The sequence below is a fragment of the Salvelinus namaycush genome, chromosome 40 (genome assembly GCF_016432855.1).
Source record: "Salvelinus namaycush isolate Seneca chromosome 40, SaNama_1.0, whole genome shotgun sequence".
Lineage (NCBI taxonomy): Eukaryota > Metazoa > Chordata > Actinopteri > Salmoniformes > Salmonidae > Salvelinus > Salvelinus namaycush.
In genome coordinates, this window is record NC_052346.1 from 2,783,036 (window position 1) to 2,855,124 (window position 72,089).

The 72,089-nt window shown below is 43.1% G+C and overlaps 1 protein-coding gene across 2 annotated transcripts; it reads right to left on the minus strand.

Moving 5' to 3' along the window:
* Positions 1–14,727: 14,727 nt before the first annotated feature.
* Positions 14,728–23,057, minus strand: LOC120033577. 2 transcript variants are annotated; one of them, XM_038979983.1, is made up of 8 exons: positions 21,013–23,057; positions 19,998–20,061; positions 19,570–19,668; positions 19,305–19,466; positions 18,967–19,087; positions 18,807–18,878; positions 15,677–15,748; positions 14,728–15,153 (listed from the first exon to the last, which is right to left on the minus strand). In XM_038979983.1, exons 4-8 carry the CDS (start codon positions 19,464–19,466, stop codon positions 14,948–14,950), a joined length of 633 nt encoding a protein of 210 aa, XP_038835911.1. In that variant the 5' UTR covers positions 19,570–19,668; positions 19,998–20,061; positions 21,013–23,057; the 3' UTR covers positions 14,728–14,947. The 2 variants fall into 2 exon arrangements, with proteins under 2 accessions (XP_038835911.1, XP_038835910.1); XM_038979982.1 differs by having other exon boundaries at positions 19,998–23,057.
* Between the last annotated feature and the right edge of the window lie 49,032 nt (positions 23,058–72,089).

Below are 72,089 nucleotides of genomic sequence, written 5' to 3' on the forward strand. Positions count from 1 at the left end.
ATGATCAAGTGGGATGGAACAAATTGGCCACATGTGATACAGCTGCCCTGTAGAAAACAACTGCTGCCCAGTGGGAAGCAATCACCTCAATACGACACCGTTGCACTGGTAATTCACACTGGCTTGTCGTAACGTTAGCTAATTGGCATGTCACTGTGATACCCAGATGGTGACCAACACTAAAAGTTATTTCTCCCTCGGCCATTAAAACAAATATAACTTTATTTTACACATTTTAACTAGCGCTATGCTGCTGTTATTGCCGGCGAATCCACATTAATTTCCACTCGATTCTCAGCTGTGCAACATACAGTATGTCATTAATTTGGTCACCAGGCGTGTTTGTATAGCTTCTCCCCAGCACAGAGGGGAGAGCATAATCTGAAGCGGGACAACCAGCTCTTTCACGAAGTCTACAGTAATAATGTTGCGGCGTTCACAGAGCGTTCTGTACAAAACATTGTTAGTCGGAACCGCCCAGAACCGCTCAAAGTCTCCTAGATAAGGTGGGGAGAAGAGAGATTTGCCAAAGCAGCAGCTACTCTTCAAAATTAAGGCAGTTTATACAGTTTATTTAAAAAAACATTACAATACATTCACATGGTTATAACATCTACTGAAAAGACAGAAATGTCAACGAGGTGGTGTTGAGGTATATATTCAGAACCACATTCCTGTAAAGCTGCCCTGTTTTGAGCCAATTGCAATTTTACTAAGTATTTTTTTGTGGCACCTGACCACACGACTGAACAGTAGTCAAGGTGCGACAAAACTAGGGCCTGTAGGACCTGCCTTGTTGATAGTGTTTAGGGCTAACTTATTCCTTGCCACCCACTCTGAAACTAACTGCAGCTATTTGTTGAGTGTTGTAGTCATGTCAGTCGCTGTAGTAGCTGATGTGTATAGTGTTGAGTCATCCACATACATAGACACTCTGGCTTTACTCAAAGTCAGTGGCATGTCGTTAGTAAAAATGTTTTAAAAAAGCAAGGGGCCTAAACAGCTACCCTGGGGAATTCCTGATTCTAAATGGATTATATTTGAGAGGCTTCCATTAAAGAACACCCTCTGTGTTCTGTTAGACAAGTAACGCTTTAACCACAGTATAGCAGGAGGTGTAAAGCCATAACACATATGTTATTCCAGCAGCAGACTATGACTGATAATGTCAAAAGCTGCACTGAAGTCTAACAAGACAGCCCCAACAATAATTTTATCATCAATTTCTCTAAGCCAATCATCAGTCATTTGTGTAAGTGCTGTGCTTGTTGAGTGTTCTTCCCTATAAGCGTGCTGAAATTCTGTTGTCAATTTGTTTACTGTAAAATAGCATTGTGTCTGGTCAAACACAATTTTTTCCAGAACTTTACTAAGGGTTGGTAACAGGCTGATTGGTCGGCTATTTGAGCCAGTAAAAGGGGATTTACTATTCTTGGGTATCGGAATGACTTTAGCTTCCCTCCAGGCCTGAGGGCACACGGTCTTTAGTAGGCTTAAATTGAAGATGTGACAATATCGTCTGCTATTGTACTCAATAATTGTCCATCCAGATTGTCAGACCCCGGTGGCTTGTCATTGTTGATAGACAACAATCATTTTTTCACCTCTTCCACACTGACATTACAAAATTCAAAAGTACAATTCTTGTCTTTCACAATTTGGTCAGATATACTTGGATGTGTAGTGTCAGCATTTGTTTCTGGCATGTCATCCCTAAGTTTGCTTAACTTGCCAAATTAAATGTAATTAAAGTAGTTGGCAATATCAGTGGGCTTTGTGATGAACGAGCCATCTGATTCAATGAACGAAGGAGCCGAGTTGGCTTTTTTCCCCAAAATTTCATTTAAGGTGCCCCAAAGCTTTTTACTATCATTCTTTATATAATTGATCTTTGTTTCATAGTATAGTTTATTTTTATTTTTATTTAGTTTAGTCACATGATTTCGAAATGTGCAGTACGTTTGCCAATCAGTTGGGCTGCAAGACTTAATTGCCATACCTTTTGCCTCATCCCTCTCAACCATACAATTTTTCAATTCCTCATCAATCCAAGGGGATTTAACAGTTTTTCAGTAATTTTCTTAATTAATGGGTGCGTGCTTATTAGTAACTGGAATAAGTTGTTTCATAAATCATTACACACCACAGACCAGCAAATATTCTTTATATCATCAACATATGAATCACTACAAAACTTTTTGTGTGAGCTCTTATATAAGGCCCAGCCTTTGGAACTTTGGTTTTCCGAGATATGGTTATTATATTGTGATCACTACATCCTATGGATTTGGATACTGCTTTAAAGCAACTTTCTGCAGAATTAGTAAAGATGTGATCAATACATGTTGATGATTTAATTCCTGTGCTGTTTGTAACTACCCTGGTAGGTTGACTGACAACCTGATCCAGGTTGCAGACACTGGTTACAGTTTGAAGTTTTTTCTTGAGTGGCAGCTTGATGATAGCCAGTCAATATTTAAATCACCTAGAAAATATACTTCTCTGTTGATATCACATACATGATCAAGTATTTCACGTATATTATCCAGATACTGACCATTAGCACTTGGTCGTCTATGGCAGCTTCCCACAAGAATGGGCTTTAGGTGAGGCAAATTAACCTGTAGCCATATTACTTCAACAGTATTTAACATTAGATCGTCTCTAAGCTTTACAGGAATGTGGTTCTGAATATATACCTCAACACCACCTCGTTGGAATTTCAGTCTTTTCGGAAGATGTTATAACCATGTGTTGCTACCACTGTATCATCAAACATATTATCTAAGTAAGTTTCAGAGAAACAGAATAGAAATGTAATCTGTTACAAGCAAGTTATTGACTTCATGGACCTTGATTCTTAGGCTACATGTCACGTTCCTGACCTGTTTTCCTTTATCATGTATTTGTTTTAGTTGGTCAGGGCGTGAGTTGGGTGGGTTGGTCTAGGTTTGATTTTCTATGTTGGGAGTTTGTGTTCGGCCTGGTATGATTCTCAATCAGAGACAGCTGTGAATCGTTGTCCCTGATTGAGAATCATACTAAGGCAGCCAGGGTTTCACTTGTGTTTTGTGGGTGTTTGTTCCTGTGTCAGTGTTTGGGCCACACAGGACTGTTTCAGGTTAGTCACGTTTGTTGGGTTTTGTAATTTGTAGTGTTTGTTGTTTTTCCATTAAAACATGAATACTTACCACTCCGCATCTTGGTCCGATCCATGCTCCTCCTCGTCTGAGGAGGAGAACGACTACGACAGCCGTTACAGAAACACCCACCATAACAGGACCAAGCGGATTGGAGAAGGAAGGCAAGAACAACAGCAATGGGGAAAAGAGGAATGGAATTGGGAGGAAATCCTAGACGGGAAAGGACCCTGGGCAGAGCCAGAGGAGTGTCGCCGCCCCAAAGCGGAGCTGGAGGCAGCGAAAGCGGAGAGGAGGTATTACGAGGCGAAAGCAAGGCAGAGCGGCTGGAAGCCCGAGAGGCTCACCCAAAAATTTCTTGGGGGGGGGCTAAGAGGTAGTGGGCCGAGGGCAGGTAGGAGACCTGCGCCCACTTCCCAGGCTAACCGTGGAGAGCGGGAGTACGGGCAGACACCGTGTTACGCAGTAGAGCGCACGGTGTCTCCTGTACGTGTTCATAGCCCGGTGCGGGTTATTCCACCTCCCCGCACTGGTAGGGCTAGATTGGGAATTGAGCCAAGTGCCATGAAGCCGGCTCTTCATATATGGCCTCCAGTACGTCTCCTTGGGCCGGCTTACATGGCACCAGCTTTACGCATGGTGTCCCCGGTTCGCCTACATAGCCCGGTGCGGGTTATTCCACCTCCCCGCACTGGTCGGGCGACGGGGAGCATTCAGCCAGGTAAGGTTGGGCAGGCTCAATGCTCAAGGGAGCCAGTACGCCTGCACGGTCCGGTATATCCGGCGCCACCTTCCCGCCCCAGCCCGGTACCTCCAGTTCCAGCACCCCGCACTCGCCTTATGGTGCGTGGCCCCAGCCCAGTACCACCAGTGCCTACACCACGCACCAGGCTTCCAGTGCGTCTCCAGAGCCCTGTTCCTCCTCCACGCACTCTCCCTGTGGTGCGTGTCTCCAGCCCAGTGCCTCCAGTTCCGGCACCACGCACCAAGCCTCCTGTGCGTCCTGAGAGCCCTGTACGCACTGTTCCTTCTCCCCGCACTCGCCCTGAGGTGCGTGCCCTCAGCCCGGTACCACCAGTGCCGGTACCACGCACCAGGCCTATAGTGCGCATCGAGAGTCCAGTGTGCCCTGTTCCTGCTTCCCGCACTCGCCCTGAGGTGCGTGCCCTCAGCCCGGTACCTCCAGTTCCGGTACCACGCACCAGGCCTATAGTGCGCATCGAGAGTCCAGTGTGCCCTGTTCCTGCTCCCTGCACTAGCCTTGAGGTGCGTGTCTCCAGTCCGGTACCACCAGTTCCGGCACCACGCACCAGGCCTACTGTGCGCCTCAGCAGGTCAGAGTCGGCCGTCTGCCCAACGGCGCCTGAACTGCCCGTCTGCCCAACGGCGCCTGAACTGCCCGTCTGCCCAACGGCGCCTGAACTGCCCGTCTGCCCAACGCTGTCTGAACTGTCCGTCTGCCAAGCGCCGCATGAACTGCCCGTCTGTATTGAGCCTTCAAAGCCGCCCGTCTGCCATGAGCCTGCAAAGCCGCCCGTCTGCCATGAACCTATAGAGCCGTCCGCCAGACAGGAGCCGCTAGAGCCTTCCGCCAGACAGGAGCCGCTAGAGCCTTCCGCCAGACAGGAGCAGCCAAAGCCTTCCGCCAGACCGGATCAGCCAGAGCCTTCCGCCAGACAGGATCAGCCAGAGCCTTCCGCCAGACAGGATCAGCCAGAGCCTTCCGCCAGACAGGATCAGCCAGAGCCTTCCGCCAGCCATGAGCAGCCAGATCCGTCAGCCAGCCATGAGCAGCCAGATCCGTCAGCCAGCCATGAGCAGCCAGATCCGTCAGCCAGCCATGAGCAGCCAGATCCGTCAGCCAGCCATGAGCAGCCAGATCCGTCAGCCAGCCATGAGCAGCCAGATCCGTCAGCCAGCCATGAGCCGTCCAGCCAGGATCCGCCAGAGCCTTCCGCCAGCCAGGATCCGCCAGAGCCTTCCGCCAGCCAGGATCCGCCAGAGCCTTCCGCCAGCCAGGATCCGCCAGAGCCTTCCGCCAGCCAGGATCCGCCAGAGTCATCCAGCCAGGATCCGTCCCTCAGTCCGGAGCTGCCGTCCCTCAGTCCGGAGCTGCCCCTTATCCTGGTGCTGCCCCTTATCCTGGTGCTGCCCCTTATCCTGGTGCTGCCCCTTATCCTGGTGCTGCCCCTTAGTCCGGTGCTGCCCCTTAGTCAGGTGCTACCCCTCGGTCAGGTGCTACCCCTCAGTCAGGTGCTACCCCTCAGTCTGTTACTGCCCTTTGGAATAGTGGGATTGACATGGAGGGTGAATATTGGGAGGAGGCCACGGAAGCGGGGGTTGACTATGGTGGGGTGGGGACCACGACCAGCGCCAGAGCCGCCACCGTGGACAGACGCCCACCCAGACCCTCCCCTAGACTTTGTGCTGGTGCGCCCGGAGTTCGCACCTTAAGGGGGGGGGTTCTGTCACGTTCCTGACCTGTTTTCCTTTATCATGTATTTGTTTTAGTTGGTCAGGGCGTGAGTTGGGTGGGTTGGTCTAGGTTTGATTTTCTATGTTGGGAGTTTGTGTTCGGCCTGGTATGATTCTCAATCAGAGACAGCTGTGAATCGTTGTCCCTGATTGAGAATCATACTAAGGCAGCCAGGGTTTCACTTGTGTTTTGTGGGTGTTTGTTCCTGTGTCAGTGTTTGGGCCACACAGGACTGTTTCAGGTTAGTCACGTTTGTTGGGTTTTGTAATTTGTAGTGTTTGTTGTTTTTCCATTAAAACATGAATACTTACCACTCCGCATCTTGGTCCGATCCATGCTCCTCCTCGTCTGAGGAGGAGAACGACTACGACAGCCGTTACACTACATATGTTAATATGGGCTATTATTAGCACTTTTCTGGGTTGCTTGATTGTTTTTAATGCTTTACTGGGAAGTTTATCAGAGGTAGACTTACTCATGTTATTTACATTGGAGCTGATAGTGCAGGGTGAGCTGCATAAAATGGTCTTCCTACTAGTGCACACCACCTCAGTGCTAACAGTGTACCTCTGGTTTATAGGCTCATGATTACTGCTTACAATAGCTGTAGGATAAACAGATGTATTCGGTGAAATTAGGGGTACATACATTAAATGACTTACATTGTGTTTGCCAATGCCCCTAAGATCATGTACATTTGATGAAGCGTTATGATGACTCATTGTCACAATGCTAGGCATTAACTGAGCTGGTCTTGGATCATTTACCAGTCATTGTTTCAATGCAGCCTTGAAATGCGTGGACAGGACCCAAGATGTCCAGGACCCAAGATTATTTGGATGGACTCCGTCATTCCTGTAGAGTATCTTCTGTTTCCAGAAGGTGTCAAAGTTATAAACAAAAGTGACTCCAGCAGGGCTGCAGTAGTCTTGAAGCCAGATGTGTAATGCCAGCAGTCTGCTGAATCTTTCACACCCGCGGCCAAACAATGGTACTGGACCTGAAATTATTGGCCGTTTTTGGAGTCTTTAAATGCTAAAATCAGTTCTTTAAAAACACATTTTCAAATGTTTCCGAGCTAGCCCTCCTGATATTGTTTGACCCCACATGGACTACGACAGTGTCAGCTCCCAGCATCTGTGGTAGAACAGTCAGAAGCAGCCTTGTTATGTCCTGTACTCGTGCTTCTGGGTAGAACAGTAGGAAGCAGCCTTGTTATGTCCTATACTCGTGCTCCTGGGTAGCACAGGGTTTTTGCCTTGGGGACCGAGATGTTTCTCACCATAGAGCTGCCTATGATGACAGCTGGTGATGTTGAATGGGCCAGTCTCTCAGACAGCCTCACAGTCTGGTGAGGAGCTCAGAGGATCTGAACCCGAGGTAGAAGCCACCGGAGAGGGAGAAAGAACAGAGGACAAAGACGCAGGTACCTCCGGTAAAGGGCGGCAAAGCTGTTTCTGGTTTGTGTTAGTTCCGGGCTCAACATCTCCATGGAGACCCTCGTTGCCAGAGGACATCTTCTTCGACGAGTGACGTATCTCCATGCCTGGTTGGTTGGGTTGAGAACAGCTCCATTCTCCAGGGAAGGGGGAGACCCCTTCGGGGATGGAACCCTGCCGGGCACCGGCCAGTTGGCTGTGGAGAGCCAACACGGCGGCGAAACTTCCACCAGACCAGAGCGGCGTCCGGCTACTGGGGTGGAAGAGAAAAAAAACGTAGGTGGGCGTGGGTTCCCCAGTAGCTTATGAAGGTTTTCTACTTGCTTGCTAAGTGTAGCTACTTTGCTCCTGTAGTCCTCCGCAAGCAAACAGTTGCTACATTGAAAGTCAGCACGGCCCATATTGTCCCGGAGCAAAGAAAAGTAAACACAACTCCTGTAGCGCTGGAAACATTCAATAGCGGCCTCCATTTGAGACGCGAGCCAGCTAGGCTAGCTTGGCTTTCGCGTCTCTCCCCCTGTACCGATTCTGTCAGGATCCCGGGACAGATAGCAGTGCTCACAGCAATTTATCCCAACAGAGCCGCAGGATTCAAAAATAAAATAAAAGTATATAAAAATTCTGTCAGCTTTAAACCGATGTCTTTAGTTCAGGTTTCTGCGTTCGACAGCGTTCAACAACAACAAACATACGTTGCGCTCATGACGATCAGCAGGTCAATGATGAGGCACATAGATCATCCCTTCATCCTTCTACCTCTCCGTTCCATTCCTCTCTCTTTTTCTTACCTCATCTTCCTGCAGGTGTAGAGCGAGGTCATGCTCAATACATAGAGTAGCATTAACCGTTAATATGACTTGACACACACAGGCTCACATTCACATCTCCAGCTCATGCTCTCACGCTATCAAATACCTCCATTGTTTTTGTCCTTATCATTTTTCCTCTTTCCATCCTGCACTCTTTTACCTGGTCTTATCTCATCCCCCTTTCATCTGCTGAGAAGCTATGGAGTATGAGGGATGAAGAAAGGAAGAAAGGGGCTGGCTACAAAGGGTACAGGAAGAGAGGAGAGGAGGAGAAGAGGAGGGGTAGGGGGTGAATAGGAGAAGAGAGGAGAGCAGGACCTCTTGGTCCTTATCAGAGGTAAACACACACACAGTGGGGCCATTGTTCTGTAAGCTTTCAGCGGGGCTCTATGATCATGTAGGCTGAGACTGCTGAACGTGTGCTCCCTCCCTCCTAGTTCTCTCTCTCTCTCCCTCTTTCATCTCTCTTTTTTCCTTAAGTTGTGACCTGCCTGTCAAACAAGCCTTCTTCCTCCTTTTTTCCCCTCATTTTCTGACACGCTATTCCCTTTATGGTGCACTACCTTTGAACAGATTCCCAAGGGCCCTAGTCCAAAGAATTGCATTATAAATAGAATAGGGTGTGATTTGGGACACACATATACACTACCTATCAAAAGTTTTAGAACAACTACTCATTCAAGGGTTTTCCTTTATTTTTACTATTTTCTACATTGTAGAATAATAGTGAAGACATCAAAACTATGAAATAACACATATGGAATCATGTAGTAACCAAAAAAGTGGTAAACAAATCAAAATATATTTTATATTCTTCAAATAGCCACCCCTTGATGACAGATTTGCACACTCTTGGCATTCTCTCAACCAGCTTCCTGAGGTAGTCACCTGGAATACGTTTCAATTAACAGGTTTGCCTACTTAAAAGTTAATTTGTGGAATGAGCCAATCAGTTGTGTTGTGACAAGGTAAGGGGGGTATACAGAAGATAGGAGAACCCATAGGAGAACCCTTTGAAGAGCCCTTTTTGATTCCAGGTAGAACTATTTTGGGTTCCAGGTAGAACCCTGTGGAAAGGGTTCTATATGGAACTCAAACGTGGTCTACCTGGAACCAAAAAGGGTTCTTCAAAGGGTTCTCCTATGGGTTCTCCTATCTTCAAAGAATCATTTTATATAGGTTCTAGATATCACCTGTTTTTCCAAGAGTGTAGGGTTTCATGCTCATGTATGTTTGTCTCTCTCCCTCTCTATGTGCTCTATCGCTCCATCTCTCTCTGCTTCCACTACCCTTTAGTATAACGACCAGTTGAATTAAAATATGTTATTATGAGCTGAAGATCACGACAGTCCTCGGGGACCATTTGATGACTATGTACTCTACACTACAGGTGAGTAAAAACCAGGAAAAATGCCATGACCATGGTTAACACTCAGAACTCTGCGTTTGGAAATATCGATCGACTTGTCACTAATCCCAAGTGATGGATTGAGGACTGTGTGTTGCAGGCACATACACTATGTGAGGCAGAGGTAGATACATGGAAGAAACTACAGCCAGCCACCTGCCCTTTGTTTTTGAAAGTCGGCTTATTCTAGTTGCCATGGTATTAGCTTTCAAAGGACAGGAAATGGAATGGTTGGAATGTGAGAACGAGAGAAAAAGAGACCAGCTCAAGTACCACCTCCATCCGGCGCCAACGTCAGTCAGCCCTCCCATTCCCGAGCCGCATGGCGCTGGACCCTGACCTCTAACCCTTACCCGCTAACCCCTGACATGCTGCCTAGACTGGCCACATTTCATTACCAGATTATCATAAAATGGGATTAACCCTTAGCCTGCAATGGCCGCGTCCCCACGGAAATTGAATTGACGTAATAAAAATAATCGGCATCACAATCCACCTGTTTAAGCTAGAGATATGTTTGCACGGGCTGCGTCTAAATCCACCGCATCAACTGATATCGCCCTTCTGCATCTGCGGTGAGAAGGTGGCGGAGCTACAGCGTTGTTTGTCAGACCATGAGACATCCCGAGAAGCGGTCGTCTCACAAAATCGTATGTTGATCACTTTTGAAAGGTGAGACTCTCATGAGCACGATGGTCTACTCCGTTCTGCTCTAGGACTCCCACAAGCCTCACACGACTGAAGGTCCCCGGTACCAGTAAAGAAAAATAATGGATGTATATATAGAGATAGTTCAGTGTCTAAAATAAGGGGATAAATACATGTAAAAAAAACACCATGTTTCCTTATCTTTCTTATATCTCAGATATTGAACAGACACTTCAGAACAAATTTCCTTTAGATGTTTTTTTGACTATCTGTCGTTCCATGTAGTAAATCTGTCTTTCAATGGGTTCCTATTAGCTAATAGCTGTAATGCCAAATTCAATGTTATTATTATATTACTATTATTTGTATTTTCTACCCCTTTTTTCTCCCCAATTTCATGATATCCAATTGGTAGTTAGAGTCTTGTCCCACCGTTGCAACTCCCATACGGGCTCGGGAGAGGCGAAGGTCGAGAGCCATGCGTCCTCCGAAACACGACCATGCCAAGCCGCACTGCCTCTTGACACGCTGCACCAATGTGTCGGAGGAAGCACCGTACAACTGCCAACCGAAGTCAGCGTGCATGTGCCCGGAGTCGCTAGAGCGCGATGGGACAAGGAAATCATGGCCGGCCATGATTATTTTTTTCATATATTTTTGATACCTTAAGGGGTCTTATAATTCAAAATCAAATAGCTAAATAATCCCTTGGTATGATCATTTTAAAACAATTCCATATGTTAGCTTTGAACCACCCACCACCCCTCCACGGCTTAGACAGGGCTTAGATTTAGAGGGTTAAAGAAAGTCTAGACAAAGAAGTCTAGAAGTCTAGAAGTAGAGCAAACTGTCATCTGAAGGCGTTTGAGATGTGTATCGCCAACGCCTCTCTCTCTCTCTTTCTCTCTCTCTTTCTCTCTTTCTCCCCCCCTTCTGGGATTGTTTTGGTTGGTGTGGCGGCAGGCTTGCATGGAGATGGCCCCGCCATTACTTTTTTTGTAGCCTGCATGTATTAAACTGTGAGTTTGACCAATTCCAGTCCACATGGGGTTTGGGGAAACTCAGGTGTGATAACTTTTAAAAAATGACATTCTACTCCAAAATTAATGAAGAAATGTTTTTCTGCTGTCAGCATCTAAAATATAATTTCCACCTCCAGAAATGACCCCTATAATATATTGGTAAAAATTATGATACAATTATTTGAACATATTTGACCATGCACATAGCCTAGTGGGATTGGAAATGATTGACATCCTTGATAAAGATGAGCAATAATGACTGTATAAAATAGATCATTCAAATACTGAGCTATATTGTATGCTAAAAGAAAATTTGGAAATTATTCTAATACAATTGCTCAGAGTAAGAGACTTTGTTAATTTATTTAACTAGGCAAGTCAGTTAGGAACAAATTCTTATTTACAATGATGGCCTAGGAACAGTGGGAACACCTAGAAACACTTAGTGCCTTGTTCAGGGCAGAACAACAGATTTTTACCTTGTCAGCTCGGGGATTTGATCTAGTTTGAACCAGTTTGAAATCACCAGTTTGAAATCTACAGAATGTCAACTTTGCTGATGTTTAGACTGTCGTTATCTAAGTCCATTGGGTGTTGTGAGCACACAGCACCATTTGACCTGACCAGGAAAAACTCAGAGCCATAGTTATTGCCTATAGAATAGACCATACACTCAGGGAAATATCAGGGCCCTACAAATATACAGTAGGAGGCCGTGTCTCTGTCTCACTCTCCGTCTCTGGCTGTGGGTAAGTGATAGAGGTGCCTTGGAGGACTTTATCTGTATAGGACTACAATATCTGGGGGTCAAAAAGAACGTCCTGGATTGACTCTGACTTAAGTCCACCAAAGAGCCAGTGACGCACCTCCACAGATAAACCCAATAATGTTAAGATAACCTTAAACCTATAAGCCTTGCTCAGATTTTGCCCAATACAAAGCTAGGCCATTGATATGGACCATTTGAGGTGAGCCAATTGACTTAGCCTAACCCCAATGTAATTTAGGATGTAATTTCAAGCAGTTTTGCCCAGTTTCTCTGGCTGGGACGGTATCAGTCCTCAATGCAAAACCACAGGATCCAGTCTGGGTTCAAGTTCTATTTGAAATCGTTTCAAAAACTTTATCTTGGCTTGATTGAGCTTGCCTGTGGCAATGTACAGGTAACTGCCCAAATAAATAAGTGTCTTAATAGAGCATTGGGCCAGCACGAGCTAGAACAGCTTCAATGCACCTTGGCATAGATTCTACAAGTGTCTGGAACTCTATTGTCGGGATGCATTTGGTGTTTTGTTGATGGTGGTGGATAACGATGTCTCAGGGGGTGCTCCAGAATCTCCCATAAGTGTTCAATTGGGTTGAGATTTAGTGACCGAGAGAGCCAATGCATATGGTTTGCGTCATTTTCATGCTCAAACCATTCAGTGACCACTCGTGCCCTGTGGATGAGGGCATTGTCATTCTATGGGGGCATAGCCATGATAGCCAAAATAATGGACTGCATAGCATTTTTATACCTGACCCTAAGCATGATGGGATGTTAATTGCTTAATTAACTCAGGAACCACACCTGTGTGGAAGCACCTGCTTTCAATATACTTTGTATTCCTCATTTCCATTATTTTGGCAGTTACCTGTAGCTAATATAAAAATCATATCCCCTATATAGTGCCCTACATTTGACCAGAACCCTATAGGCCCTGGTCAAAAGTACAGTAGTGCACTTTATAGGGAATAGGGTGCCATTTGAGACTAAACCATTGACCTGGTTGCAGAAGCCATCCATGTTGGTGAAGAATGATGTGTTTCTGGAAGACAGTACTGTTGGACAGACTCAGCACTGGGTTGGTTGAGGTGGGCTATTTAACACCTGTGGGTTTGGAGAGTGTTTGTGCAGAATCAGGAGAAAGTCTCCCTGGAGATTTTGTCGGGTCTATGATAATCATCAGGCGAGGTCTCTGCGGGGACATTATGAAGAGGGTGCAGAGTGCTGTAAATAACAGCAACATACAAACACAAGTGACAGACTGTGCGGGTACACAGACACACGTACACACACACACGTACACACAAACGCACAGGCACAAGCGTACACCAATGCATGCACTCATGAAGACAAACGCGCACTTCAACTCACTGAGGAAAAAGTCACACATTCACGCACTCAGGCAATATCCACACTGATATGCCATTTAGAACGCATGGCCAATACATTGCTTCATTCTTGACGGTATTCTCGTGTGGACATTGGAACAGAGCCAGGGCTAAACTATACCTGTATATGTAATTCTATGGGAATGTGCACCTATGCTCCAAAAATCCACCCCTTCCCAGAAATCATGTCTGTCAGTCTGTTTGAGGAGCAGCAACCTCCACGTCCACCCACAGCCCCTGAGAATAGACCTTCCTTCATGTCGATACACAGAGAAATGAAAAAGTGAGTTTCAGCTAAATATATGTGAGATGGTCAGAGGGAGAGAGAGGAAGAAGGTGAGAGAGAGGGACAAGGTGAGAGAGAGAGGGACAGAGAGAGGGAGGAGGAGAGAGTCTCAGAGTTAGAATGTTGGCATTGTATTCTTTTCGAGCCATGTTGGAGATTTTAGTGACAAAGTGTGAAAGTTACCAGTGTTTTTGAAGAGCTGGATAGTTTGTGAATGCATGTGTATTTGACTTTGCTGGTTGGCTAAATGTGTAGCTATTTTGTATGCTTTTTGTGTGTGTGTGTGTGTGTGTGTGTGTGTGTGTGTGTGTGTGTGTTCTCGTTTTTGAGATCGTATTAGGACCTCAACTTATATAAACACCTTCCATATTAGGACCTTTGACCAAGTTAGGTCCAAAACCATGGTCTCAACTAGGGAAACCATTGGAATAGCCTGCAAATAGCATGCTAATATGCCTGGTTTGAAAATCACACAAAACTGTCAGGGTCCTAAGAAGGGGGTATTTTTGTAAGCCACCTGGTGGTAACATACCATACTGCAGCGTATCAAAACAAATCAAATCAAATGTTCTTGTCACACACACACACACACACAGTCTTGCATTTCTAACCAATTTAGGACTCCTCACATTTACATACCTTTTTAGGACCCTGCTTTCCAGACATCATAGAAGCACAGAAATTACACTCATGAGCTAGAAAAAAAATCTAATATGAGGAAATCACCGAAAGTTGCTGACTTCTTGAAAAAAGATCACTTGTAATTTTACCACCTACTTGAGACCGCACATTGCAAATCAAATCAAATCAAATTGGTCAAATACACATGGTTAGCAGACGTTAATGCGAGTGTAGCGCATTGCTTGTGCTTCTAGTTCCGACCGTGCAGTAATATCTAACAAGTAATGTAACAATTTCACAACAACTACCTTTTACACACAAGTGTAAAGGAATGAATACGAATATGTGCATATAAATATATGAATGAGCGATGGCCGAACGGCATAGGCAAGATGCAGTAGATGGTATAGAGTACAGTATATACATATGAGATGAGTAATGCAGGGTATGTAAACATTATATAAAGTGGCATTGTTTAAAGTGACTAGTGATACATTTATTACATCGATATTTGATGCATTCATTCTATTTTATGACTGAAAATATTGCATGTAGAATGCCACAATGATGCAACACGGATGGCAACTCAACGGCTGTAGTGTAGTTCTACTGTAGTGTAGTTCTACTGTAGTGTAGTTCTACTGTAGTGTAGTTCTACTGTAAAGTATTTAAACTGGAACAACCATTTCAGTAATGGAGTCATTATATCCAAGTAACAGATTAATAGTTTAGAAAAATGTATTTTATTTTTCTGTAACATTCAAAGTCAGCAGGCTTTGTATTCTTGAGACCTTAGTCACTCCAAAAGTGAACAACCCACCTGGGAAAACTTCCCCCAAACAGAGTGAGATGGAGGACATTCATCAACTGCCTATGAGCTTAAGTCAAGTAAGTCCCATTAAATCCTCAGAGGTACACCAAGATAGAAGCATCTTATACACTTATTATCTCTGATCTGCAACTATTTTGTTGTGTACATAGAACTTTACTGCTCTCCAGTCCCTGTTTACTAGCGCTTGGCCAGAAGCAGCAATGCATTTCTCACAGTCTTGTTTTCCAGGCGTTTTTCCCATTCGGATAAAATTCATCAAGGAATCTTCAACTGCATCCACCTCTATTGTCGACCAAAACCTTTTTGTTCCTTTGGCACCTTTGGAAAGAGATGACATTATGAATGACTACATTAAATAAAGGTTGAGTACAATACAGTATGTGTTCATCTCTGTATTAACTCTACCAGGTTGCAGCTGTATCTGCAGAGAGTGTTGAGGTTAAACTAACAATCCCAACTAAATAACTACATAGAGAAGGATGTGAGAGAAGAATGTGCAATGCTGACATCAAGGCAGAGTCAATCTGTATGAAATCTAAGCCCATCAAAAGGTTTGCAATGTAATCCTTCTAATAAAAGCAATACTTATTAAATTAAGTTCCCTCACCCAGGAAAAACAATGTAAAGTGTGGTAATCCTTCTGTGTTATCATCTATCCTGACACACTAGTTCAGATCTAACGTCTTGACTTGTGTCCAATCCAAACTGAACCGTTCTGTGCTGGCATGGTTGGAAATACACTAACTGATGAAAACAGGATTGATCTGGACCAGCACAGTACCATAAGCTGACACTACAGAGTGAAAACGCACTGACTGAAGGCAGCAGGAAACATGCTTACTGTGTGAGCCTCTCCTTTGTCCCAGCTTTCCCTTGGTCATTGGCTGTTTGGCCCGAATCGCTGACATCTCTCCTGGAAAACATCAGTGGAAATCATGTCAGTTTCACCCAATCCAACCTATCAACCAATCCATAAGCGATAACTGTTGGAAAAACTCAAAATGCAGGTTTATAACAGCTGTGCCATTCAAGCCTATTGAATATGGTATGAGAGGGACGGCTACAGCCACCCAAACCCTACAGATACAGCCATGTATTGAGAGGGGAAAGCACAATACCATGCTGAAATGAAGGCAGACTCCATCCTAACCTTTTTCACACCACTGTACAATCCAAACTGAACCGTTCTGTGCTGGCATGGTTGGAAATACACTAACTGATGAAGACAAAACAGATCTGGACCAGCACAGTACGGCCAGAATACTTATGGCACCGACAGAGATGGTCGCCTCGCTTCGCGTTCTTAGGAAACTATGCAGTATTTTGTTTTTTAATGTGTTATTTCTTACATTGATACCCCAGGAAATCTTAAGTTTTATTACATACAGCCGGGAAGAACTACTGGATATAAGAGCAACGTCAACTACCAACATTAAGTCCAGGAATATGACTTTCCCAAAGCGGATCCTCTGTTTCGACTATCACCCAGGGCAATGCATCAGATCCCAGTAGGTGACCCAAAACAACGGCGCCACAGATGGCAGATGGCGCGGTCTTCTGGTCAGGCTCTGTAGACGGGCACATCGCCCACATCTCACGAGTATACTACTCGCCAATGTCCAATCTCTTGACATCAAGGTAGACGAAATTCGAGCAAGGGTTGCCTTCCAGAGAGACATCAGAGATAGTAACATTCTCTGTTTCACGGAAACATGGCTCACTCGGGATACGTTATCAGAGTACGTAGAGTCACCCGGTTTCTTCACGCATCTCAGAAACAAACATCTCTCTGGTAAGAAGAAGGGCGGGGGTGTATGCCTTATGATTAACAATTCGGGGTGTGATCATAACAACATACAGGAAACTCAAGTCCTTTTACTCACCTGACCTAGAATTCCTCACAATCAAATGCCGGCCGCATTATCTACCTAGAGAAATCTCTTCGATTATAATCACAGCCGTGTATATCCCCCCCAAGAAGATACCTCAACGGCCCTGAAAGAACTTCATTGGACTCTATGTAAACTGGAAACCACATATCCTGAGGCTGCTTTTATTGTAGATGGGGATTTTAGCGAGGCTAATCTGAAAACAAGCTCCCTAAATTTTATCAGCATATGGAATGCGTGACCCGGGCTGGCATGATTCTGGTTCATTGCTACTCTAACTTCTGCGACGTATACAAAGCCCTCCCTCGCCCTCCTTTCGCAAATCTGACCACGACTCCATTTTGTTGCTCCCAGCCTATAGACAGAAACTAAAACAGGAAACGCCTGTGCTCAGGTCTGTTCAACGCTGGTCCGACCAATCTGATTCCACGTTTCAAGATTGCTTCGGTCACGTGGACTGGGATCGAGTTTATTTGAAAGTGCATCAGTGATGTTGTACCCACGGTGACTATTAAAACCTTCCCCAACCAGAAACCGTGGATTGATGGCAGCATTCGCGCAAAACTTGAAAGCGCGAACCACTGCTTTTAATCATGGCAAGGCGACCGGAAACATGACCGAACACAAACAGTGTAGCTATTCCCTAGGCAAGGCAATCAAACAAGCTAAGCGTCAGTATAGAGACAGAGTAGAGTCGCAATTCAACGGCTCAGACACAAGACGTATGTGGCAGGGTCTACAGTCAATCACGGATTACAAAAAGAAAACCAGCCCCGTTGCGGACACCGATGTCTTGCTCCCAGACAAACTAAACAACTTCTTTGCTTGCTTTGAGGACAATACAGTGCCACTGACACGGCCCGCTACCAAAACCTGCGGGCTCTCCTTCACTGCAGCCAACGTGAGTAAAACATTTAAACGTGTTAACCCTCACAAGGCTGCTGGCCCAGACGGCATTCCTAGCCGCGTCCTCAGAGCATGCGCAGACCAGCTGGCTGGTGTGTTTACAGACATATTCAATCAATCCTTATCCCAGCCTGCTGTGCCCACATGCTTCAAGAAGGCCACCATTGTTCATGTTCCCAAGAAAGCTAAGGTAACTGAGCTAAATGACTAGCACCCCGTAGCACTCACCTCCGTCATCATGAAGTGCTTTGAGAGACTAGTCAAGGACCATATCACCTCCACCCTACCTGACACCTAGACCCACTCGAATTTGCTTACCGCACCAATAGGTCCACAGACAACGCAATCGCAATCACACTGCCCTAACCCATCTGGACAAGAGGAATACCTATGTAAGAATGTTGTTCATCGATTACAGCTCAGCATTTAACACCATAGTACCCTCCAAACTCGTCATTAAGCTCGAGACCCACCGCCCTGTGCAACTGGGACCTCGACTTCCTGACGGGCCACCCCCAGGCGGTGAGGGTAGGAAACATCTCCACCCCGCTGATCCTCAACACTGGGTCCCCACAAGGGTGCGTTCTCAGCTCTCTCCTGTACTCCCTGTTCACCCATGACTGCGTGGCCATGCACTCCTCCAACTCAATCATCAAGTTTGCAGACGACACTACAGTGGTAGGCTTGATTACCAACAACGATGAGACGGCCTACAGGGAGGAGGTGAGGGCCCTCGGAGTGTGGTGTCAGGAAAATAACCTCACACTCAACATCAACAAAACAACCTCAGGAGGCTGAAGAAATTTGGCTTGTCACCAAAAACACTCACAAACTTTTACAGATGCACAATCGAGAGCATCCTGTCGGGCTGTATCACCGCCTGGTACGGCAACTGCTCCGCCCACAACCGTAAGGCTCTCCAGAGGGTAGTGAGGTCTGCACAACGCATCACCGGGGGCAAACTACCTGCCCTCATGGACAACTACACCACCCGATGTCACAGAAAGGCCAAAAAGACCATCAAGGACAACAACCACCCGAGCCACTGCCTGTTCACCCCACTATCATCCAGAAGGCGAGGTCAGTACAGGTGCATCAAAGCTGGGACTGAAAAACAGCTTCTATCTCAAGGCCATCAGACTTACACTGACTGAAGGCAGCAGGAAACATGCTTACCGTGTGAGTCTCTCTTTTGCCCCAGCTTTCCCTTGGTCATTGGCTTTTTGGCCCGAATCACTGACATCTCTCCTGGAAAACATCAGTGGAAAACATGTAATTTTCAAACAGGACATTGTAATTAAGAATAGGTCCATGTGTATGTAAAGTATAGACATACCTGTCAGATTTTCTTCATAAAAATTGCCTTCCTCTGATGATCCTGGGACATAACCATCTACACTGTTGCCAATGCTGGTTATTGAGTCATCAGTCTTGTATCCAAGCATAGCTTTGGTCAACTGTATTGAAGAAAAAAATTATATTGGATAACTAGACAGATGACAAAGTATTTGGACACCGGCACATTTTGATTAGTTACGACTGTGCTCCTCTACTTGTTTATGTTATAATACTATGAATATGGGATGAAAGTGCACACTTGCCCATCTTTGATTTACAAAGCTGATTCACAAGAACTTACAGTATGTGCTGGTGTTGAATGACACTTTAACTTACGTATATACTGTCTGTTCTGATCAACGGTGGTGCATCATCCAACACATTGACTATCGACCCAGAAGTACTGGCAGCCTCAGAGGTACTGGCAGCCTCAGAGGTACTGGCAGCCTCAGAGGTACTGGCAGCCTCAGAGGTACTGGCAGCCTCGGTGTCTGACATCTAAGGATACAATAAAATGATATTAGTCATGTGCAAATTAGGCAATAGGATATGATAACGATTCAACCATCCCCAGTATCCTCATTCTAAACAACTGACAAACCTGCGCTTCGGGATTTATCTTTTCCTTTTCAAATCTGGCCTCACAAGTTGAACTATGCTTCTTTAGATTTTACATGCGCCTTCTTAGCCTCTGCAGTGCCTTTGTAAAGGAAGACAAAAAGAATAGTTGAGACTTAATAGAATGACAAGATTGCTCGGCACACAACAGGGGATGGGCTGGGGGACACCAATGACTGTTATCATTGACTAATAGAGGTCCAACAAACATCTATTACAATTTCTGTTTTTTTAAACTACTTTCAAGGTAAAAAAGCAAGTATAAGCATAACATAAGCACATTATGCAAGTTCCTGCATGCAACTAAAGCTGAATCTGTTTTTATGGATGGACTAAAAGAGAATCAGTATGAGTGGTTTGGCTAAAGCAAGGCAAGCGTACTCTAAATACTAGGCAAATCAGAAAACATACCGCATTGGTTACTTTGTAGGTTCCTGGACTCTTATCTTCCATTATGTTTTAGATCTTAAAAAATCTGTGTAAGAAATAGGGATTTGGTTAAAGAATCTGCCAATATATGTATGTATTGTATGTATGTATTTTTCAAGACAGTGAATTGTCACAGTCCTACCAAAATTGACACTTTCCACAACCCTTATTCTTGTTGTGGTGTTTCACTCTTTTATGTGCAAAAAAAAAAAGAACTAGGAACCGCACCACGCCCCTCCCCCCACCCAAACTAATGTCCATGGTTTTCAATAAAAAAAATCTGGTCACTTATTTCTTAATTAGTTTAACATATTTCTTATTTTCATCTGAATTATTTCAATGTAAAAAACGGTATTTGGGTAAGAAAGGGCTATAAAAAACGGGCGCAACTTCAATACATGAATTTAATGAGGGGGTTTAAATATTTTAACACACATACAGGCTTATAACTTGACAAAATAGATGAAAAGGAACTGGCTTTTCTTGCTAGCTTGTTACACTATAGCAATATTATTTTCCAATGCATGTAACATTGTTAACCACAATCATGTATTCTGAATCAAAGACACGTTTACCAATTATGCTAAACTTATTAGCTAGCTTGCAACCATAGCTAGCATATTATTATTTTTTAACTAGCATGGGTAGCATGCTAACCGTTAGCTAGCACGCTAACCGTTAGCTAGCACGCTAACAGTTAGCTAGCACACTAACCGTTAGCAAGCCACAAATAACTATAAGGTAGAAACATGCAAAGTAACAATTGCGCATTAATGAATTGTTTGGATAAACCTGCCAATTTCAATCTGTCATGACGCAGTATATCTGACACAATGCGGCTTTCAGACATGTCAATGCATGTTGGATTCCACCGAAAGACATACATGACTGACATTAATTCATTAAAAATAAAGACAACGAGAACATGCATTGCTTGTCAATACACCAAATACAATTTTAGCTAAAATATTGGTTAACAGTTTAGTTAATAGCTTACCTTCTTGCATGAATGCAAACATCTGCAACCATCCTCCTCTTCCTTAAAACACGTGCTGCACAGCTACTTCAGTGGTGATCACGCTCAGGCAGGGACAGGCTTGCCAGGTCAATTTCAAATTTCTAGGAGTCTGCTCAAAACCAGACTTCAAAACCCACCTTCACTAGCACAATTTTAGCAGAATACAGGGAAATTAATGATTTTTTAAAAATGCCATGTTGGTAACGTTGCAATATAGAAGTAGTATAACAACTTCCACCTAGCGACCAAAACCTTTCACCTGCCGCAAAGTTTTAAAAGTACATCAATAAACCACAAAATAGTGTACATGGCAACCTTGGGCAGAGATTTATGCTGCAACATGGGGGAGGGGGAACTGTGTATCTTTTATTATTATTATATTTTTATTAACAACAAATCAATACAGGAAGTACATATGGGAACACAAGTATATATAAATAATATACAAAGGACAGGGGAGGGGGGGGACTGTGTTGACCTATAAAACCTTTGATAGTTTGGTACTTTTGTGCACTTTGCAGTGGGGGAGGGGCAGGACCTCAAGCGGAAATTATGGCCAGTAGATATGCATAACAATGATTCCATCAGCCCAGATTTCTGAATATGTCTGCAATGTTATTACTGTTAGCCACATTTCCTTAGACAATTTGGGTTTGTAGCTTACACAATCAGTATCAGTGAGGTGTTAAGTGCAGCTACTTGAATGGTCTGTACATGAGAGATGGAGTGGTGGATATGTACATTTTTCACTGGGGAGACTTGCTGACACAAAAGTAGCTTATGGCAGGTTAATATTCGATCTAGCAACCTAACCCATCAGCAATCAGATGAATTACCTGCCCACAGACCACTCAAACAGCCTACTGATATTAACAACAGAGAGTTATGGGGAGGGAGGTATAATCAAAATGTCTGCTTAATGCTTTTGAGGGAGCAGCAGAAAAGTGTACCCAACCTGGGGTACAACTTGCTAGAATTGGTAGTTGAAGCAGTAGTAGTAGCCATGCAATGGCAGTAGTGTTGTAGTTGAGTCACAAAAGTCAGAGTCAATTCACAAGACCCTATGGCTACTCTGAGTTGAGTCAAAGTCACCAATGTTGGAGTCAGGAGTCGAGTCACAAGTCCCTATGGCTGAAATCAGAGTCCCACTGTTTGGTCCAAGAGTTCAAGTCTAAGACAATGGGTCCATATTAACTTAATATTAAGTTATTAACCCAGTCAGATAGTGGCAGGAGGAATTTGATCAATCATTTTTCATATCCCCTTTCTTTCTGTGCCAACAAATGTTTATATGCTACAGGTCAACCAGATTGTCAGCTAGCTAGCTAATTAGGTAACATGTTGAACATGGTGTGGCTGCACAGCTTCTTCATATTTGATGTAGTCTAAATAGAAACTGAAAGACACAGACAGACAGATACACCTCTATAAACTATACTGATGTCAGATATTAGTGGCTAATGTGCACATTCTGTGGAGGTCAACTAGATCTGTTAAAAGGTCTACAGCAACAACAACACATTTTATGTTTGTGTTAGAGAGCACATAACATGCCTATCTGAATTTAACTTAATCATTTGAAATCACATATTTCAATGTTAAGCTTTGATTTGTAACATTAACTGTTTTTCAGTGCATAGTAGTCTACAAGAGTCTGTAGAACAGGTTCATATTAGTGGTACAGTTGAGTGAAAATTCCAGCCAGCAGTTGAAATTTTGATACATTGTATGACACACCCTACACTACAGCCAATCATTGAGCAGCCTCCCATCCCCCTCTCCTTTACCAGGTCATATGCTGTATATTAAGGCCACATATAAGTATTAATGAACAAACAGCTATAGACTGTACTGAAGTCAGATATTAGTGGCTAATGTTAACATTCTGTGGAGGTCAACTGCTCCTAGATCTGTTAAAAGGTCTACAGCAATAACAACACATTTTATGTTTGTGTTAGAGAGCACATAACATGCCTATCTGAATTTAACTTAATCATTTGAAATCACAAATTTCAATGTTAAGCTTTGATTTGTAACATATTAACTGTTTTTCAGTGCATAGTAGTCTACAAGAGTCTGTAGAACAGGTTCATATTAGTGGTACAGTTGAGTGAGAATTCCAGCCAGCAGTTGAAATCCACCCACAACCACAAAGTCATATACACTGCTCAAAAAAATAAAGGGAACACTAAAATAACACATCCTAGATCTGAATGAATTAAATATTCTTATTAAATACTGTTTTCTTTACATAGTTAAATGTGCTGACAACAAAATCACACAAAAATGGTCAATGGAAATCAAATTTATCAACCCATGGAGGTCTGGATTTGGAGTCACACTCAAAATTAAAGTGGAAAACCACACTACAGGCTGATCCAACTTTGATGTAATGTCCTTAAAACAAGTCAAAATGAGGCTCAGCAGTGTGTGTGGCCTCCACGTGCCTGTATGACCTTCCTACAACGCCTGGGCATGCTCCTGATGAGGTGGCGGATGGTCTCCTGAGGGATCTCCTCCCAGACCTGGACTAAAGCATCCGCCAACTCCTGGACAGTCTGTGGTGCAACGTGGTGTTGGTAGATGGAGCGAGACATGATGTCCCAGATGTGCTCAATTGGATTCAGGTCTGGGGAACGGGTGGGCCAGTCCATAGCATCAATGCCTTCCTCTTGCAGGAACTGCTGACACACTCCAGCCACATGAGGTCTAGCATTGTCTTGCATTAGGAGGAACCCAGGGCCAACCGCACCAGCATATGGTCTCACAAGGGGTCTGAGGATCTCATCTCGGTACCTAATGGCAGTCAGGCTACCTCTGGCGAGCACATGGAGGGCTGTGCAGCCCCCCAAAGAAATGCCACCCCACACCATGACTGACCCACCGCCAAACCGGTCATGCTGGAGGATGTTGCAGGCAGCAGAACGTTCTCCACGGCGTCTCCAGACTCTGTCACGTCTGTCACATGTGCTCAGTGTGAACCTGCTTTCATCTGTGAAGAGCACTGGGCGCCAGTGGCAAATTTGCCAATCTTGGTGTTCTCTGGCAAATGCCAAACGTCCTGCACGGTGTTGGGCTGTAAGCACAACCCCCACCTGTGGACGTCGGGCCCTCATACCACCCTCATGGAGTCTGTTTCTGACCGTTTGAGCAGACACATGCACATTTGTGGCCTGCTGGAGGTCATTTTGCAGGGCTCTGGCAGTGCTCCTCCTACTCCTCCTTGCACAAAGGCGGAGGTAGCGGTCCTGCTGCTGGGTTGTTGCCCTCCTACGGCCTCCTCCACGTCTCCTGATGTACTGGCCTGTCTCCTGGTAGCGCCTCCATGCTCTGGACACTACGCTGACAGACACAGCAAACCTCCTTGCCACAGCTCGCATTGATGTGCCATCCTGGATGAGCTGCACTACCTGAGCCACTTGTGTGGGTTGTAGACTCCGTCTCATGCTACCACTAGAGTGAAAGCACCGCCAGCATTCAAAAGTGAACAAAACATCACCCAGGAAGCATAGGAACTGAGAAGTGGTCTGTGGTCACCACCAGCAGAACCACTCCTTTATTGGGGGTGTCTTGCTAATTGCCTATAATTTCCACCTGTTGTCTATTCCATTTGCACAACAGCATGTGAAATTTATTGTCAATCAGTGTTGCTTCCTAAGTGGACAGTTTGATTTCACAGAAGTGTGATTGACTTGGAGTTACATTGTGTTGTTTAAGTGTTCCCTTTATTTTTTTGAGCAGTGTATATTAAGGCCAAATATAAGTCTTAATGAAGAAACTGCTATAGACAATACTGAAGTAAGATATTAGTGGCTCATGTTAACATTATGTGGAGGTCAACTGATCCTAGATCTGTGACTTTAAGTGCCTAAAGCCAACTCTAATATACAGTACCAGTCAAAAGTTTGGACACACAAACTCATTTAAGGGTTTTTCTTTATTTTTACTATTTTCTACATTGTAGAATAATAGTGAAAACATCAAAACTGAGAATAATACATATGGAATCATGTTGTAACCAAAAAAGTGTTAAACAACTCAAAATATATTTTATATTTGAGATTCTTCAAACCCTTTGCCTTGATGACAGCTTTGCACACTCTTGGCATTCTCTCACCCAGCTTCACCTGGAATGCTTTTCCAGCAGTCTTGAAGGAGTTCTCACATATGCTGAGTACTTGTTGGTTGCTTTTCCTTCACTCTACGGTCCAACTCATCCCAAACCATCTCAATTGGGTTGAGGTCGGCTGATTGTGTAGGCCAGGTCATCTGATGCAGCACTCCATCACTCTCCTTGGTCAAATAGCCCTTACACAGCCTGGAGGTGAGTTTTGGGTCATTGTCCTTTTGAAAAATAAATGATATCCCCACTAAGCGCAGACAAGATGGGATGGTGTATCGCTGCAGAATGCTGTGGTAGCCATGCTGGTTAAGTGTGCCTTAAATTCTAAATAAATCTCTGACAGTGTCACCAGCAAAGCACCACCACACCTCCTTCTCCATGCTTCACGGTGGGAACCACACATGCATAGATAATCCGTTCACCTGCTCTGCGTCTCACAAAGACACAGTTGGACCCAAACATTTCAAATTTGGACTCATCAGACCAAAGGACAGATTTCCACCGGTCTAATGTCCATTGCTAGAGTTTCTTGGGCCAAACAAGTCTCTTCTTATTTTTGGTGTCCTTTAGTAGTGGTTTCTTTGCAGCAATTCGGCCATGAAGGCCTGATTCACGCATTCTCCTCTGAACAGTTGATGTTACTTGAACTCTGGGAAGCATTTATTTGGGCTGCAATCTGAGGCTGGTAACTCTAATGAACTCATCCTCTGCAGCAGAGGTAACTCTGGTTCTTCCTTTCCTGTGGCGGTCCTCATGAGAGCCAGTTTAATTATAGCGCTTGATGGTTTTTGTGACTGCACTTGAAGAAACTTTTAAAAAGTTATTGACATTTTCCTCATTGACTGACCTTCATGCCTTAAAGTAATGATGGACTGTTGTCTCTGTTTCCTTACTTGCGCTGTTCTTGCCATAATAGGGACTTGGTATTTTACCAAATAGAGCTATCTTCTGTATACCACCCCTACCTTGTCACAACACAACTGATTGGCTCAAACGCATTAAGAAAGAAAGAAATTCCACAAATGTACTTTTAACAAGGCACACCTGTTAATTGAAATGCATTCCAGGTGACTACCTTATGAAGCTGTCAAGAGTGTGCGAAGAGAGTGCCAAGAGTGTGCGAAGCTGTCATCAAGGCAAAGGGTGTTTACTTAAAATAATGTCAAATCTCAAATATATTTTTATTTGTTTAACACTTTTTTGGTTACTATGTGATTCCATATGTGTTATTTCATAGTTTTGATGTCTACAATATTATTCTACAATGTAGAAAATAGTAAAAATATAGAATCCCTTGAATGAGTATGTGTGTCCAAACATTTGACTGGTACTGTATATCTATTTTGCGGTTGGCTAAAGCCTCAAGTATGAAGGTAGGGTGGCCACGCCCATCTCGTTTATGAACTTTATGGGGCCTAAGGCCATTTCTAATATATAGATGCTGCTATTGGCTCAGTATTCAAGTATGATGTCGGGGGTGCCACGTTGTGCCACCCAGTTAAGTTACAAGTGTCCAGGGGCAAGCCTTCTTATATCAATGGTCTGATTAGCTCGAGACTCACATACGCATCTCCCCTCATTGCCATAGACATGTTTAAGCTATGACCCCCTAGACAAATCCCCTCAATAGCTTTGAAGACTAGAAATGTACGAATACCCTTAGTTAGATAGAATTTGTAAACGTTCCAAAAAGGGCCAAAAAAAACGGATAAAAATCTGTTTTTATAATATGTACCAGTTCATGAGGGTTGCCTAATCGCACACATGACATTTTAGAAAGATGTGACCTTTTTAACCCTTTGAAACAGCCCCTATGACCCCAATTCAAGGCACTTCCGGTTGTCACAGGAAGCTGAAAATAAACACATATCCTCATTGGGGTAGGCTTTTACAGAATCCTGAGTTTCAAGTCTTTACGTTAAGAACTGACTGATTTACAGAGGGTTGAACTCAGTGTTTATACAAACTGCAGGTTGGGTATATCAAAACCACTTTTAGGGTAATTTAACCACTTCCGGTTGCTCTAGGAAGCTTAAACTCAACACAGGTAATCCTCATAGTGGCCTGATGGATTGTCATTGAAGACAGCTTGAGATGGCAATCATAACCCACATAGGCATCAGGTTGAATTTAGGGCAGCAGGCAATGTATTCCTATGGGGAGAGATGTCAATGTAAACTGTTAGAAGAAAACACCCTGTTTTCACTGTTAAGGGTTAATTCCACACTGTCAAGGTTAGGCTTGCACAGATCGGGAGGACCTTGGGAAGGTTCCTGTGATTGAATTGTGCTTCTAGCCTCAACGGTTCTGCCGCTGTCACCCAAAAGCACCTCACATTTAGGTCAGGCTTCGTTTTGGGCCTTGTGCTAAGACCTTTCTGGATGTCAATATCGTTCCCCAAAAACGTCAGAGACAGCTGCTCTTCACATATGTGGCTCTGTATATGGCCCCCAACCATAATCTGGAAATATATTAAATTCAGACTATACATGGATACATAGCACTACCTAGGTGGAACTTGTAAGTCCTCCAAAAAGAGCCAAAAAAAACGGATAAAAATCTGTTTTTATAATATGTACCGGTTCATGAGGGTTGCCTAATCACACACATGACATTTTAGAAAGATGTGACCTTTTTAACCCTTTGAAACAGCCCCTATGACCCCAATTCAAGGCACTTCCGGTTGTCACAGGAAGCTGAAAATAAACACATATCCTCATTGGGGTAGGCTTTTACAGAATCCTGAGTTTCAAGTCTTTACGTTAAGAACTGACTGATTTACAGAGGGTTGAACTCAGTGTTTATACAAACTGCAGGTTGGGTATATCAAAACCACTTTTAGGGTAATTTAACCACTTCCGGTTGCTCTAGGAAGCTTAAACTCAACACAGGTAATCCTCATAGTGGCCTGATGGATTGTCATTGAAGACAGCTTGAGATGGCAATCATAACCCACATAGGCATCAGGTTGAATTTAGGGCAGCAGGCAATGTATTCCTATGGGGAGAGATGTCAATGTAAACTGTTAGAAGAAAACACCCTGTTTTCACTGTTAAGGGTTAATTCCACACTGTCAAGGTTAGGCTTGCACAGATCGGGAGGACCTTGGGAAGGTTCCTGTGATTGAATTGTGCTTCTAGCCTCAACGGTTCTGCCGCTGTCACCCAAAAGCACCTCACATTTAGGTCAGGCTTCGTTTTGGGCCTTGTGCTAAGACCTTTCTGGATGTCAATATCGTTCCCCAAAAACGTCAGAGACAGCTGCTCTTCACATATGTGGCTCTGTATATGGCCCCCAACCATAATCTGGAAATATATTAAATTCAGACTATACATGGATACATAGCACTACCTAGGTGGAACTTGTAAGTCCTCCAAAAAGAGCCAAAAAAAACGGATAAAAATCTGTTTTTATAATATGTACCGGTTCATGAGGGTTGCCTAATCACACACATGACATTTTAGAAAGATGTGACCTTTTTAACCCTTTGAAACAGCCCCTATGACCCCAATTCAAGGCACTTCCGGTTGTCACAGGAAGCTGAAAATAAACACATATCCTCATTGGGGTAGGCTTTTACAGAATCCTGAGTTTCAAGTCTTTACGTTAAGAACTGACTGATTTACAGAGGGTTGAACTCAGTGTTTATACAAACTGCAGGTTGGGTATATCAAAACCACTTTTAGGGTAATTTAACCACTTCCGGTTGCTCTAGGAAGCTTAAACTCAACACAGGTAATCCTCATAGTGGCCTGATGGATTGTCATTGAAGACAGCTTGAGATGGCAATCATAACCCACATAGGCATCAGGTTGAATTTAGGGCAGCAGGCAATGTATTCCTATGGGGAGAGATGTCAATGTAAACTGTTAGAAGAAAACACCCTGTTTTCACTGTTAAGGGTTAATTCCACACTGTCAAGGTTAGGCTTGCACAGATCGGGAGGACCTTGGGAAGGTTCCTGTGATTGAATTGTGCTTCTAGCCTCAACGGTTCTGCCGCTGTCACCCAAAAGCACCTCACATTTAGGTCAGGCTTCGTTTTGGGCCTTGTGCTAAGACCTTTCTGGATGTCAATATCGTTCCCCAAAAACGTCAGAGACAGCTGCTCTTCACATATGTGGCTCTGTATATGGCCCCCAACCATAATCTGGAAATATATTAAATTCAGACTATACATGGATACATAGCACTACCTAGGTGGAACTTGTAAGTCCTCCAAAAAGAGCCAAAAAAACCAGATAAAAATCTGTTTTTATAATATGTACCGGTTCATGAGGGTTGCCTAATCACACACATGACATTTTAGAAAGATGTGACCTTTTTAACCCTTTGAAACAGCCCCTATGACCCCAATTCAAGGCACTTCCGGTTGTCACAGGAAGCTGAAAATAAACACATATCCTCATTGGGGTAGGCTTTTACAGAATCCTGAGTTTCAAGTCTTTACGTTAAGAACTGACTGATTTACAGCGTTCGCCACAATAACATCTGCTAACCATGTGTCTTTATATACGGTATGTTATACCATATATGGCATCTTGCCTATGCCGCTCGGTCATTACTCATCCATATATTTATATGTATATATTCTATTCCATCCCTTTACTTGATTTGTGTGTATTAGGTAGTTGTTCTGGAACGGTTGTTGTTGAATTGCTAGATTACTTGTTAGATATTACTACAATGTGTCCTAAAATGGTTACAAATACAAGACTGTGTGTGTGTGTGTGTGTGTGTGTGTGTGTGTGTGTGTGTGTGTGTGTGTGTGTGTGTGTGTGAGTATGCGTGTGTACATCTGTGCATGCATTTACATGTGTGTGACTGCATGTGGGTGTGTCTGTTGGTGAGGAATGCACACATGGCAACTGTTTACCCATAACAAGGGTCCCCTTCCCACTCACAGTCCACCCATAATACAGGGGGCACTGGGTGTAACTGCAGAGGTGTGTGTGTGTGTGTGTGTGTGTGTGTGTGTGTGTGTGTGTGTGTGTGTGTGTGTGTGTGTGTGTGTGTCAGCGTTACCTTGGAGACAGAGCTACTGTTTGTCTAACACTGCTTCACACTTCAGCTCCTCAAAGCTTCATGTGTGTGTATACGTGTGTGCTTGTGTATATGAGTGTGTGTGTGTGTGTACATGTGTATTTACGCCATTTGGAATGAATGCCTAACCAATATTTTAACCCTATCCAGAATCCTAACCCTTAACCTTAACCCTTAATTTTGAAACTTGATGTTTGGAGGAACTTCAATAAATATCTAATTCTGCAGTGCAACTCTGAGAGCTTGTTGTAAGAAGATCAGTCTCAAACTCAGAAAGGAGGTAAGTAGAGGTGGTTTGAGCGACGGCGTTCCGATGATGTCGCTATTGACTTCCCGGCATGGTGGAACGGTGTGTGGCGCTACGGTTCAAAGTGATGTCTTGTTGGTGTGGAATGTGTGATGGCTGGGCTGCCTGTTTGAAGTGGTGCGGGGTGCCGGCCTGGAAAAATGGCCCCTGAAAGTACGGGGGGCTGTCTGACACCAGTGTGGGATGATGGGCCCTGAGCTTTGGGCTCGCTGGACACACTGGTTCCACATTCCTCCAACCAGGTACTGGAGATATACTGGTTCCAAGAATGGTCATAGCCATCTATACACATGCATGGACACACACGGGTGTACAGTGAAACGCACACACACACACACACACACACACACACACACACACACACACACACACACACACACACACACACACACACACACACACACACACACACACACACACACACACACACACAAAGAACACTCGCCCGATGCTCTGTGCAATCTCAGGCAGTTAAATGTGGCAGTTAGATGGAGTCTTTCAGTGGTATGTTGTTCTTTCTCTCTTCCCCCGGCACCGTTGCTCCATCACACTGCTGTCACCAGCCCAGACACATACACACACACACACACGCAAACACACAGTCTCTCTCTTTCAAACACACACAGGCAGGCAAGTATGCACGCACACACGCACACTCATACACACACTGTGTTGCTGTCAACAGTCCAGAGAGACACTTCCACACCTATGGCCTGACTCTGGTTGGAGAGTGCAGCCCGGGCCAAGTGCACTTTGCTGCTAAGCTATTTTGTGCCTTTCTGCTGATATTAATATGATGTATACGTTGCCCATATTTGGACAGCCTCAGCAGGAGTTGCCTCAGGCTCACCAACTAAGCCTGTCCTAATATGGATACCGTTGTCATAACTCTCCTGTGACGATCTGAAGGATCAGGTTATAGGGGGGTCCACTCTACAGCGTGCTATCTCTCATAGAGGGGGAGAGCAGGAAGTTGACTGTTTTATGGCCGGTTATAAAATATGCTGCCCCTATGCTCTGTAGTTTTCGAGTTTGGAATGTAAACTGTAGAACACAGAGAGTTTGTTTAATTATTCAATGTTTCTACTTTTGAGAATGTGGGAATGGTCCGTGGATTCTTAAGGGATGGTATTGACGAGTGTGTTTCATTTGGTGATCTCATGAAGGACAGGAAACACACACAACTGTATCTCTTAAAGTGTACATTTTCAAGCTGTCAGGTTTACATCTAAATATTGTGAAACATATGTGATTAAACATGAAACGATTTGTGAAAAGATGTAATGTGATGTTAACCTTCTAAATGAGAGTATGGATTTTCATATAAAGATGAACTAGTCAGTGGCCACACCCCCGTGAGCCTAGACGCCACGTTAGGTGTCATAGAACCAGCCCTTCTTCCACAGAGTATAAAACCCACTTCCTACAAAATATACATTAAGTCAGAGAACGCCGGGACAGAGTTCCCACGTTGGAATGGCTCGAGAGCTATAGGCCACGGAGGCCATACAACTGTAGTTTTGGCTACACGGCTGGAAATGGTCAAACTCTGAGACTATCGATCACTACAGAATAAGAGCAAATCCTAGACGTAGAATTACTAGTCTGCAGCTAGAAATTACGTAAACCTAGGACGAGAATACAGACAACCGCCGAAACATCTACTCTAAGGACAGGCTACGCCTGACGTATCCATTACAACAGACACTATCCAGAGCCGCGGAGGACACTGTGACTTCTGGGGAAGTTAACCAGAGACTCTCTGATGAACTGACTCTCCAGCAGACGGACAAGCAATTCCAACAGAGAATACAACAACAACATATGGGCGTAATATATGCATTGCAATTATTCTCGAATGAGCGGCCGTTCATGTGCAAAGGATTAGCAATTCAATGAATATAATTATCAACTGTGTTTAGTGAATCCATTTTGTCTTTCCCGCTCTTTCTTAGTCCCCACCCCTTTCCTTTGTCTACCAAGCCGTCATATCGGCTTCGTCTGCAAGGGACTTTTTATTTGTACCATGTAGTAACCCAAATATCTACTGTTTGTTTGTTATATAATTCCGTGTGTTATTTAGTTAGATAGTAAATACATAATTAAGCCAATTTGTATATCACTGACTCATGATTTAGGCTAGGGTTTGTGCAGATATCCAAGGGTTTGCGACGTTCAGTAATGAGAACTGATGAGGTAATAATAATTCATTAATAGAAGACTGTAATTGATCAGATATTAAAATATCTGAAGAGTTATATTCGGAAAATTATAACTCTGTAAATCTCAACATTTTCCGTGGTGCAACGACTTCCTAGTTATCTAATGTTGACATGATTAGTTTATTCACATAATAATTAAACCTAGAGAACTGATTTGATATAAAGAAGTCTTCACATTTAATGATAGTCCAGACACAACACCATCGATGTAGGTGTGTATTGTTGTTTTCAATAAACATTGCAAGAAGATGCAGACATTTGATTTGCCTGCTGGAGGTCAGGGAGACCACCAGCTTAACCATTGAAAACTATTTGCGGTTTTCAATGTTTTTATTATTTGGTTGTAATATGATCCTCTTGAGGAGCACAGTCAGAAAGACTGATTTCTGATTATTCCATGCAAAACAATTGTGCACCTTTAGCTCTATCATCAGTTCCAGAAAGTAACTACATCATTTTTATGTTCAGTTAAAACTTCTTATGGCTGGGATCCCGTTAACGGGATCGATATGACAACAGCCAGTGAAAGTGCAGGGCGCCAAATTCAAAACAACAGAAATCTCATAATTAAAATTCCTCAGACATACAAGTATTTTACACCATTTTAAAGATAAACTTGTTGTTAATCCCACCACAGTGTCCGATTTCAAAAATGCTTTACGACGAAAGCACACCAAACGATTCTGTTAAGTCAGTACCTAGTCACAGAAAAACACAGCCATTTTTCCAGCCAAAGAGAGGAGTCACAAAAAGCAGAAATAGAGATAAAATTAATCACTAATCTTTGATGTTCTTCATCAGATGACACTCATAGGACTTCATGTTACACAATACATGTATGTTTTGTTCGATAAAGTTCATATTTATATCCAAAAATCTTAGTTTACATTGGCGCGTTATGTTCAGTAATGTTTTGCATCCAAAACATCCGGTGATTTTGCAGAGAGCCACATCAATTTACAGAAATACTCATAATAAACATTGATAGAAGATATAAGTATTATACATGGAACTTTAGATAAACCTCTCCTTAATGCAACCGCTGTGTCAGATTTCAAAAAAACTTTACGGAAAAAGCACACCATGCTATAATCTGAGTACAGCGCTCAGAGCCCAAACAAGCCATAAAGATATCCGCCATGTTGTGGAGTCAACAGATGTCAGAATAGCATTATAAATATTCACTTACCTTTGATGATCTTCATCAGAATGCACTCCCAGGAATCCCAGTTCCAAAATAAATGTTTGATTTGTTCCATGAAGTCCATAATTTATGTCCAAATACCTCCTTTTTGTTCGCACGTTCAATACACAATCCAAACTCAGACAAAAAGTCATATTACAGTTCGTAGAAACATGTCAAACGAAGTATAGAATAAATCTTTAGGATTTATGTCTGTCTTTTTTTATTTTTTATTTAACCAGATAGGCCAGTTGAGAACAAGTTCTCATTTACAACTGTGATCTGGCCAAGATAAAGCAAAGCAGTGCGACAAAAACAACAACACAGAGTTACACATAAACAAACATACAGTCAATAACACAAAAGAAAATAAAAATTGAAAAATCTATGTACAGTGTGTGCAAATGTAGAAGAGTAGGGAGGTAAGGCAATAAATAACTTCTTTGGGCTGCAAGCCCGATGTCGGTACACTTATGACAACAGCCAGCTCAAGTGCAGGGCGCGAAATTCAAAATATAAAGATAAAGATAAACATCTTGTGAATCCAGCCAACATGTCCGATTTTTAAAATGTTTTACAGCGAAAACACCACGTATATTTATGTTAGCTCACCACCAAATACAAAAAAGGACAGACATTTTTCACAGCACAGGTAGCATGCACAAAACCAACCTAACTAACCAAGAACCAACCAAACTAACCAAGAAACAACTTCATCAGATGACAGTCTTATAACATGTTATTCAATAAATCTATGTTTTGTTCGAAAAATGTGCATATTTGAGCTATAAATCAGTTTTACATTGCAGCTACCATCACAGCTACCGTCAGAAATAGCACCGAAGCAGCCAGAGTAATTACAGACACCAACGTCAAATACCTAAATACTCATCATAAAACATTTCTGAAAAATACATGGTGTACAGCAAATGAAAGACAGGCATCTTGTGATTCCAGCCAATATTTCCGATTTCTTAAGTGTTTTACAGCGAAAACACAATATAGCATTATATTAGCTTACCACAATAGCCAGAAACACAAGCCATTCCCCAGCAGCAAAAGTTAGCGATCGTAACAAACCAGCAAAAGATATATAATTTTTGACTAACCTTGATAAGCTTCATCAGATGACAGTCCTATAACATCAGGTTATACATACACTTATGTTTTGTTAGAAAATGTGCATATTTAGAGCTGAAATCAGTGGTTATACATTGTGCTAACGTAGCATCTTTTTCCCACAACGTCCGGATATTTTTCTGACACTCACATATTCTGACCAAATAACTATTCATAAACATTACTAAAAAATACATGTTGTATAGGAAATGATAGATACACTAGTTCTTAATGCAATCGCCGTGTTAGAATTCTAAAAATAACTTCATTACGACATGCAGTTTACGTTATGGCGAGAGCGTGCCCAAAATCTGGGCGCAAACTACTAGTTCACATGTTCGACAGATATATGAAATAGCATCATAAAATGGGTCCTACTTTTGATGATCTTCCATCAGAATGTTGTACAAGGGGTCCTTTGTCCAGAACAATCGTTGTTTGGATTTAGAATGTCCTCTTCTCCAGTCAATTAGCACGGAAAGCTAGCAAAGTGGCGCGAAGCTCTCCTTCCTGAACAAACGCAGACAAAGCAACACGCCTAACGTCCTGAAAAAATTTCAATAATCTAATAAAACTATGTTGAAAAAACATACTTTACGATGATATTGTCACATGTATCGAATAAAATCAAAGCCGGAGATATTAGTCGTCTATAACGACAGCTTTACAGAAGGCAATACCAGGTCCCTTCTCGCGCGTTCCAGAAAACAGGAAATTGGGGTCACGTCATGCCAAGAGCTTTTATTCGACCTCAGATCATGTTATACACTCCATTTCTTCTCTCACTGCCTGTTGACATCTAGTGGAAGGCGTATGACGTGCATGTATACTAATAAATATCAAGCACATTTATAGGCAGGCCCTAGAACAGAGCATCGATTTCAGATTTTCCACTTCCTGTCAGGAAGTTTGCTGCAAAATGAGTTCTGTTTTACTCACAGATATAATTCAAACGGTTTTAGAAACTAGAGAGTGTTTTCTATCCAATAGTAATAATAATATGCATATTGTACGAGCAAGAATTGAGTACGAGGCCGTTTGAAATGGGCACCTTTTATCCAGGCTATTCAATACTGCCCCTGCAGCCCAAAGAGGAAAAGCCATAGTGGCGAGATCATTACAATTTAGCATTAACACTGGAGTGATAGATGTGCAGATGATGATGTGCAAGTAGAGATACTGGGGTGCAAAAGAGCAAGAGGGTAAGTAATAATATGGGGATGAGGTAGTTGGGTGTGCTATTTACAGATTGGCTGTGTACAGTACAGGTACTGTGATCGGTAAGCTGCTCTGACAGCTGATGCTTAAAGTTAGAGAGGGAGATATAAGACTCCAGCTTCAGAGATTTTTGCAATTCGTTCCAGTCATTGGCAGCAGAGAACTGGAAGGAAAGGCGGCCAAAGGAAGTGTTGGCTTTGTGGATGACCAGTGCAATATACCTGCTGGAGCGCGTGCTACGGGTGGGTGTTGCTATGGTGACCAGTGAGCTGAGATAAGGCAGGGTTTTACCTAGCAAAGACTTATAGATGAACGGGAGCCAGTGGGTTTAGTGAGGGCCATCCAACGAGAGCATACAGGTCGCAGTGGTGGGTAGTATATGGGGCTTTTGTGATAAAATGGATGGCACTGTGATAGACTACATCCAGTTTGCTGAGTAGAGTGTTGGGGGCTATTTTGTAAATGACATCGCCGAAGTCAAGGATCGGTAGGATAGTCAGTTTTATGAGGGTATGTTTGGCGGCATGAGTGAAGGAGGCTATGTTTGCGAAATAGGAAGCCGATTCTAGATTTAATTTTGGATTGGAGATGCTTAATGTGAGTCTGGAAGGAGAGTTTACAGTCTAACCAGACACCTAGGTATTTGTAGTTGTGTGGGCCCAAGAATTGAACCCTGTGGCACCCCCATAGAGACTGCCAGAGGTCCGGACAACAGGCCCTCCGATTTGACACACTGAACTCTTTCTGAGAAGTAGTTGGTGAACCAGGCGAGGCAGTCATTTGAGAAGCCAAGGCTATTGATTCGCCGATAAGAATGCGGTGATTGACAGAGTCGAAAGCCTTGGCCAGGTCGATGAAGACGGCTGCACAGCACTGTCTTTTATCGATATTGATATGATATTGTTTAGGACCTTGAGCATGGCTGAGGTGCACCCATGACCAGCTCGGAAACCAGATTGCATAGTGAAGAAGGTGCGGTGTGATTCGAAATGGTCGGTGATCTATTTATTAACTTGACTTTCGAAGATTTTAGAAAAGCAGGACAGGAAGGATATAGGTCTATAACAGTTTGGGTCTAGAGTGTCTTTGGGTCTAGAGTGTCTCCCCTTTGAAGAGGGGGATGACCGCGGCAGCTTTCCAATCTTTGTCTGTAGTTGCTTTCCAGCAGAAATAGTGATTAAACCATCTTAAAAACAATGCTGACAAGGGAATGATTTTGGCTATCTTAGGTACATTGGTTGGAGAAAAAAAAAGTTTCCACGATGTTTAGGCAACTTCACAAAGTTTCTAGCTTGCAAACATAATTTCTCGCTAGTTAGCTACATTACATGAACAAATATGCCTTTCTGCTGTATATACTAGACACACACTTGTCTGGTATATACAGTGCCTTCAGAAAGTATTCAGACCCCTTGACTTTTTCCAATTGGTGTGTGTTACAGCCTGAATTGAAAATGTATTAAATTCACTGGCCTACGCACAATACCCCATATGTCAAAGTGGAATTATGCTTTTCGAAACTTTTGCTAATTGATTAAAAGTGAAAATCTGAAATGTCGTCAGTCAATACATATTCAACCCCTTTTTTATGGCAAGCCTAAATAAGTTCAGGAGTAAAGATTAGCTTAACAAGTCACATAATTTGCATGAACTCCCTTTGTGTGCAATAATAGTGTTTAACATCAAATTACATTTTATTGGTCACATACACATGGTTACCAGATGTTAATGCAAGTGTCGTGAAATGCTTCTAGTTCCAACAGTGCAGTAATATCTAACAAGTAATCTAACAATTCCCCAACAACTACCTAATACACACAAATCTAAAGAGGTGAATGAGAATATGTACATATAAATATATGGATGAGCGATGGCCGAGCGGCATAGGCAAGGTGCAGTAGATGGTATAAAATACAGTATATACATGTGATATGAGTAATGTAAGATATGTAGACATGATTAAAGTGGCATTATTTAGAGTAGCATTGTTTAAAGTGACTAGTGATCCATTTATTAAAGTGTCCAGTTATTGGGTCTCAATGTGGGCAGCAGCCTCTCTGAGTTAGTTATTGCTGTTTAGCAGTCTGATGGCCTTGAGATAGAAGCTGTTTCTCAATCTCTCAGTAACAGCTTTGATGCACCTGTACTGACCTCACCTTCTGGATGATAGCGGTGTGAACAGGCAGTGGCTCGGGTGGTTGTTGTCCTTGATGATCTTTTTGGCCTTCTTGTGACATCGGGTGCTGTAGATGTCATGGAGGGCAAGTAGTTTGCCCCCGGTGATGCGTTATGCAGACCCCACCACCCTCTGGAGAGCCCTGCGGTTGTGGGCGGTGCAGTTGCCATACCAGGCTGTGATACAGCCCGACAGGATGCTCTCGATTGTGCATCTGTAGAAGTTTGTCAGGGTTTTGGGTGACAAGCCAAATTTCTTCAGCTTCCTGAGGTTAAAGAGGCGCTGTTGCGCCTTCTTCGTCACACTGTCTGTGTGAGTGTACCATTTCAGTTTGTCTGTGATGTGTACGCCAAGGAACTTAAAACTGTGCACCTTTTCACTGCTGTCCCTTCGATGTCGATAGGGGGGTGCTCCCTCTGTTGTTTCCTGAAGTCCACGATCATCTCCTTTGTTTTGTTGACGTTGAGTGAGAGGTTGTTTTCCTGACACCACACTCCGAGTGCCCTCACCTCCTCCCTGTAGGCTGTCTCGTCGTTGTTGGTCATCAAGTCCACTACTGTTGTGTTGTCTGAAAACTTGATGATTGAGTTGGAGGCGTGCATGGCCATGCAGTCCGTGGGTGAACAGGGAGTACAGGAGAGGGCTGAGCACACACCCTTCTGGGGACCCAGTGTTGAGGTTCAGTGAAGTGGAGATGTTGTTTCTTACCTTCACCACCTGGGGGCGGCCCGTCAGAAAGTCCAGGACCCAGTTGCACAGGGAGGGGTTGAGACCCAGGGCCTCCTTCTTGATGTGACAGAGCGCAGAATTACTGACAAATTTACAAACGCTAAACAACCGTTGAATAGGGCCGGTGTCAGTAAACGGCAAAAAAGTGTCATAAATTGTTGCCAGCAGCAAAATTGCAGTCATCAACGTTCTAGATAACATGAAAACAGCCTAACCAGCTCTGCTAGGGCGAATAAAATGGTCAGAGTGAGCTGATTCCTTATTTGTGTCTGGAAGTAGCTAGCAAGCTACCCAAACGTTAGCCAGTTTTCTTGAGTGCTGTTGAGGTCAGAATGCTCGGATCAACCCTACTCCTTCGCCAGAGCATCCAGTGTGCGCTATGAACGCTCCAAGAGCAAAACGCTCTGAATTTCTGATCGGACAATCTGGCACTCTGGCACTCCAGATTGAATTTACGAAAACACCCGTAGTATAAACCAGCTTTTAGTCTTGAAAGCTTTGGTTGTTTAGTACATGGTCTCACATGTGAATCATTAAAGAGCTGGTTGGGGCAAACGCTTAAGAGGGTGTGAACGATGCTGAATGGGTGTAGACAAAGAAAAGCTCTCCAGCAGGTGTACCAAAAAATTCAAGGGCCATTTTCTCAAAAGTGCAGTTACAAGTTTATCAACTTTCAAATCAGAATTACTTTCCCATTTTCCCTCAACTGTAGTGTATAATATAACATTTTCTAGCTCTGAGTCTCTACTTTTATCCAATGTAAAAAACATCATTTTAGAATTTTGCTACATAAGACCGAATCGAGCCGGTCGGTCACATTTAAGTGATAATGCCCCAGAAGCCAGTGTTTGGAGGATATATTGGCACAGGTGTTGTAAGGGAACTCCCCCCCCAATTGTACAAAATAACATGGCAAGTTATTGGCACCGAGCGCAGCATATACACGATGGACAAATACACTACTTCTGGCGGTGTTTCATCCAAAGTTGATGGCAAATGCCATATTGCAAATGAGCTGTGTAACACTCCAAAATTCCTATAGTGGGCGAGTTTGTTCTATCTAAATTTTTCATAGGCTTTATGTAACGCAAGTCAAGACCCAAGAGTAAAATTTTGAGATTTTGAAAGTTTTGGCAAAAACTTATCACCCCCTTAAAAAAGTGCTTTCTGGACCGTTTTTCGAAATTCTTTCGAGTTTTATGTCAATTACACATGTGTAAGAACTATATGAAAATACTTTTTTCAAATTTTATTAACATAATTTTTTTTGAAATTTTATTTGAACTTAAGGTATATGTTTTGTGCATTTGGAATGTGATTTCATAGGAAGTCAAAAGTCAAAAGTCAAAAATGTCAAAAATTTGGAAAAAACGTATCACCCCCTTTAAAAAAGTGCTTTCTGGACCGTTTTTCGAAATTCTTTTGATTTTTAGGTCAATTACACATGTATAAGAACTGTATGAAAATACATTAGTCACATTTTATTATCATAATTTTTTGTAAATGTTTATTTGAACTTAAGGAATATGTTTTGTGCATTTGCAATGTGATTTCATAGGAAGTCAAAAGTCAAAAGTCAAAAATGTCAAAAATTTGGAAAAAACGTATAACCTCCTTTAAAAAAGTGCTTTCTGGACCGTTTTTTGAAATTCTTTCGATTTTTAGGTCAATTACACATGTATAAGAACTGTATGAAGATACTTTAGTCACATTTTTTTATCATAATTTTTTTTGAAATGTTTACTTGTACTTAAGGAATATGTTTTGTGCATTTGCAATCTGATTTAATATGAAGTCAAAAATGTGAATAAATTAGAAAAAACTTATCAACCCCTTTAAAAAAGTGCTTTTTGGATTTCATAGTCGAAAATAACATTTTGTTTTTAAAAGGCCAAAATGAAGCATTTAAAACCGTTTTGAAAAATGACGCCTGGTAACCCAAAACATAGAATATTTTTTGACTTTTTTTGGAAACCTCCTTAAATCACTCAGGCCGGACCCCCATTGACTCGAGAAGAAAAAACAAAACAAAAATTCCAGAAGAAAAAACAGAATATTTTCTGACTTTTTTTGAAAACCTCCATAAATCACTCAGGCCAGCACACATTGATTTTTGTCCGTAGAATAGTGCTCCCAGAGCGGGTATGGAATTCTGGATGCCCCCTAAAAGCAATTTCAACCATGGCACCTGGTAACCCCAAAAAAATACCAGGTGCACGAAAAGTTTGGACTTAGAATATTTTTTGAGTTTTTTGGAAAAACTCCATAAATCACTCAGGTCATTGACTCGAGAAGAAAAAACATAAAATATTTTCAAGAAAAAAAAACAATATTTTTTGACTTTTTTTGAAAACCTCCATAAATCACTCAGGCCAGCACCCATTGATTTTTGCCCGTAGTATAGTGCTCCCAGAGCGGGTATGGAAGTCTGGATCCCCCCTAAAAGCATTTAAGGCTCTGTGTGTCTTTAAGCACCATACTTTTTCATTCCATCCTTGCTGTGTGTGTGTATGTGAGCTTTTCTTTGACATCTGTTTAGAGAAATGACTGATTTACAGTGCATGAAGGTTGCCTAATCACACACTTAAAGTTTTGGAGAGATCTGACTTTTTTAACCCTTTGAAACAGCACCTATGACCCCATTTTAAGGCACTTCCGGTTGGCACAGGAAGCTATAAGTAAAGACCTATCCTGATCGGGGTATGCTTTTACAGAATCCTGAGTTTTAAGTCTATACGTTAAGAACTGACTGATTTACACAGGGTTGAATGCACTATATATCACAAACTGCTGGTTGGGTAAAACACTTTTAGGGTGATTTTATCACTTCCGGTTGCTCCAGGAAGCTTAGAATCAACACAGGTAGACCTCATAGTGGCTTGATGGATTGTCATTGAAGACAGGTTCATAAGACATTCATAACCCACATAGGGTTTATTTAAAGAATGCACGTTACATTTGCATATGATTCAACAGTGAAAAACATCACATCATATTGCAAACATAACACACTGTTGAATCATATTGCAAACACACACTGTTACATTTGCAATATGATGTGTTGAATCATATTGCAAACATAACACACAGTGTTACATTTGCAATATGATGTGTTGAATCATATTGCAAACATAACACACAGTGTTACATTTGTAATATGATGTGTTGAATCATATTGCAAACATAACACACAGTGTTACATTTGCAATATGATGTGTTGAATCATATTGCAAATGTAACGTGCATTCTTTAAATACTTTAGAAATACAAAATTGAACGTCCTGATGACTTCAGGATGGCCGGGCAGTGTTAGTGGTTCCTCTCCATCGCTCGTTGCGTGGTAATTTCATCATGTCGATTTTGGTGATGGTACCCCCCCGTTGAAACATATTGCAAATGCACAAAAGTCAACTAGCAAGTCAGTGTCCATCAGTCAATTGGATATTGTCAGACACCAAACTGATACCATCTGACACTAAACTCACTTTTTCCAACTCCTTTAGAAGCCAACTATAACATATTTCAGAGCAGGCCCAAAATTCACAGCGCCTTCCATTTAAACCATAATAAAACAAATAATACGTAGTTATGTTCTAGCTGCGGGTCCAGTTCTCACATTATGTTTAGCCCTATGTGAGGCGACCTCGAATCCTAAGTTTCGGCTCGATAGGTCATTCGGTGCCCGAGCAATACCTTAATTGGTGCTGAAAATCCACTTTTTTCATTGCCTTGCTACGGGGTCCTTGAATGAGCAATCAAACAGGCTCGTTGGGGTCTGACTCTATGGGCCGAGCCGGTTTCAATGCACCTAGTCTTGAGACTCTGGGACTTTTCTAAATGTCGTCCGTTTCGTTGAGCTGAAAATGAATTGAAAACATAGCAAATACACGAGGCTGTTTATCGGTCTGAGAACCTTCTAGAGCCACATAACTCACCGTGCACAATCGACCTGAGGTCTAGAACAGGTTTGTAAAGTTTCAGAACTCTAAGTCTGACGGTTCTTTAAAAGTTGGAACAAAAGTAACTACTACAGGCACTGTCTGCCTCTTAGCCCCTCAGTGTGTCCCTCCATCATTTCTGTTTGGGTGTGTAAATTTTTCTTTGAAATCTGATGGGACTAATGACTGATTTACAGTTCAGGAGGGTTGCCTAATCACAATTATGAAGTTTTGGAAAGATTTGACATTTTTAACCCTTCAAAACAGCCCATTTGACACCAATTATGGCACTTCCGGTTGGCACAGGAAGCTGAAAGTAAAGACATATACTCACTGGAGTATGCTGTTACAGAATCCTGAGTTTTAAGTCTATATGTTAAAAATTGACTGATTTACATAGGGCTGAATGCACTATTTCTCTCAAATTGCAGGGTGCTTATTGCAAACACTTTTAGGGTGATTTTAACCACTTCCGGTTGCTCCAGGAAGCTTAGAATCGACACAGGTAGACCTCATGGTGGCCTAATGGACTGTCATCAAAGACAGGTTCATAAGACATTCATAACCCACATAGGCTTCAGGTTGAATTTAGGGGAGCAGTCAATGTATTCCTATGGGGCGAAATGTCATTGTAAACTGTTTGATGTAAACACCTTCTTTTAACTGTGAAGGGTTAATGCCACAAGCTCAAGGATAGGCTTGCACAGATCGGGAGGACCTTAAGAACATTCCTGAGGTGAAATTGTGTTTCTAACCTTAACGGTTCTCTCTCTGTCTCCCAAAAGCAAATGAAATTGACATTGAGGTCAAAAGGTCATTCGTGTCCGTTCTCTTGTAACGGTCGCTGCGCTCAGACCGAGTGAGCTACGGTCAAGCGGGGCATCTCGTTGAACTCGGCACGGCCTAGGGATAATGGGAATGCCATTGCCGGCTTTGTGTGTCTTTAAGCACCGTACTTTTTCACTCCATCATTGCTTTGTGTGTGTGTTTTTGTGTGAGAGAGAGCTTTCCTTTGACATCTGCTTAGAGAAATGACTGATTTACAGTTCATGAGGCTTGTCTAATCACACAAATGAAGTTTTGAAAAGTTCTGACCTTTTTAACCCTTCGAAACAGCACCATGACACCATTTTAAGGCACTTCCGGTTGGCACAGGAAGCTATAGGTAAACACATATCTTGACTGGGGTATGCTGTTACAGAATCCTGAGTTTTAAGTCTATACGTTAAGAATTGACTGATCTACATAGGGTTGAATGCAGTGATTTTCAAAATTGCAAGTCATGTATATCTGGACACTTTTTAGGGTGATTTTAACCACTTCCGGTTGCTCCAGGTAGCTTAAAATCAACACAGGTAGACCTCATAGTAGCCTGATGGATTGTTATCAAAGACAGGTTCATAAGACATTCATAACCCACATAGGCTTCAGGTTGAATTTAGAGGAGCAGTCAATGTATTCCTATGGGGCGAAATGTCATTGTAAAATGTTTGATGTAAACGCCTTCTTTTAACTGTGAAGGGTTAATGCCACAAGGTCAAGGTTAGGCTTGCACAGATCGGGAGGACCTTAGGATTGTTCCTGAGGTGAAATTGTGCTTCTAACCTTAACGGTTCTCTCTCTGTCTCCCAAAAGCAAATGAAATTGACATTGAGGTCAAAAGGTCATTTGTGTCCGTTCTCTTGTAACGGTCGCTGCGCTCAGACCGAGCGAGCTACGGTCAAGCGGGGCATCCCGTTGAACTCGGCACGGCCTGGAGAATATGGCGATGTCATTTTAGTGGTGATTTCAGAATGCTATTTTGGTGCATTCATGGAAGGCGCTGTGAATTTTGGGCCTGCTCTGAAATATGTGATAGTTGGCTTCTAAAGGAGTTGTAAAAAGTGAGTTTGGAGTCAGATGGTATCAGTTTGGTGTCTGAAAATATCCAATTGACTGATGGACACTTGCTAGTTGACTTTTGTTGACACTTGCTAGTTGACTTGCTAGTCGACTTTTGTACATTTGCAATATGTTTCAACGCGGGGGTACCATCACCAAAATCGACATGATGAAATTTCACGCAACGAGCGTTGGAGAGGAACCACTATCACTGCCCGGCCATCCTGAGGTCATCAGGACGTTGACTTTTGTATTTCTAAAGTATTTAAAGAATGCACGTTACATTTGCAATATGATTCAACATCACATCATATTGCAAATCTAACGTGCATTTGCAATATGATGTGATGTTGAATCATATTGCAAATGTAACGTACATTCTCTTAAATACTTTAGAAATGCAAAAGTCAACGGTCTGATGACCTCAGGATGGCCGGGCAGTGATAGTGGTTCCTCTCCATCGCTCGTTTCGTGAAATTTCATCATGTCGCTTTTTCCTCATGGTACCTCCCCGTTGAAACATATTGCAAATGTACAAAAGTCAACGAGCAAGTCAGTGTCCATCAGTCAAATAGATATTTTCAGACACCAAACTGATACCATCTGACTCCAAACTCACTTTTTCCAACTCCTTTAGATGCCAACTATAACATATTTCAGAGCAGGCCCAAAATTCACAGCGCCTTCCATTTAAACCATAATAAAACAAATAATACGTAGTTATGTTCTAGCTGCGGGTCCAGTTCACACATTATGTTTAGCCCTATGTGAAGCGACCTCGAATCCCAAGTTTCGGCTCGATAGGTCATTCGGTGCCCGAGCAAAACCCTAATTGGTGCTGAAATTCCACTTTTTTCATTGCCTTGCTACGGGGTCCTTGAATGAGCAATCAAACAGGCTCGTTGGGGTCTGTCTCTATGGGCCGAGCCGGTTTCAACGCACCTAGTCTTGAGACTCTGGGACTTTTCTAAAGGTCGTCCGTTTCGTTGAGGTCAAAATGAATTGAAAACATGGCAAATACACGAGGCTTTTTATCGATCCGAGAACCTTCTAGAGTCATATAATTCACCGTGCACAATCGACCTGAGGTCTAGAACAGGTTTGTAAATTTTCAGAACTCTAGGTCTGACGGTTCTTTAAAAGTTGGAACAAAAGTAACTACTGCAGGCACTGTCTGCCTCTTAGCCCCTCAGTGTGTCCCTCCATCATTTCTGTGTCGGTGTGTATTTTTTTTTGTTGAAATCTGATGGGATGAAGAACTGATTTACAGTTCAGGAGGGTTGTCTATTCACATATATGAAGTTTTGGAAAGATTTGACATTTTTAACCCTTCGAAACAGCCCATTTGACACCAGTTATGGCACTTCCGGTTGTCACAGGAAGCTATAAATAAACACATATCATCACTGGAGTAGGCTGTTACAGAATCCTGAGTTTTAAGTCTGTATGTTAAAAATTGACTGATTTACATAGGGCTGAATGCACTATTTCTCTCAAACTGCAGGTTGGCTATGGCAAACACTTTTAGGGTGATTTAACCACTTCCGGTTGCTCCAGGAAGCTTAGAATCGACACAGGTAGACCTCATGGTGGCTTGATGGACTGACATCAAAGACAGGTTCATAAGACAATCATAACCCACATAGGCTTTAGGTTGAATTTAGAGGTGCAGTCAATGTATTCCAATGGGGAGACATTTCATTGTAAACTATTTGATGTAAACACCTTCTTTTAACTGTGAAGGGTTAATGCCACAAGGTCAGGGTTAGGCTTGCACAGATCGGGAGGACCTTAAGAACACTCCTGAGGTGAAATTGTGTTTCTAACCTTAACGGTTCTCTCTCTGTCTCCCAAAAGCAAATGAAATTGACATTGAGGTCAAAAGGTCATTTGTGTCCGTTCTCTTGTAACGGTCGCTGCGCTCAGACCGAGCGAGCTACGGTCAAGCGGGGCGTCTCGTTGAACTCGGCACGGCCTAGAGATAATAGTAATGCCATTGTGGGCTTTGTGTGTCTTTAAGCACCGTACTTTTTCACTCCATCCTTCCTTTTTGTGTGTGTGTGTTTGTGTGAGAGAGCTTTTCTTTGACATCTGTTGGGAAAAATGACTGATTACAGTTCATGAGGGTTGTCTAATCACACAAGTGAAGTTTTGAAAAGATCTGACCTTATTACCCTTCAAACCTGACCCTGTGGCACAATTTTAAGGTACTTCCAGTTGACATAGGAAGCTGAAATTGAACACATACCCTCCTTGGCGTAGGCTCTTATATAATATTGAGTTTTAAGTCTTTATGTTAAGAACTGACTTATTTAAAGAGGGTTAAATGAGTGTGTGTTATTTCATAAAATCATATAAAATCACAGGATTCTCGCAGAGCTTCGAGACCCACTTTAAAAATGTACGTCTGAACACACTGCAACTGGATCTGTGATTTTTTTGGAAAAAAAATTCCTCTTTGTGAACATCACCAAACGGTCAATGTACGATTTCTCTTAAATTACGATAGATAAATGGCTGGTTCTTTTTTTCCTGACACCGTATGCTTATGTACTTTGACATGAAGCGGTCAAATTAGCACCCTACTTGCGTTTTAACCCTTTAATCCCAGAAAAATGGCCATAACTCAAAAAGCGCCGAGGTCTCGACGCCATCTTGTTCGGGGCCAACTGCCCATTACTCCAAACCTACGCTCGCCGAGTTTCGTCTTCGAAATATTTTCAGTTTAGGAGAAAAGGCCGCGCTCGTTTGCCACGTGCTCGTGCGCCTGCAATATGATTTATTTTCCCTCTTGTGGGAATTTGAGAATGCAGAAAAAAGTCAAAAATTTGTCATTTTTATAAAACGGAAACCGAAAGTCCGAGACGTTTTTTTGAGTGACTTCCTGAAAGAGCTCTCCGCCGCCCACGGCCCGACGCCGTCCGCGATTTTCTGCGACGTCGTAAGACGTCAGGTAAGGGACCGTACATTTGCAATGGGACTTTCTTCACTAACCATACGGCTCCCGTCTCACACTTCCCTTAAGGTATGTTAGGCCCGAGACAAAGTCTAACACCGGCTTCGAGGGCATTATCAGTTTTATACAACAAGTTGCCAAAATATTCAATTAATGATTGACATATTGTTCTATTGCCATACTGGCTGGCAATGTTCTTATCCCTTGCTTGCTAGCTAGTCGACTATGACTAACTTACAGTCACGTCAAACAGTGCAACCACAATAACAACAGTATCTGCATTTGCATTTGTTTAAGCTGTTTTCTAGTGACATTTATTTGGATACAGCCATAACAATGAGCTAATGAGGCGCAATTTCGGCTGACATAGAAAATGTACTCTCTCGTCAGGACACTGTTGTTCAGAGGAGCTAGCATACAACACAGCTAACACAATCACTTCAAACTGTAGCTGGAAAGACTGCAAACTAGCTGCACTTAATTTAATTTAACCTTTTTTCAATTGACATTTATTTGTATACGTATATCCATAAAAATGATGCCGGCTGATTCATGCCTTTGACTGGCTGAGAAACGCTGCCTGCCTGTCTGTCTCATCCCAACATGTTCATTACTATGGGACAGCTGGAGATCGAATGTCGGAGAGCCAGATGTCGGAGAGAGAGACAGCAAGGTTTATACACATCTCTGCTGTTGAAAACGAAATGTTAGTCTAAAAGAAATGTGAGATAATGTCTAGATGCTCTTTATAGTGGAGATCAAGTTAATAATTTGTCTGGCTGGACTAATGAGACAGTGGATTTCGCAGTCAGATGGAACAGAGTAAATAGGCATTTTAACATCATAGATTTGGCCTGGGGTAACTTGTGGAATAGACACAGGCTGGAATACCAATCAGACCCACCTGGTGTATAATGACAAATAGACACAGATATTATCCATATTCTCATTCAGCCACAATTCGGTGAAACATAAGATATTACAGTTTTTAATGTCCCATTGGTAGGATAGCCTCGAACGGAGCTCATCCAGTTCATTCTCCAGTGATTGCACGTTCGCCAGTAGGGCGGATGGTAAAGGTGGATTTTTCACTCGCCAACAAATTCTCACCAAGCATCCGGATCTGCGGCTCCTGTATCGGCATCTCCTCTTCATGCGAATGATGGAGATTTGGCATGGTCCTGGAGTAGCTGTAAATATTTTGCCTCCAATTCATTAAAGAAAAAATCTTTGTCCAGTCCGAAGTGAGTAATCGCTGTTCTGATGTCCAGAAGCTCGTTTCGGTCATAAGAGACGGTTGCAGAAACATGTACAAAAAAAGTTACAAACAATGGGAAAAAACACACAGAATAACACAATTGGTTAGGAGCCCGTAAAACGGCAGCCATTCCCTCCGACGTCATTCTATACCCCTTCGGTCTTGGGTTATACTGTTATAACAAAACTCTATTCTGAAGTAATGGCAAGATTGTATGGTTTAGAATCCACATCAATGACAACATAGAGCTCAAGTCAAGGTTTTCAGTTGCATATACTTGTGAAGTTAAGGTACATTTCCATAGACGAGTTGTTAAATAAGTTGTGTTCCCCAGTTTTTTAATAATATCAATGACAAAAATGTACATTCATTTACCCTCTGTGCCAGTTCTACCGCTTTCTGTTACAATCGCTCACTCAGACAAAGGCAGACGCCTCGTGAAGGCCTTACTTCACAAGGAGAGTAGGAAGGTGCAGGTTGTCAGGTTTAGTTTTGGTCCAGGGGGTAATGCAGGTAGCTGGTTTGTGTATGGGGTAGCTGCAGTGGAACATCACATTGTAATGTTATTTTGTTTTGCAGGCAGATGCCAATACCAGTATGGAAGAATTCATCACGCAGATGGTGTTGGACGAATCCCCAGTGAAAGGGGATATAAAGGTTGAGATCCATGTGATAAGAAAAATCCTAAAGAAAACACCTGGGGGAGATAAAACAAAGGCTTTCTGATTGTTTCTGAAACACGCCACACACAAAATAAATGAAAATGTTAGCCTGAATGTGGTCAAATACAAATTTGTTACAATTTTCTCAGTTGGTTTGGCAAATTGTGGGAAATCTAATGCACTCGAATCAAATCAAATCCAATTTTATTTGTCACATACACATGGTTAGCAGATGTTAACCTGTTTGGCGTGCAAGCCCGACGTCGGTACACTTATGACAATAGCCAGCTCAAAGTGCAGGGCGCGAAATTCAAAAGATATTTTTTTTTAAATATTTAACTTTCACACATTAAAACAAGTCCAATACAGCATATGAAAGGTACTGTGAATCAAGCCAACATGTCCGATTTTTAAAATGTTTTACAGGGAAGACACAATATGTAAATCTATTAGCTAACCACGTTAGCAAAAGACACCACTTTTCTTACTCCATCAGTTTTTTACTCCATCAGTAGCTATCACAAATTCGACCAAATAAAGATATAGCCACTAACCAAGAAACAACTTCATCAGATGACAGTCTGATAACATATTTATTGTATAGCATATGTTTTGTTTCGAAAAATTTGCATATTTCAGGTATAAATCATAGTTTACATTTCAGCTACAATCAGAAATTGCACCGAAAGCAGCCATAATATTTACAGACACCAACGTCAAATACCTAATTACTCATCATAAAACATTTCTGAAAAATACATAGTGTACAGCAATTGAAAGACAGGCATCTTGTGATTCCAGACAATATTTCCGATTTATTAAATGTTTTACAGCGAAAACAAAATGTAGCGTTATATTAGCGTAGCCACAATAGCCAGAAACACTTGGGCGCCGACGACCAGTTCACATGCACGACAGATATTAGAAATAGCATCATAAAATGTTTCTTACTTTTGGTGATCTTCCGTCAGAATGTTGGACAAGGTGTCCTTTGTCCAGAACAGTCGTTGTTTGGATCTGGAACGGCAAATTTCCCTCATCATTTAGCATGGGCACTTGCCAAGTGGCACGGATCTCTCCAACGTCAACAAAGTCAGAGAACGGAACACGGCAAAACTCCCGAAAAAATTTCAATAATCTGATTAAACTATATTGAAAAAACATACTTTACGATGATATGGTCACATGTATCAAATAAAATCTAAACCGGAGATGTTAGTCGTCCATAACGACAGCTAAACAGAAGGCAAATCCATGTCCCCTTTCGCGCGCTCCAGAAACAGGAAATGGACGGTCACGTCATACAAAGAGCTTTAATTCCACCTCAGACCAAGATAAACACGAAATTTCTTCTCTCACCGCCTCTTGACAACCAGGGGAAGGTGTATGAAGTGTACGTAGACTCTTACGTATCATGCCCATGTATAGGCAGGAAGTTGAACAGAGCATCGATTTCTGACATTCCACTTCCTGGTCAGGAAATGTGCTGCAGAATGAGTTCTGTTTCACTCAGAGAAATAATTCAAACGGTTTTAGAAACTAGAGAGTGTTTTCTATCCAATAGTAATAATAATATGCATATTGTACGAGCAAGAATTGAGTACGAGGCCGTTTGAAATGAGCACCATTTAACTGGCTACTCAATACTGCCCCTTGCAGCCATAAGAAGTTAACAGTCTGATGGCCTTGAGATAGAAGCTGCTTTTCAGTCTCTCGGTCCCTGCTTTGATGCAGGGACATCGCCTTCTGGATGATGGCGGGGTGAACAGGCAGTGACTTGGGTGGTTGTTGTCCTTGATGATCTTTATGGCCTTCCTGTGACATCGGGTGGTGTAGGTGTCCTGGAGGGCAGGTAGTTTGCCCCCGGTGATGCGTTGTGCTGACCTCACTACCTTCTGGAGAGCCTTACGGTTGTGGGCGGAGCAGTTGCCGTACCAGGCGGTGATACAGCCCGACGGGATGCTCTCGATTGTGCATCTGTAAAAGTTTGTGAGTGCTTTTGGTGACAGGCTGAATTTCTTTGTCCGTGATGTGTACGCCGAGGAACTTAAAACTTACTACCCTCTCCACTACTGTCCCGTCGATGTGGATAGGGGGGTGCTCCCTCTGCTGTTTCCTGAAGTCCACGATCATCTCCTTTGTTTTGTTTTGTTGATGTTGAGTGTGAGGTTATATTCCTGACACCACACCCCGAGGGCCCTCACCTCCTCCCTGTAGGCCGTCTCGTCGTTGTTGGTAATCAAGCCTACCACTGTAGTGTCGTCTGCAAACTTGATGATTGAGTTGGAGGCGTGCATGGCCACGCAATCGTGGGTGAACAGGGAGTACAGGAGAGGGCTCAGAACGCACCCTTGTGGGGCCCCAGTGTTGAGGATCAGTGGGGTGGAGATGTTGTTACCTACCCTCACCATCTGGGGGCGGCCCGCCAGGAAGTCCAGTACCCAGTTGCACAGGGCGGGGTCGAGACCCAGGGTCGAGATCCAGGGTCTCGAGCTTGATGACGAGTTTGGAGGGTACTATGGTGTTAAATGTTGAGCTGTAGTCGATGAACAGCATTCTCACATATGTATTCCTCTTGTCCAGATGGGTTAGGGCATGTGCAGTGTGGTTGCGATTGCGTCGTCTGTGGACCTATTGGGGCGGTAAGCAAGTTAGAGTGGGTCTAGAGTGTCAGGTAGGGTGGATGTGATATGGTCCTTGACTAGTCTCTCAAAGCACATCATGGTGACGGAAGTGAGTGCTATGGGGCGGTAGTCGTTTAGCCCAGTTACCTTAGCTTTCTGGGGAACAGGAACAATGGTGGCCCTCTTGAAGCATGTGGGAACAGCAGACTGGGATAAGGATTGATTGAATATGTCCGTAAACACACCAGCCAGCTGGTCTGCGCATGCTATGAGGACGCGCCTGGGGATGCCGTCTGGGCCTGCAGCCTTGCAAGGGTTAACACGTTTAAATGTTTTACTCACGTTGGCTGCAGTGAAGGAGAGCCCGCCGGTTTTGGTAGCAGGCCGTGTCAGTGGCACTGTATTGTCATCAAAGTGAGCAAAGAAGTTGTTTAGTCTGTCTGGGAGCAAGACATCCTGGTCCGCGACGGGGCTTGTTTTCTTTTTGTAATCCATGATTGACTGTAGACCCTGCCACATACCTCTTGTGTCTGAGCCGTTGAATTGCGACTCTACTTTGTCTCTATACTGACGCTTAGCTTGTTAGATTGCCTTGCAGAGGGGATAGCTACACTGTTTGTATTCGGTCATGTTTCCGGTCACCTTGCCCTGATTAAAAGCAGTGGTTCGCGCATTCAATTTCGCGCGAATGCTGCCATCAATCCACGGTTTCTGGTTTGTGAATGTTTTAATAGTTGCTGTGGGTACGACATCGCCGATGCACTTGCTAATAAACTCGCTCACCGAATCAGCGTATTCGTCAATGTTGTTGTTTGACACAATGCGGAACATATCCCAGTCCACGTGATCGAAGCAATCTTGAAGCGTGGAATCAGATTGGTCGGACCAGCGTTGAACAGACCTGAGCGCGGGAGCTTCCTGTTTTAGTTTCTGTCTATAGGCTGGGAGCAACAAAATGGAGTCGTGGTCAGCTTTTCCGAAAGGAGGGCGGAGGAGGGCCTTATATGCATCGCAGAAGTTAGAATAACAATGATCCAGTCTTGTTTTAGCCTTGTTAAAATCCCCAGCTACAATGAATGCAGCCTCAGGATATGTGGTTTCCAGTTTACATAGAGTCATATGAAGTTCGTTCAGGGCCATCAATGTGTCTGCTTGGGGGGGAATATATGTGGCTGTGATTATAATCGAAGAGAATTCTCTTGGTAGATAATGCGGGCGACATTTGATTGTGAGGAATTCTAAGTCAGGTGAACAGAAGGACTTGAGTTCCTGTATGTTGTTATGATCACACCACGTCTCGTTAATCATAAGGCATACCCCCCCGCCCTTCTTCTTACCAGAAAGATGCTTGTTTCTGTCGGCGCAATGCGTGAAGAAACCAGCTGGCTGTACCGACTCCGATAGCGTGTCTCGAGTGAGCCATGTTTCCGTGAAGCAAAGAACGTTACAGTCTCTTATGTCTCTCTGGAATGCTACCATTGCTCGGATTTCATCTACCTTGTTGTCAAGAGACTAGACATTGGCGAGTTTTATGCTCGGGAGCGGTGAGCGATGTGCCCGTCTCTGGAGCCTGACCAGAAGACCGCTTCATCTACCCCTTTTACGAAACACTTAACCAAGCAGTTATGGTAAGTTAGCTTTTCATAATGTAAAGAAATCGAAGTATGTAAGAATAGGGTTTGCCGACACAAAATGAGGGCCGCGCATCAGGTATGAGGTGGTATTGTAGATTAGCATTCTGATGGCGGCAGGGAAAGAGGAAGGCAGATCCAAAAGGAGGGGTAACATCCTCAGCCGTTGGTCCTAAGGCCTCAGGCGCTCTGGCAGGGGAGACACAGAAAAAGCGAAAGGATGGGGTTAGTGAGAGCATACCTATGACCACACAGTACACCAGATAAAACAAACTGACCCTACCCCCCCACAACATTAGCTATCGCAGCATACATTACACTACCCACTCTTCATGTTTATGCAAAATAATTGGACAGGACATGTAGGGTTTTGTAATCGTCGGTATCAATTAAGTAAAAGTAAATGCAATTAGAAGATAATCTGGGCATGTATTCATAAAGCATTACAGAGTAGGAGTGATGATCTACTGTTGGCTCGTGGCTCCTTGTCCTTGTACTCATTATGATATAAAAGGCATAACTGACAGCTCTGACAGCAGACTGTTGTTTTGTTGTTTTGTTTGCTGTGAACTATTGAGCTATATTGGTTGCCATTTCTTTCTTTCCAGGGCTGGTATCTATTTCCTTTTCAAGTGAACAAGAGGGCGTACTGAAACTGCTAAAAACGTTTCCGAAGAGTGGGATGCAATGCCTAGATCTCCTTCACTCTGCAGTCCAGGCCATACTCCATGGTTGTTAATGGAAGGCTGTATGACATCCACAATGGTCATGATCCCTCAGATCCCCAAGACCGACACTGCGGCCAGATCCACCCAACCTTGAGGGAGGGAATACAGAGCTGACTGCGTATTGGAGTTACACCGTCAATGATTCTGGTACTTGCACAGAAGTAGGCCAAGGCACAAGGGCAAAGTGACTGGAACCAGAGAGAATCCTTTCTGACACCAGGGGACATACAAAACATCAGAAAAACCATGATGCAGAGAAAACAAATGGACAAAAATGATACCATCAGTGTCTTGGAAATCCTTAGGAAACGCACAGAGGAAGCTGTATTTAATCAACAATACATCCGCAACAAACAACACCTTGTCCTTGTATTGATGACAAAATAAATGAGGAAAAATGTCATGGCTATAGTAAGGCCATGGTCTTCATGGATGCCACAAATGGCCTCACTAACTATGGCTTCCCTATCTATACCCTCCTGGTTAGATGGCCATGGCAATGGGTTGCCAGCTGCCTACGTCATCACTAGCATAGAGACACAGAGTGTTTTGGACCTGGCTCCAACCAAGATTGAAGCGTCAACTTCAATTTCACTTAGGTAAATCAGACCCCCCTCCCCCTCACACAATGATCTTATCCTGTCCACTTTCTTGTTAGTTAAGCTGTTTACCTCTTGTCATTTGTTTGATAGATGCTTCATGGTGGACAAGGAGGCCAAGGAGATCAATACCCTCCACATTGTATTCCTGGAAGCCAATGTGCTACTCTGCTGGTTTCATGTGTTACAGGTACAGTATTGGTTACCAACAAAAAATATGACAGACAAAGGATCTGTGGTCATTGCGTCCTCTTCCTACTATGACTAACATGCACACTCCGAATCAACCAATCACCCCGAAAACAATATCCAACACAGATCAAACCTAGCTTTTCCTTTTCACAATAACTTATTGACTTATACTGTCAGATGTGTGACACAGTACGCATACCATTGAATAATATTGAGCTCGAATACAATAGGCTACGCAAAAGTGGATGCAGCTGCAGGATTCCAGCCTTAGTGGAGTGGAGAATGCACCTTAGTGGAGTGGAGAATGCACAGAGTCCAAGACAAATGTTAGTACGTGACAAATATTGTAGAATTACGTTTTTTATTTTAGGATTTGGGTAAATTACATTTAATGAACATAATTCCATCATATCAGCACCAGAGTTTCCAAGAATGAATAGCCAACTTCATTGAGAACCATGAAGCAGACCACCCAATGCTGACCAAGTACTTAAAGAACAACTGGCAGGGCACTGGAGAGATGTGGGCCAACTTTCGACCATGCACGGTCAGAGACCAACAATCTGATTGAGAAGTAATAAATCTGAAGACACATCAAATGAGTGTTTGCTGTCACTTACAATGTCATTCTAGTCACATTAGCGCACGTTAGTAACAACCGTCCCGGTATAGGGACACCGATCCAAGGGATCCTTAAGTTAAACTTGGTTACCTGCCGTCCCCGTGTTTGTGAACAGAGCCCCAGGACCGGCTTGCTTAAGGGACTTCTCCAGGTTCATCTCTCTGTAGGCGATGGCTTTGTTATGGAATGTTTGGGAATTGCTTCCTTTTAGGTGGTTGTAGAATTTAATGGCTCTTTTCTGGATGTTGATAATTAGCGGGCATCGACCTAATTCTGGTCTGAATGCATTATTTGGTGTTTTACATTGTACACAGAGGATATTGTTGCAGAATTCTGCATGCAGAGTCTCAATTTGGTGTTCTTGGTTGGTGAGCTTACCACATACCTCACAACCATAAAGGGCAATGGGTTCTATAACTGATTCAAGTATTTTTAACCTGATCCTAATTGGTATGTCAAATTTTATGTTCCTTTTGATGGCATAAAAGGCCCTTCTTGCCTTGTCTCTCAGCTCGTTCACAGCTTTGTGGAAGTTACCTGTGGCGCTGATGTTTAGATCGAGGTATGTATCGTTTTTTGTGTGCTCTAGGGAAACGGTGTCTAGATGGAATTTGTATTTGTGGTCCTGGCGACTGGACCTTTTTTGGAACACCATTATTTTTGTCTTACTGAGATTTACTGTCAGGGCCCAGCTCTGGCCGAATCTGTACAGAAGATATAGGTGCTGCTCTCTCTCTCTTTCTGGTTGAAGAAGGGACTGTTTGTGTAGAGTTGTTGACGTTAGGCCCTGCGCCCACCGCCAACCTCCTCTAACTCACACAGCTGTGTGCAGTGCAAACACAGTTGGCGGCCCTCGGGCCACGTTGCCATGGCAAAACACTGGAACAACCCTGGATACCGTCCCTGGATACCATCCCGCCACAGTCATACCCAGGCCTAAGTAGTGCAATGTAGATGTAGAGGCCTCTCAGTCAGACGCCCCCTATAGGTAACAGGAGGTATGTACAGTCTGTGTCCCAAAAGGCACTCTATTCCCTATATGGGTGATTGTACAGAAATGGTGCAAATTGCAGTCCCACCCCAAAACAACTATTTAAGAAAACAGTTAAGTCTCCAAACATAGGATTTTTTTTTTTACATCATGCTATGTTATAATTTAATCCAAGGCAATAACAAACATATTGTTAAATTAATATAGTGTAAAGACATTGTTTTTACACCTACTGTATTTATATTGAGAGGTGGCTGTCCCAAACCCTGACTCCTAAATGTCATGTTTGAAAATAAAGCAATTCATGATTAAAAAGTATTTAACACTAATATTTAAATTTAACATCTTGAGTTGTTCTATTATTACATTGAAAATACTGATCTAATTCATAGTTGTGTTTATTCATGTGCCTTAAGCCACACCCCTACAAATATCACCAGGTGATGGGATTGCACTGCTCTCCAGCATTGACCCATGTGTGACTGGTCTGTCTGCAAACATTTTGGAGAAAATTTGTGAGCAAGTTGGTAAACCTTGATGTATTTTTAAGAAGTGTCACTACTGAACATCTAATATATCAAGAAATATGTCAAGTACGATTTTGGGACTAAAATATACGTTTGCTGGGATGTACATCTGTCCAAATGAAAGATTACCAGACATATGCTAGGTATGGAGATTCTTTCAAATCCAAAATAATAAAAAATTGTCTCAACCGAAACGGTTACAACAGAAACAGTTGACACAATAGAGATATATAGAGATCTCCTCTTTGTATCCGTGCTATTATGGCTTCTGTGACAGCAAGGGAAGCACCATTGAGGCTATCTCCATTTTAAAGTTGCATGCTCCATGCTCTACTAAGTGAGATACAGAGGACCGCCACATGGGTAGTGGACAAGTGCACACTTCACAAAAAAAGTGTAGAGTATTGAGGTGCATAGCCAGCAGGGGGGCTCCAACCCTCTATGAACCCAAACATTGACATCTATTTGGGCAAAACATAGACATCTATAATGTGCTATACTTTACTGTACTGTACTCTACTGTAATTTACTACTTACTGTACCCTACTCCAGTGGAATAAAAAATTATGTGGCACACCTAAACTTTTCCTAACAATGTATTTAGTGGTAATGACCTCCATCTCATTTGATCCATACTGCAAATTATCCATTTCCTGTGACAAAAATATTTAATTGTCACGACTCCGACCGAAGGTGACTCCCCTTCCCGTTCGGGTGGCGCTCGGCGGTCGTCGTCGCCGGCTTACTAGCTGCCACTGACTCTTTTTCCTCCCCCTCCTTATGTGTTTATTTGTTACACCTGTGTGGAGGTGATTATCATTAGTTGGGCTTTATTAGTCAGCCAGCCCGTACGTTTCTTTGTGCGGGATTGATTCAGTTGTACATTGGGATTCGGGAGTAGACGAACGTATTTGTTTGTTGCGTTCATTAGAGTATATTTGGACTGGGTTTTTGTCCCCCGTGTATGGGACATTTGTTTTGTTACATTCAGTGTTTTCGTGGGGACATTGTTTCCCGTGTGCGCATTAAAAGCACTATATTGAACTATCTGTTGTTCCTGCGCCTGACTTCACACCCCCGACACCCAGAGCGTTACATTAACCTGTTTGGGCTGCAGGGGCAGTATTGAGTAGCCGGATAAAAGGTGCCCATTTCAAACGGCCTCGTACTCAATTCTTGCTCGTACAATATGCATATTATTATTACTATTGGATAGAAAACACTCTCTAGTTTCTAAAACCATTTGAATTATATCTGTGAGTAAAACAGAACTCCTTTTGCAGCAAACTTCCTGACAGGAAGTGGAAAATCTGAAATCGATGCTCTCTTCTAGGGGCTGCCTATTAAAGTCCTTGAGATTTATTCGTTTAGATGCACTTCATACGTCTTCCACTAGATGTCGACAAGGAGTGAGAGAAGAAATGAACTGTGTAACTTGATCTGGGCTCGTATAATTGCTCTTTGTATGACGTGTCACCAGTTTCCTGTTTTCTGGAGAGCGCGTCAAGGGACCTGGATTTGCCTTCTGATAAGCTGTCGTTACGGACGACTAATATCTCCTATATTTGATACATGTGACAATATCATCGTAAAGTATGCTTTTTCAATATAGTTTAATCCGATTATTGAAATTTTTTCGGGAGTTTTGCCGTGTTCCGTTCTCTTCCGTTTGTTGACATGGAGAGATTCGCGCCACTTGGCAAGTGTGCTTGCTAAATCGAGAGGGAAAAAGGCCGTTCTAAATCCAAACAACGATTGTTCTGGACAAAGGACCCCTTGTACAACATTCTGATGAAAGATCAGCAAAAGTAGGACCCATTTTATGATGCTATTTCATATATCTGTCGAACATGTTGTGCTAGTCGTTTGCGCCCAGCTTTTGGGTACTCTCTCGCTATACCTAAGCTGGATGTCGTAATTAAGTTATTTTTAGAATTCTAACACGGCGATTGCATTAAGAACTAGTGTATCTATCATTTCCTATACAACATGTATTTTTTAGTTATGTTTATGAATAGCTATTTGGTCAGAATATGTGTCAGAAAAAGTGTCAGAAAAATATCCGGACGTTGTGGGAAAAATATGCTACGTTAGCACAATGTATAACCACTGATTTCAGCTCTAAATATGCACATTTTCGAACAAAACATAAGTGTATGTATAACCTGATGTTATAGGACTGTCATCTGATGAAGCATATCAAGGTTAGTCAAAAATTATATATCTTTTGCTGGTTTGTTACGATCGCTAACTTTTACTGCTGGGGAATGGCTTGTGTTTCTGGCTATTGTGGTAAGCTAATATAACGCTATATTGTGTTTTCGCTGTAAAACACTTAATAAATCGGAAATATTGGCTGGAATCACAAGATGCCTGTCTTTCATTTGCTGTACACTATGTATTTTTCAGAAATGTTTTATGATGAGTATTTAGGTATTTGACGTTGGTGTCTGTAATTATTCTCTCTGCTTTCGGTGCAATTTCTGATTGTAGCTGCAATGTAAACTATGATTTATAGCTGAAATATGCACATTTTTCGAACAAAACATAGATTTATTGAATAACATGTTATAAGACTGTCATCTGATGAAGTTGTTTGTTGGTTAGTTTGGTTGGTTCTTGGTTAGTTAGGTTGGCTTTGTGCATGCTACCTGTGCTGTGAAAATGTCTGTCCTTTTTTGTATTTGGTGGTGAGCTAACATAAATATACGTGCTGTTTTCGCTGTAAAACATTTTAAAAATCGGACATGTTGGCTGGATTCACAAGATGTGTACCTTTCATTTGCTGTATTGGACTTGTTAACCTCTAATTCCTCCCAATCCCGGATCCGGGAGCACCCCCATCAGTAAAAAAGCTGACTAGCATAGCCTAGCATAGCGTCACAAGTAAATACTAGCATCTAAATATCATTAAATCACAAGTCCAAGACACCAGATGAAAGATACACATCTTGTGAATCCAGCCATCATTTCTGATTTTTAAAATGTTTTACAGGGAAGACACAATATGTAAATCTATTAGCTAACCACGTTAGCAAAAGACACCACTTTTTTTACTCCACCATTTTTTTCCTGCATAGGTAGCTATCACAAATTCGACCAAATAAAGATATAAATAGCCACTAACCAAGAAACAACTTCATCAGATGACAGTCTGTTAACATATTTATTGTATAGCATATGTTTTGTTAGAAAAATGTGCATATTTCAGGTATAAATCATAGTTTACCATTGCAGCCACCATCACAACTCTCACCAAAGCGACTAGAATAACTACAGAGAGCAACGTGAATTACCTAAATACTCATCATAAAACATTTCTGAAAAATACACAGCGTACAGCAAATGAAAGACAAACATCTTGTGAATCCAGCCAATATTTCAGATTTTTTAAGTGTTTTACAGCGAAAACACAATATAGCGTTATATTAGCTTACCACAATAGCAAACCACACAACAGCATTGATTCAAGCCAAAAATAGCGATAACGTATAACCCAGCAAAAGATATTAATTTTTTCACTGACCTGCTCAGAATTCTTCAGATGACAGTCCTATAACATCATATTACACAATACATATAGAGTTTGTTCGAAAATGTGCATATTTAGCGGCACAAATCGTGGTTATACAATGAGAAAAGTAGCCAAGCTGCAAAGAAAATGTCAGGAGAAATCTTGGGAGAGGCACCTATTCTAATCGATAACTAATCATAAACTTGACTAAAAAATACAGGTTGGACAGCAAATGAAAGATACATTAGTTCTTAATGCAATCGCTGTGTCACATTTTTAAAATTAATGTTACTACGACATACAGCGTGCGTTAAAGCGAGACCGCACGGAAATTAATGGCGGATTATGCATTTTACATTTTTCAACAGAACAACGAATTAACAGCATAAATAGTTCTTACTTTTTGATGTGCTTCCATCAGAATCTTGGGAAAGTTGTCCTTTGTCCAAAAGAATCGTTGCTCGGTTGTAGAATGTAGTCTTCAACGTTGCAATTAGCAGTAAACATTAGCCATGTGGGTCAGACATCACCAACTCCCTAGAACGCAACACTAATAAATATCCGAAAATCGCAATATACTGACATAATCTGATATAACTCGGTTTAAAATAACAACATTATGATGTCTTTAACAGCTATATCGAATAAAAACACAGCCGGATATATCTAAGAGCTATAACCGGAGCTTTCTACTACGACATGCCAAGGTCCTTCCTGCGTCAGAGCGAAGTGAACAAAGACAGGACCCTTCGTTCCCAAGCTATTTATAACCTCTCAGATCTGCCTAGAGACTCCATTTCAAATCTCACTATTCGCTGACATCCAGGGGAAGGCGTATGCAGTGCATCTCAACCAATAGAAGACAGGCAAATTAATAAACTGACCTGGGAACAGCTTGCATAATTCTGCATTCTCACATCCTCATAGGAAAAATGCTCTAACTCGAGTTCTGTTTTACCCACAGATATAATTCAAACGGTTTTAGAAACTAGAGAGTGTTTTCTATCCAATAGTAATAATAATATGCATATTGTACGAGCAAGAATTGAGTACGAGGCAGTTTAATTTGGGAACGAAATTATTACAAAGTGCAAACAGCACCCCCTATTGAGAATGTGTGAAAGTTAAATATTTCTAAAAAATATATTTTGAATTTCGCGCCCTGCACTTGAAGTGGCTGTTGTCATATTGTGGGCGGCCTCGGGCTTGCAGCCAGAAGAAGTTTTAATAGATTAAATAGGGTTTATTTCAAGTTTTTTCATAGTTCCTTACGTATGATGGTTATGTTGTGTATAGCCATTTAAGAGCGCTTTGCAAATCTCTTATGGAAAGAAAAACTCTGGTAAAACAGGTTTAGCTTTTGAACGGAAAGGTCTACATGTAGATATGAGCGGTTTTCTGCATTGTGAAGGTGCCACCACAGACACAAAGCCTTGCTCCGTTTGTTTATTTGGCCGAGGTTGTGGTACTGCTAAGCCACATCAGACTTGCCTGTGCTAATGGTTCTCACGGGCAATGTAAAATGATACAAATTACTTTGCTCGTAATGCGCACCCCTCAAATGATACAAATGTAACAGCTCCAGCAACAGCTCCATAACGATACAGATGCAACAATGTGTGCCATTTAATGTATTTTCTGAATGGCACAGGTGCTTCCAAGTCAAAATCCCACGTTCATTCCACAGGTCACATTTAGAAGTGAGTGTTACAAAAATTATCAAGATTAGGAAAAATATCACAGCACACGGTTGAAAACCACTGCCTTACTCTACTGTACTGTGCTCTACTGCACTGTTCCCTACTCTGTTGTGCAGTACTGTACTGTGCTCTACTGTACTGCACTATACTCTAGTCGAGTTTACTCTACTACAGTTTCTTACAATTGAAGAAAGGGCCCATTTGATCTTGTGGTCTTGGTCTTGAGACCTCTCGAGACCACATATATTCAGTCTGTAGACTTGTCATGGTCTCAACTCACTGGGTCTGGATCTTGGGACCAAGGTCCTGGTTGAAATCTTCATTTTGGCTCATGATCTCAGACAATACCTTAACACAATTTTAAGAAGAAGACAAGGCTCTCTGATCATTGGCTGGCATAACACCCAACCCATTGGAATCGCCACCCTGTTGACTACTTTTAAATGGTGGAAGCCCTCAATATCTATACTGAAATTAGTTATATTCATCTAGAGTCCTCTATTTATCTCTATGATTGACACTTGACACCAAAACGTCTGCTATTTTGCCACAATAAAGATAGGTAAAGTGACAATTTAAACATTCAGGTCTCTCCAGAGATGTTTGATCTGGTTCAAGTCCGGGCTCTGGCTGGGCCACTCAAGGACATTCAGAGACTTGTCCCGAAGCCACTCCTGCCTTGTCTTGGCTGCGTGCTTAGGGTTGTTGGAAGGTGAACCTTCGCCCCAGTCTGAGGTCCTGAAAGCTCTGGAGCAAGTTTTCATTAACGATCTCTCTGTACTTTGCTCTGTTCATCTTTGCCTCGATCCTGACTAGTATCCCAGTCCTTGCAGCTGAAAAACATCCCCACAGCATGATGCTTCACCGTAACGATGGTGTCAGGTTTCCTCCAGATGTGATGGTTGGCATTCAGGCCAAAGAGTTAAATCTTGGTTTCATCAGACAAGAGGATCATGTTTCTCATGGTCTGAGAGTCCTTTAGATGCCTTTTGGAAAACTCCAAGCGGGCTGTCATGTGCCTTTTATTGAGGAGTGGCTTCCGTCTGGCCACTCTACCATAGAGGCCTGATTGGTGGAGTGCTCTTTATTGAGGAGCTCTGTCAGAGGGACCATAGGGTTCTTGGTCACCTCCCTTACCAAGACCCTTCTCCCCCGATTGCTCAGTTTGGCCGGGCGGCCAGTTCTAGGAAGAGTCTTGGGGGTTACAACCTTCTTCCATTTAAAGATGATGGAGGCCACTGTGTTCTTGGGGACCTTCTCTGGGTATCTTCAATGCTGCAGACATTTTTTTGGAACCTTTTCCCAGATCTGTGCCTCGAAACAATCCTGTCTCGGAGCTCTACAGACAATTCCTTCGACCTCATGGCTTGGTTTTTGCTCTGACATGTTGTTTAGTACGCTGCCTCACATGTGAATCCTTAAACAGATGGGTGGGGCTAAGGCTTAAATGGGTGTGAACGATGCTGAATGGGTATAGACAAAGAAGAGCTCTCAAGTAGGTTTACCAAAACAAGGGCAATTTTCTCAAAAGTGAGGTTTCAAGTTTATCAACCTTCAAAGCAGAATTACTTTCCCATTGTTCCTCAACTGTAGTGTATTATTTGCCATTTTTCTAGCTCTGAGTCTTTACTTTTATCCAATGTAAAAATAAAAAATAAAAATTCAAATGTTGCTACATTTTGGCCGGTTTTCGTTATCTCCCAACGTCCTTTGACATGGATGGAGGTCGAATGCTGACTTGTATCACGGGTGACCTGGCTGCCTTGTATGGCACGCAGACATGTACCTTCAGAATAAAAACATGTTTTTGTGTACAGATGGAGGATGAGAGAGGCAGTGAATCAGCCACGGGTTTATGAGAAGCATACATTTGGTCTGGATGAGCCCAGCCTGTCTTTTAAGGAGAGCGAGAGAGAGAGGGAGTTTCTCTTACAACCCAGACTAAAAACAAAGCCTTAAAGGGATAGTTCACCCAAATCACAAAAATACATTTGGTTTCCTTACCATATAAGCCGTCTACGTGCAAGATAAGACAGCAATCCATGCTTTGATTTTGTTTCCCTGGCCACTCTCTCCAAATGTTAACCTTTTAGCATTTTAATCATTTGGGGGAACTATTCCTTTTAACCATCAACATTACCTTAGTAGCTCGGCTACCCATCCCCCCAAGCAAGTGCCCCAAGCCCCAGAGTCTTACGTCTCTTCACCCCACACAGAGAACATCTGTGTCTCACAGCGTTGCATAATCCCACTCTCCACCACCGTCCACCCACAGGGTGTGCCATTAGGCCCTGCTGACGTAGGCTGAGCATTGGGTAGAGCTAAAGAATAGAGAGGGGACGTCTGGTACTAATGAAGTGATTACTGGAGAGAGGAGGAGAACAGGAGAAATAAAAGTAAGGAGGAGGAGAAAAGGAACAACTGTACAGGATGTTCCCAAGTTTCAATAAACAGACGGAGGAAAAGAATAAAGAAGAAATATAGAATGAGACAGCCGGATAAAGGGAGGTAGAGAGGAGGGGAGGGGAAGTTAGAGAAAACAACAGAGAGCAAGAGAGAGAAAGAGAGAATGTGAGAACAAATGTGAGTGGCAACGAGAGTGAGAAAAGAGAGGAACAGCATATGGTCTTGAGTAATGGCACTTTAACCGGAACACACGCGTGAGGTACGTTAATGTTTGGTACATATGAGAATACACTGAAGTACGTGCACCAAACATATACACTCCCATGTATGCATGAAAACAAATGCAGGCTTGAATTCACATTCGGGAATAACAAACATACTTTGATGACTTCAAAAACAGACACACACAAACACACACACACTGAAATATGATTACAGTATGGGTGAACACTATAATGACAGTGATGTATATAAGACTGCACTTAAAACCTATTAAGGTTAGCGGGACAACTTCCGGTGGAACTGCAGGGCGTGCAATTCAAATAAATAATCATAAAAAGTATGGATATTAAACAAATAGGTACATATAAGTGTCTTATATCGATTGAAAGCTTAAATTCTTGTTAATCTAACTGCACTGTCCGATTTACAGTAGCTATTACGGCAAAAACATTCCATGCGATTGTTTGAGGACGGCGCCCTAAATCAAAATATTTTGCCCCGGCACAGGTTTTGTCACACCCTAGCCTTTGTTATATTGATTTTCTTTATTAGTTTAGTTAGGTCAGGGTGTGACATGGGGGATGTTTGTGTGTTTTGTCTAGTTTAGGGTGTGTGTATTGTTTAGGGGGTTTTGTAGTATGTATGGGGTTGTGTTCAGTGTAGGTGTTTAGGAAAGTCTATGGTTGCCTGGTTTGGTTCTCAATCAGAGACAGCTGTTTATTGTTGTCTCTGATTGGGAGCCATATTTAAGGCAGCCATAGGCTTTAGGTGTTTGTGGGTAATTGTCTATGTTTAACGTTGGTAGCTTGTGTATGCACTTTCGTTTATAGCTTCACGGTCGTTTATTGTTTTTGTTAGTTTTGAAAGAGTGTTTCGTGTTACGTCTTCGTCTAATAAAAAGAAGATGTATGTCTCTCACGCTGCGCCTTGGTCCGCTTATTATGACGATCGTGACAGAATTACCCACCAAACCAGGACCAAGCAGCGTGGTAAAAAGCAGCAGCAGCGATGTCAAGACTCCTGGACGTGGGAGGAAATCCTAGACGGGAGAGGACCCTGGGCACAGCCAGGGGAATATCACCGCCCCAAGGCAGAGATGGAGGCAGCACGGCCACACGGTAGGAAGCCCGAGAGACAGCCCCAAAAAATTCTTGGGGGGGGGGGGCACTTGGAGCAGTCGGCGAAGTTGAGGGGTGAGTCTGAGATTGTCGAGGATTTATTGGACAGATTGGAGGAGAGTGAACGAAGGGGAGATTATGAGACATTCGAGGAGTTGTTGACGAAATTGGAGGAGAGTGAAGAGAGAGAGCTGTTGGTTTGGCAGAGTATGCATGGCATTCTCCCTGAGGAGCGTGTTAGCTGTCCGATGCCACCTGGGTCAGTTCCTCGTACTCAGCCTGAAACTTGTGTTAAAGTTCCGGAAGATTTGATGCCGGCTATACACACCAGGTCTCCAGTACACCTTCACAACCCGGTGTGTCCTGTTCCTGCTTCTTGCACTCATCCTGAGATGCGTGTCCCCAGCCCGGTACCACCAGTTCCGGCACCACGCACTAGGTCTAATGTGCGTCTCCAGAGCCCTGTTCCTCCTCCACGCACTAGCCCTGTGGTGCGTGTCTCCAGCCCATTACCACCAGTACCGGCACCACGCACCAAGCCTCCTGTGCGTCTCCAGAGCCCTGTTCCTCCTCCACGCACTAGCCCTGTGGTGCGTGTCTCCAGCCCATTACCACCAGTGCCTACACCACGCACCAAGCCTCCTGTGCGCCTCCAGAGTCCTGTGCGTCCTGTTGCTGCTCCCCGCACTAGCCTGAAGGTGCGTGTCCTTAGCCCGGTACCTCCAGTTCCGGCACCACGCACCAGGCCTACAGTGCGTCTCAGCCGGCCAGAGTCTGCCGTGTGCACAGCGGCGCCTGAACTGCCCGTCTGCACAGCGGCGCCTGAACTGCCCGTCTGCCCAACGCCGTCTGAACTGCCCGTCTGCCCAACGCCGTCTGAACTGCCCGTCTGCCCAACGCCGTCTGAACTGCCCGTCTGCCCAACGCCGTCTGAACTGCCCGTCTGCCCAATGGCGTCTGAACTGTCCGTCTGCCAAGCGCCGCATGAACTGTCCGTCTGTACTGAGCCTTCAAAGCCGCCCGTCTGTACTGAGCCTGCAAAGCCGCCCGTCTGCCATGAGCCTTCAGAGCCGCCCGTCTGCCATGAGCCTTCAGAGCCGCCCGCCAGACAGGAGCCGCTAGAGCCGTCCGCCAGACAGGAGCCGCCAGAGCCTTCCGCCAGACAGGAGCCGCTAGAGCCTTCCGCCAGACAGGAGCAGCCAGAGCCTTCCGCCAGACAGGAGCAGCCAGAGCCTTCCGCCAGACAGGAGCAGCCAGAGCCTTCCGCCAGACAGGAGCAGCCAGAGCCTTCCGCCAGACAGGAGCAGCCAGAGCCTTCCGCCAGACAGGAGCAGCCAGAGCCTTCCGCCAGACAGGAGCAGCCAGAGCCGTCCGCCAGACAGGAGCAGCCAGAGCCGTCAGCCAGCCATGACCAGCCAGAGCCGTCAGCCAGCCATGACCAGCCAGAGCCGTCAGCCAGCCATGACCAGCCAGAGCCGTCAGCCAGCCATGACCAGCCAGAGCCGTCAGCCAGCCATGACCAGCCAGAGCCGTCAGCCAGCCATGACCAGCCAGAGCCGTCAGCCAGCCATGACCAGCCAGAGCCGTCAGCCAGCCATGACCAGCCAGAGCCGTCAGCCAGCCAGGATCCGCCAGAGCCAGCCAGGATCCGCCAGAGCCAGCCAGCCAGCCAGGATCCGCCAGAGCCGTCAGTCAGCCAGGATCCGCCAGAGCCGTCAGTCAGCCAGGATCCGCCAGAGCCGTCAGTCAGCCAGGATCCGCCAGAGCCGTCAGTCAGCCAGGATCCGCCAGAGCCATCTGCCAGTCATGAGCTGCCCCTCAGTCCGGAGCTGCCCCTCAGTCCGGAGCTGCCCCTCAGTCCGGAGCTGCCCCTCAGTCCGGAGCTGCCCCTCCGTCCAGTGGCGCCCTATGGGATGGTATTCAGTCCGGGACTCGCCGTTCCAGAGGCGCCACCAAAGCGGGTAGTGACTATGGTGGAGGGGGGTCCACGTCCCGCACCCGAGCCGCCACCATAGGAAGGCCCACCCAGACCCTCCCCTTCTGTGTCAGGTTTTGCGGCCGGAGTCCGCACCTTTGGGGGGGGGGGGGGGGGGTACTGTCACACCCTGGCCTTTGTTATATTGATTTTCTTTATTAGTTTAGTTAGGTCAGGGTGTGACATGGGGGATGTTTGTGTGTTTTGTCTAGTTTAGGGTGTGTGTATTGTTTAGGGGGTTTTGTAGTATGTATGGGGTTGTGTTCAGTGTAGGTGTTTAGGAAAGTCTATGGTTGCCTGGTTTGGTTCTCAATCAGAGACAGCTGTTTATTGTTGTCTCTGATTGGGAGCCATATTTAAGGCAGCCATAGGCTTTAGGTGTTTGTGGGTAATTGTCTATGTTTAACGTTGGTAGCTTGTGTATGCACTTTCATTTATAGCTTCACGGTCGTTTATTGTTTTTGTTAGTTTTGAAAGAGTGTTTCGTGTTACGTCTTCGTCTAATAAAAGGAAGATGTATGTCTCTCACGCTGCGCCTTGGTCCGCTTATTATGACGATCGTGACAGGTTTCATAAATTCACAAATAGCGATTTAATATTCACTTACTTTAAAAAAAATCTTCCTCTGATTTTTCATCCAAAGGGTCCCAGCTATTACATGTAGTGTTGTTTTGTTACATACAATCCTTCTTTATATCCCAAAAAGTCTGTTTAGTTGGCGCCATCGATTTGAGTAATCCACTTGTTCAACTTGCAGAGAAAGCAATCCGAAAATATACCCCTAAACTTTGTTTCAACAAGTCAAAATAAGTTTATATTAATCCTAAAATACCCTAAAATGTAATAAAACTCGAATATTTCTTACGGATGAAGTATGTTCAATAGGAAACCGATTTTAGCAGGTGCGTCCTGTCTTCATGGGGCGCGCAAAAACATGAAATTCCAAGTCTGTGTCCTTCTACTAAAAATGTTATTTCTTATTCGTTTTTGAAGTTACAAGCCTGAAACCTTGAACATAGACTACTGACACCCTGTGGAAGCTATTGGAGTTGCATCCAGGTTGCATCCAGTTAATTTTCAATATGATCTTATACTTGTCATTCTAAGAGGATGGTCTCTCAAAACAAATAATTCCGGTTGGTTTTTCTTTGGATTTTCTCATACCATATCTATTGTGTTATATTCTCCTACAGTATTTTAGCATTTCTACAAACTTCAAAGTGTTTTCTTCCCAATGGTACCAATTATATGCATATCCTGGCTTCAGGGCCTGAGCAACAGGCAGTTTACTTTGGGCACGTCATTCAGGCAGAAATTGAGAAAAAAAGAGGCCTAGCCCTAAGAAGTTTTTAATTAATTAGCCGTAAATGCCCATCACAAGTAAAACATGTACTGACTAACACATGAACATTTTAATGATGTTCACATGGAGGCCCATGTAGTTCTGACTATTAATGGCCGCATCAGGGAAACAAGCTTACTGACTCTGTTGTTACACAGAGTAACTAACAGTCACAATTATGTTTTCTCTGTCAGTCTGATGTTGACAATAAGGAAATATAGCTGTACCTAATCTCTCCCAACATCAGTAACTAACTGACGTCTGTTGGGAACTTACGGGATACGAGGGAAACAAACAATCATTCTGGTGGGCTGGTTTATGCATCACTGATTATTTGGACAAATCATGATCTTGTCGGGGTGTTCATTTGACCGAGAGAATTTCAGAGGAGGAGGTCTGCATCATTGGCCCTAGTTCAAAAATCTCTACGCTCCCCCGTGACCAAATCCAGTAGTTCACTTACAGTCCTGCATGAGGATAAAAACAAATTAATAATATGATAAAATAAAGGTAAAAAGTATAAAAAAATATGCTGAGCTTCAAACAGACAATGACTGTGAACACTACAATGACAGTGATGTACGTATGTAGACTGTTTGAAATTAGTCATAATGTCCCTGTCACACCCTGACCTTAGAGAGCCTTTTTATGTCTCTATTTGGTTTTGTCAGGGTGGGATTTGGGGTGGGCATTCTATGTTTTTGTTTTCTATGATTTTGTATTTCTATGTTTTGGCCGGGTATGGTTCTCAATCAGGGACAGCTGTCTATCGTTGTCTCTGATTGGGAACCCTACTTAGGTATCCCTTTTCCCTCCTTTCAGTGTGGTAGGTTGTCTTTGTTTGTGCCACTATAGCCTTAAGCTTCACGGTTGTTTTTGTATTGTTTTTGTCGGCGTCATCCTAATAAAGAGGAATATGTACGCTAACCACGCTGCGCTTTGGTCTACTTCATTCGACTGCTGTGACAGTCCCGTAAATGCCCATCACTATTTCTGAGTAACACATGTGCACACACTTAAATTACATCACACACGTCTAGTGACGCTTATGTAGAAGCCCCTGTAGATTTGACTTAATGGACACTTCTGGGAAACCTCAATTACTCTGGTGGTTTACGCAGAGTAAAAGTCACAATGACGTTTTCTCTCTCAAAGTCAGCGATGTTGATAATGAAACATAGTCCTGTTTGAAGTAAAGGAACGATTGTCTTGTTGTGAGTCACAGCTGCCATTCTGTTATTCTACAAAGATTTCTGGCGATGGAGCAAGTCCAACACCAAATGTTTATCCAAAAACAAAGTAAGCTTTGACAACACAGATCGAGGTCGAAACATGTCAGCTTTGACACTATGAATTGAACAAAAGCTTGTTGTTGTGGTTTTTATGGGAGATGCCATTACCCTTTCTGCCCTTTCTACCTTTCTACCTAATGTTATGGTTATCCTCGCCAGGGCTGGATTTCAAGTAGTGCTGAGGAATTATCATTGGAGGTGATGCACACACACACAGACCTAAACACACAACCTGGTCTCAGAGCATTTTGTAATATTCTGTACGTAAATCTAAAAGACTCTATTTAGATGGACATGTCCCATTTCATATGATATGTTACAAATTTGAAAAACATACAATTACGTTATGAATTTGCAAAAGTATGATGTTACGAATTTGAATGAGTTGTGGCTAACGTTAGCTAGCTGGTAAACATTAGCTAGGCTAGGGGTTAGGGTAAGGGGTTACGGTTAGGGTTAAGGCTAGGGTTAGGGGAAGGGTTCGCTAACAGTAGCTGAAATGCTAAATTTGTTCGTGATAAGATTTGAACACACAACCCTTTTGGGTTGCTAGACTTTCGCATTATACTCCCACCCATCCACCCTTCTTTCATTTTTGCCTTAAGTAACCTTCTGTATTATGTAACCCTACCAAATTTAACATATCATACTGATCTGAGTTTTCGGATGTACATATACTGTGTTATGTCTAGTCTATGAGACCAAGCTGAGACACACTAGGCTTCATGCTCACACCTGTAAAAAATTTGCCCATATGCT

Bases quoted from the DNA above. Each gene is read 5' to 3' on its own strand.
- LOC120033577 (XM_038979983.1), bottom strand. From the start codon at position 19,466: ATGTCAGACACCGAGGCTGCCAGTACCTCTGAGGCTGCCAGTACCTCT. The intron at 18,879-18,966 runs GTATGTCTATAC...GATGTTTTCCAG, and splicing joins TTATGAAGAAAATCTGACAG to GAGAGATGTCAGTGATTCGG. The intron at 15,154-15,676 runs GTAAGCATGTTT...CTCTTTCCAAAG, and splicing joins ACAAAGGAGAGGCTCACACA to GTGCCAAAGGAACAAAAAGG.